Raw genomic sequence first — 72089 nt, forward strand, 5'->3', positions numbered from 1 at the left:
TTTCTGTGACTTGGCCACTTGGATTCAGAATTGGCTTGCCCATAGAAGGAAAAGGGTAGTGGTAGATGGGCATTTCTCAGGCTAGAGGTCTGTGACTAGATCTGTACTGAGACATCTGCTGTTTTTGATATACATAAATGACCTAGATGTAAATGTAGCTGGGAGGTTTAGTAAGTCTGCAGATGACATGAAGATCAGTGGAGTTGTGGATAGTGCAGAAGGTAGTGAAAGCATACAGGAGGATTTGGATCAGTTGCAAATATGGGCAAAGAAATGGCAGATGGAGTTTAATCTGCCTAAGTGTGAGGTGCTGCACTTCAGGAGATCAAATATTAAGGAAGTGTATAAAGTCAATGGCAGGACTACGAACAGCATTGATGCAAAGAGTATCTTGGAGTTCAAGCCCATCACTCCCTGAAAGTGCCCACACAAGTAGATGGGGTGGTAAAAAAGGCATATGGCATGCTTGACATTATCAGTGGGGAAATTAAGTACAAGAGTCATGTTGTTGTGTTACAGCTTTACAAGACTTTGATTAGGCCACACTTGGAGTATTGCATTCAGTTCTGGTCACCACATTACAGCAAGGATGTGGAGGCTTCAGAGAGGATGTAGAAGAGGCTGCCTGAATTGGAGCGTATGAGCTAGAAGGAGAGGCTAGAAAAACTCAGGTTGCTTTCCCTGGGGCAACAGAAACTGAGGGGATACTTGATAGAGAGTATATGGGGACATTAGATAGCTTTGGCCAAGTAGGGTAAAGGAGAGTCCAAAGGTATTCTACAAATACATTAAGGACAAAAGGGTGATCAGGGAGAGAATAGGGGCCCTCAAAGATCAGCAAGGCCACAGCAGAACAGCAGAAGATGGGGGAGATATTAAATGAGTATTTTGCATCAGAGTTTACTATGGAGAAGGGTATGGGAGCTAGAGAACTTGGGGAAATAAATAGCGATACCTTGAAAAGTGTCCATAGTACAGAGGAGGTAGTGCTGGGCATCTTAAAACATCTTAAACCTTTGACAAGGTCCTTCATGCAGACTGATATCAATGAGTATATGAACTAGGAGGTCATGTGCAGCTGTAGAGGACATTGGTTAGGCCGCTATTGAAATACTGCATTCAATTCTGGTCTCCCAGCTAAAAGAAGAATGGTGCGAAACTTGAAAGTGGTCAGAAAAGATTTACAAGCATATTGCCAGGGTTGGCGGGTTTGAGCTAAAAGGAGAGGCCGAATAGGCTGGGAATATTTTCCCTGGAGCATCTGAGGCTGAGGGGTGGCCTTTTAGAAGTTTATACAATCATGAGGGACTTGAATAGGGTGAATAGCCAAGGTCTTTTCCCCAGGGTGGGGGGAGTCCAAAACACGAGGGCCTAGGTTTAAGGTGAGAGGGGAAAGGTTTAAAAGGGGCCTAAGGGACAACTTTTTCACACCGAGGGTTTTATATGTATGGAACAAGGTGGCAGAGGATGTGTGGAGGCAGGTAAGATTACAGCATTTAAAATGCATCTGGATTGGTACATGAATAGGAAGGGTTTAGAGGAACAGGGGCCAAATGTTGGCAAAGTAGACTAGATTAATTTAGGATTAGCAAGAAGTGATGATTCTAGAGTCAGAGATAACATAGTGTGGAGCTGGAGGAACACAGCAGGCCAGGTAACATTAGGGTCCTGAACCGAAACATCAGCTTTCCTGCTCCCCTGCTGCGCTCCTCCAGCTCCACACTATGCTATCTCCAGATTAATTTAGATATCTAGTCAGCATGGATGAGTTGGATTAAAGGATCTGTTTTCATACTGTATATCTTTAAGTCTCTAAGTCTAAAATAATGAGATGCATAGATAGGTGAGAGGAGAAAATTTCAAAGGAGAGGTGAGGTGTACTTTTTTTTTTACACAGAGAGTGTAGGAGTCTGGAACATGCTGCCAGGTGTGGTGGAGGCAGATATGAAAGGAGTGTTTAAGGGACTTTTAGAAAAGGACATGAATATGCAACCAATGGAAGGATATAGACCATCAGCAAACAGAAGGGATTAATTTAATTTGGCATTATGTTCGGCACAACATCATGAGCCACTGGGTGCGTACCTGTGCTGCATCATTCTATGTTAAATAATGCCTTAACATAAAGGGCAGTCACTCTCAATTTCTTTCAAGTTAATTCCTTTGCCCATGTTTGGACAAATATTGTAGTGAGATCAGGAGCGTCAGTGAAGAGCTTTTTATTACCATTTAAGTACCACAACGAATGACAGTTTCCATCATTTTGTTGACGTTCAAGAGTAGACTGATGAGACAGTAATTGTCCATGTTAGATTTGTCCTGCATTTTGTGGACACAATGTACCCAAAAGAGTTTTGACACATTGCCAAGCAGATGTCAGTATTTGAAAGCTTCGCTATAAGAGTAGCTAATTCTGGAACACAAGTATTCAGTATTATTTATAACAACAGGATGTTGGGGACTTGATGCTGAGCTGGTGTGTTTGATTTTAGATGTTTCATCACCCTACATGGTAACATCAAAAGTGCACGTCCGGTGAAGTGTCGGTGTTCTGTCCCATTTGTTATTTGTATGCCTCGGTTTGCTGGGGTGGTTGGCATTACTTCCAGTTCTGTTTTTCAGTGGTTTGTAAACGGGGTCCAGTTCAATGTGTTTGTTGATCGAGTTCTGTTCAGAATGCCAGGAATTCTATTATGGATGTGCTACCCCAGTTGAATTCATGTCCTTCTTTGTCCGTGTGTATTGAGACCCAGCAAACTGACACATACAAATAACAAGTGAGGCGGAACACCAACGCTTCACTGGAGGCGCACTGACAATGTCACCTAACAGGGCGACAAAACGTCTGTAATCAAACACTTGCCAGGCCGGTGTAAGTCTACAATTTCATCCACAACCCGAGCTACATATCTTCTCAAAAACTTTAAACAGAATGTTGTCAGTGCCCCTAGTCCTCTCAGTATTCAGCGCCTTCTGCCATTTTTTAGTGAATCCATTTGGCTAAAGGTTGACATCTGTGCGTGTAGAACTCAGAAGGAGGCAGAGATATATCATCCACTTAACACCTCATGTTGAATATTGCTACAAAACACATCAGGTTTGTGTCATGACTTAAATGGGAAGTGTGCACCAAAATCATGCCCCACTGTTCCACAAGTCATCACAGTACACAGAACGTATAAATGTAATATAAACCCAATGACAAGACTAAAATGACCAATTTCACTGACTGACTGATATTCCAGACAAAAGCTATTCACACAACCGGTTCCTTCAGTAACAGAAAAAAAAAGCTATTTTTGTGACACGCTTAACTTTGACACAAGTATGAAAGAGAGGAATTGTAATTCATGCAGCATAAACTATGTCCCTTCAAATCCCCAACACATGCACATGCAATCATAACCAAGACAGAGAAAAGACAAGTGCTTTAACACACATACCGTAGTTTAATTCAGAGGGTCTAAACAAAATTACTAAGTTTTTGGAGTAGATCTGTAGCTCGGGTTGCAGGTGTTGAAGTTGGTTGTTTCGCCGAGCTGGTTTGTTATTTTGCAGACGTTTCATTACCGTACTTGGTAACACCCTCAGTGCAGCCTCTGATGAAGCGTCGGTGTGTTTTCCCGCCTGGTTTTTAAACTCTGGGGTCCATTGCGATGGATTGCCTCACTTCCAGGTTTCCTCCATTATGGAATGTATATGGGGCCAAGTTCAACGTGTTTATTATAGCGTGATTCATGGAGTGCCATGCTTCCAGGAATTCTCGTGCTTGTCTCTGCCTAGCCTGTCCCAGGGTCTTGGTGTTGTCCCAGTCAATGTGGTGGTTCTCCTTGTCCATGTGGATTGAGGTGAGTGAGTATTGGTTGTGTCTTTTTGTGGCCAGTTGGTGCTCATGTACTCTTGTTGTTAGTTTCCTTCCTGTTTGTCTGATGTAGTGTTTCTTGCAGTCTCTGCAAGATGACATTGGTCCTGTCCATGGCGAGAAGTGGGTCTTTAGTTCAGATGAGCACTTGTTGTAGGGTTGATGTGGGTTTGTGTGCCACTCTGATGCCCAGCAGTCATAGAAGTTTTGTGGTGAGTTCTGACGTGTTCCTGAAGTAGGGTAGTGTGATGAGTGTTTCGGGGCATATAGAATCTTTCTGATGCTGTCCCTGGAGGAACAAAATTCCAATGAATAAAGGTCCATAACCAAGGTGGTAAATAATTCTGCCCTTGGCTTAGGGATTTCTGCAAGTTGATTTGTTTTCTTGTATGAATTCCTTCTTGTAAACTTCCTTGGTTTCTCTGTCTTTCCTCACATGGAATGAGACGGCATAAGAGATTATATCTGCGGGTTTTTCCACAGATATTTCTCCCATTCTGCTGCTCTTGGGTACTTAAAACTTCTAAACTCGTAGCTCAGCCAATCACAGGGCTGTTGACAGGCAATACTCCCTTATCTTGAAAGGCCCTCAGTGTCATTCACTCTCAAATTCTCTCTCGTCCTTCTTCCTAAAAATAACATCATATTCAACAGCTCATCAAAATAAAAAGAACATAGATTTTCAAGTTGCAAAACAGTCCTAACATTCCAGGATTACAGGAATCAATGAACTACCAAATGATAGTCCCAAAAATAAAAAGATGCGATCTTTTACATTGCCTATTGCACTGATGTGCTGAGTTCCTCCATCACTGAGTACAGTAAGATTTGTGGACCCTCCTTCTACTATGTTTTTTAAATTATTTGTCAATGGGATGCAGGCATCATTGGCTACATCCGTATTTATCAGCAGATGGCAATTAAGAATCGACAACATTATTGTGAATTTAGACACACATGTAAGCCAGGGCAGGTAAAGATAGCAGATTTCTGTTCCAAAAGAGCATTCTGAAAAATCCAGTTGGGTTTTCACAACAATCAACAGTAGTTATATGAACACCATTTATTGATTTAAAACGGGACCATCTACCATTGTGATATTCAAACTCATGTCCACAAAACATTAGCCTGCAATTATTCAATGACATTACCACTACACCACCATCTCTTGATAATTGTCCAACTGTCATATTGCAGGAGTGCAGATCATTGATCTGATCATTTGCTTAGCTTGGTATAGAATCCAGCTTTAGCTATATCGTAGTCCTGTGTTGTCGCATTACCAACTTAACACCATCATTTTTTTGCATGACATTGCCTCCCACTCTCTTCACTGAACCAGGATTGATGCTTTGACTTGATGAATAGAACACAAACAATAATAACAAAAGAGGACTTCAGCTGTTCAAGAAGCAACTCCATGCCATCTTTTCCAGGATTATTAGAGATGGGCGATAAATACTCACCCAGCCAGTAACACCTACATCCAGTGAATGAATAGAAACATTCAAGACGGCAGTGGCGGAGTAAGCAGCATCCATGCTCCTGTGCCTGGGCTTGTCCTCTTCATCTGAGTCTTTTCTCTTTTTTTAAGTTCTTAGAAGGTATGGATGAGAGAAGAGAGTTCTTTCAGTAGGAAGGTGGTTAGATGGGGTCCAGAGCAGCAACAGAGTCAGCTGACCTGTGAAGCCAAGACCGGCACTATTGTTTTGCCATAGTGTGGGCTGGCGAAGCCCAGAGCAGGACTCTGGTGGAATGGAGTGGGTGGGGAAAGAAAAGTTGGACTCTCTTTCAGGTATCTTTCTTTGCTGTTTATTTTAAGTTAATGAGAATGGTGCCGATGCTTTGCAATGGTATAATCTTTTCACTGTATTTTGTACTAACTACACATGACAATAAACGGTTCAATCAATCATTACATAGCACTTTTCATTGCCACTTCATGCCCTAAACTGTTTCCCCTTAATAACATCTTTCTGGTACTTTGTCAGGTTATAATGTTGGAAATGTGACAGCCAATTTATGCATAACAAGTTTCCACAAGCAGCAATGTCACAATGACCAGATACTCACTTTATCTGGGATGTTGATTGAAGCATAAATATTGTACACCAGAGATAACTCCCTTGCTGTTCTTCAAAACAGCGTATGAGATCATTTACGTGCACCCAAGCATGAAGATGACATGTTAGTTGAATACTTCATCCAAAAGATGGCCCATCCAACAGTACAACAGTACTTTGAAACATCATTAGCAAGTTACATTCCATTTTTATAGTCAAACCCCGGGGTGGGAACTTTGTGACTTAGAGCAAAGAGTAGTCATTGTTCACATATCTATAAAGAAAACCTTCAATAACTAATAGAAAAACAAAATGCAAAGAGAAAATTCCCTCCCAATTTGTGCCTGAGCATCACTGTCGCAAAATGGGTGTTTAAAAAGTCGTCTCATCTGTAAGAGTTGGCACTTTACTGCCCCTTGTGTCTTCCCCAATGCTGTGATCTAATCCGCACATTTGCCAAAGGCATGCCCAGCAGTTGTTTGGCCTGGTATTCCCCTGGTATTATGAGCCACAGTACTCTAAAACAACCACACAAAATAAAAATTTTATTCTGCTTCCTTTATTCTGTGGACAAGACTTGTTGGCAATGAGTCAGGTATCATTCACTGAAGGCGATCTTCCACCTCTACTCAGTGGGCAAAAATCTTTCCAAACACTTAGTGAGGTCTGCTTCTTGGAGCAATCAAATTCTAAGGCCACTTGACCTCTCTGAACATTCTATGCAAAAACACAAACAAAAACAAAAACAATCTTTGCTTGAAAAATATTAAACCTGAAATTAAATATAAACAAAAAGTTCTGATTATTCTACAAACCCTTGCAGGTTACATGACATCATTCAATTTCTTTTGACATTGTTATGCAGTCCATGAAACTGTGCTTTAATAGTCACAATCACAGCCTCTGCAACCCTCAGAGACGCCAAGATGTTAACTTTTCTAGGTGCCCTACACTGGAGTATTACCAATGTTGCCTCTGTTCTCCTGCTTCATCAAGTGCTTTGAGGTTTTCATCAGTAAAATTATGACACTTCTTCCTCTGTTCTATTGCTTGTGCTGCCGTAACTTTTTTCTGTCATATAGTAATTTTTTTTCCCAAAACCTGCTAATTTTAGTTGCTGTGTCACTTTATAGACTGCCCAATGCACATTCCCACTTTATCAAAGCTTTAAAATTATTTCAAAAGTTTCACTAACTCCCTGATGTCCCTCTTTGAAAGACTGCTTCTGATACCTCAGTTTCTCTCTATTCAACACATTTCCTCATTGTTGCTCCCACAGTGCATGGCAGAGCACATTAAGATAATGCAACACAGCCCGTCCAGACCATACTGCAGAACTCCCCTACAGCAGTCCAGGCAAAAGAGACACATCATAAACAGCTATTTACTCTGCTCCACCGTGGCCCTGGGTGAGGCATAGGCAACATTAAACCCATAAGCTGCAATCAGGGTATTGCACAATGGTGTCATGATCCACAGTTGCAGTAGGTAGCCCTTGTCTCCAGGAACCAGCCTTGTAATGCACCTGGACCCTCAAATGCACAGAGTGTGAGTCCTCCAAGATGTAGCAGTTGTGGCAGCTCCCAAGATCTTGGGCACATGCCTTCAAGAAATGGTAACAGTGATCACAGATCTCCTGACCATTAATCAAATGGAATCCCTTGTTGATGAATTGATGGTTTGATATGGCCCTCTCAGTGCCATGTGGGCGCAAATCAATGGCAATCTGCCCCTGGGGGATGCAAACCATGTTGCCAAATCCTTCTGCCCAATTTCAGTACTTACATTGTCATGGAGAGGTGAAATGAACCAGAAACACAGAAGGCATCACTCACTGTCCTGATAGATTTTGGGTGCACAACTGAGAGATGCCACACTGATCACTTGTTGCTCCCTCAAAAGGAGTCAATAGTAGAGATGCTCAGAGCAGCAGTGTCACTCAAGGCCACTGGGAAGGACAGCCTCATACTCCTGCAGCCGGGTCCCATTCTGAACGAGTTCCATTACAGTGTCCTGAGATACACCGAGCTGCACTGACGCTGTGCCTAGCTCATCGCCAGGAGATGACCAGAAAACTCTGGGCCTCCTGCGCACTCCATGAAGCCTGAAGGACCCAGTGCTTTAACATTTCTCTGAGCTGGGTGTTTTCTTGCTCTGTTTCACCTCGTCCTCCACAGGGCCCTACTGCTCCTCTTGCTTCTCCTCAGCCCTGATCTTCGTTGCCTTGTTAGGCAGACAGCCAGACTAGCAACATTCCACCAGCAGCAGGGTCCCTCATTCTCAGTGGAAAGGACTTCAAATGGGAACACAGGGAGTAAGAGAGTTTCTTCAGAGCTGTCATCGATAGCATAGCCTGCAGATAAGGGCTGAGAGCCTTTCACCAGACAGTGAGTTCAACTTGCAATCACCAATGGCATGTTGCAAATTGCCTAAGACCAGCATCTGAGCCCTGAGCACCTTCAATCTGCATACATAGCAAATGGGAAATGAAACGATTGCAGATTAAAAGTAATAAAATGTGAGGCTGGATGAACACAGCAGGCCAAGCAGCATCTCAGGAGCACAAAAGCTGACATTTCAGGCCTAGACCCTTCATCAGAGAGGGGGATGGGGAGAGGGAACTGGAATAAATAGGGAGAGAGGGGGAGGCGGACCGAAGATGGAGAGTAAAGAAGATAGGTGGAGAGGAGAGTATAGGTGGGGAGGTAGGGAGGGGATAGGTCAGTCCAGGGAAGACGGACAGGTCAAGGAGGTGGGATGAGGTTAGTAGGTAGCTGGGGGTGCGGCTTGGGGTGGGAGGAAGGGATGGCTGAGAGGAAGAACCGGTTAGGGAGGCAGAGACAGGTTGGACTGGTTTTGGGATGCAGTGGGTGGGGGGGGAAGAGCTGGGCTGGTTGTGTGGTGCAGTGGGGGGAGGGGACGAACCTTCAGTTCACCTGGGCCATCTCCAGCACATCCCTCACCTTCCTGGACCTCTCAGTCTCCATCTCAGGCAACCAGCTTGTAACTGATGTCCATTTCAAGCCCACCGACTCCCACAGCTACCTAGAATACACCTCCTCCCACCCACCCTCCTGCAAAAATTCCATCCCCTATTCCCAATTCCTCCGCCTCCGCCGCATCTGCTCCCACGATAAGACATTCCACTCCCGCATATCCCAGATGTCCAAGTTCTTTAAGGACCGCAACTTTCCCCCCACAGTGATCGAGAACGCCCTTGACCACGTCTCCTGCATTTCCCGCAACACATCCCTCACACCCCGCCCCCGCCACAACCGCCCTAAGAGGATCCCCCTCATTCTCACAGACCACCCTACCAACCTCCGGATACAACGCATCATCCTCCGACACTTCCGCCATTTACAATCCGACCCCACCACCCAAGACATTTTTCCATCCCCTCCCCTGTCTGCTTTCCGGAGAGACCACTCTCTCCGTGACTCGCTTGTTCGCTCCACACTGCCCTCCAACCCCACCACACGTGGCACCTTCCCCTGCAACCGCAGGAAATGCTACACTTGCCCCCACACCTCCTCCCTCACCCCTATCCCAAGATGACATTCCACATTAAGCAGAGGTTCACCTGCACATCTGCCAATGTGGTATACTGCATCCACTGTACCCGGTGCGGCTTCCTCTACATTGGGGAAACCAAGCGGAGGCTTGGGGACCGCTTTGCAGAACACCTCCGCTCAGTTCGCAACAAACAACTGCACCTCCCAGTCGCAAACCATTTCCACTCCCCCTCCCATTCTCTAGATGACATGTCCATCATGGGCCTCCTGCACTGCCACAATGATGCCACCCGAAGGTTGCAGGAACAGCAACTCATATTCCGCCTGGGAACCCTGCAGCCATATGGTATCAATGTGGACTTCACCAGTTTCAAAATCTCCCCTTCCCCTACTGCATCCCTAAACCTGCCCAGTTCGTCCCCTCCCCCCACTGCACCACACAACCAGCCCAGCTCTTCCCCCCCACCCACTGCATCCCAAAACCAGTCCAACCTGTCTCTGCCTCCCTAACCGGTTCTTCCTCTCACCCATCCCTTCTTCCCACCCCAAGCCGCACCCCCAGCTACCTACTAACCTCATCCCACCTCCTTGACCTGTCCGTCTTCCCTGGACTGACCTATCCCCTCCCTACCTCCCCACCTATACTCTCTCCACCTATCTTCTTTACTCTCCATCTTCGGTCCGCCTCCCCCTCTCTCCCTATTTATTCCAGTTCCCTCACCCCATCCCCCTCTCTGATGAAGGGTCTAGGCCCGAAACGTCAGCTTTTGTGCTCCTGAGATGCTGCTTGGCCTGCTGTGTTCATCCAGCCTCACATTTTATTATCTTGGAATTCTCCAGCATCTGCAGTTCCCATTATCGCAGATTAAAAGTAGCTGCATTTTACAAACAGCTGCTTCACATATTTGTTGCTATACTGTGATAATGTCCAGTAAGCATGGATCCTGTGCTTTCTCCCATCAAACTGATATTTACTTCTCCCACTCTGGCAGTTGTTCTAGTAGTACTTCACATCTAAAAAATAGTAGGTGATGGCAAGGAACACAGCTTGTGGTGGGCACCATCAACACCAAGCCTTACTTGGTCACCAGGTATGCCCTTCCACCCCCCAAAGCCTCGTTGTCTCCTGTTGCCTGTCATTATTCCAACAACCTATTTCTGTCCATCCTCCCACTGTGGACAGCTACCATATTGAACTCTGCTCACAACTGTCCTCCCTGACCCCTGAATCCTGGTATTACATCTTAATGACACCCACTATGCTCTCAAGTACAAGTCATGGTAGTAGTCACTGCTACTAACCTCGCCTCCTGTTGTCTAACACGCCCTCCTAATCAATTCTCGAGTTTAACTCGTTACCATTTTTATTCCCACCTCTCCCACCTGCTACTGCTTTGTCTCCCAGCCTTTACTCCCACATCGCTCTGGCTGTGATTCCCTAACTGCATCTACAGATGCTCTCTTGAATTCTCCGGAAAGACTGATGGACAGATACCCCATATGGTATTCGCCCCAAGTCACTGATTGACTTCAACAAAAAGCCCCTAAACATGAGTGACTGTGTTCGCAACCTCCTGACGGATGAAAAACAACATGAACTGCTTGTGCTGACTATCACCACTCACTCCCTGGACTGTACTTGGACAGATCTGCTGAATGGAACTGCCTACTGTCTTGGAGACCTTGGCATTGTGCAGACTGTACACTCGACCGATACTTGGACTCACTGACTCACAGCAGCTGCCTTTTGACTGGATTGAGGACGTGAACCAATTCTTAACATGGCCGTTTAGTTGAATCCAGTGTAATTGCCTCTCAGGCTGCTGGAACATGAAGGTTTACATTGACCCATTCGCTCTCTACTCACCAATATGTAACTCTGCATCACCTCACCCCACCCCACCCAGACAGATTCCTGTCTGTGTGTCGGTGCAAAGGAGCACCTGAAAAACAGCAGTACAGAAAGCCCTTGGCTCTGGTGAAGTGCCAAAGCACTAATAGGCATAACATGGCAGGGCAAGACAATGCATGGCATGGATGGTGTGAGCATGAAGTTAGGTGCTAATTATGGAACCACTAAAGGAGCAAGGGAGCCGCCCTACAGTGCAACCTGGTTCAATCCTTGTGCTAGGTGTCTGTTCATGTGCAAAAGGCATCCTGCAAGTCCTTCAATGCTAAATTGCTAGTATGTCTGGCAATGAAAGTCTGTGCTTTGTGAGTGGCCTGCCAGGGTATCAGAGAGGTGGCATGATGGTAGTGATGGGTTGGCAGATGCTCTATGCTAATGTCTGTGGTCAAAGTACACATAGCTGTTGCCTGCGAATCATTCCTTTAGAGGCGGTTTGGTGGTACGTGACATGGAGGTTGTTCACAGCAAGCGGAGAGCTGACTTCCCGAGATGTCCACTCCAGTTTCCATACCAAGTCTCTTCAATGTCTAGCTTGTTGACAAGTTTGATAAAAATAGAAAGCTGAATATTAACAAGTAATCACATCAGGACATTTAACAAGCAATAATCCATCTTAATTAGCAACTCAACCTTGCCTAGTGAGAAATTCACCTCACCTCTTGTGAAAAGCATAAAAGATGAAGCAATTTTTCCCACTGTCAAGATGGGGCTTCTCAAACTTCACATCTGATTCTTCCACAAATTTCAACATAGCTCATATTTTTCAGATTCAGTAAAATTTTGAGAGAAACACTGAACCATTAAGAGTTTAATAATTCCACCAGTGAGATTGACAATTGGTTTATGTTTAAAAAAAACCTCTTTATTCCAAATTGTTTGATTTTTGAGAACTTGTCCACAGATTTACAAACTGTGTTCTCTGACCTCAATATATTATTTAAATCCTTTTCTCCCCATGCCCCTCCTTCCCACATCAGCAACACTGGTTACTGTACTCTGAGTTAGTACATTGGTCCCAGCCTTGTTCCAATGAAGCCCACTGAGCCTATATAAGACTTCTGTTTCTGCACTATTCCAGAAATTTGAAAGCTTTCAATGCATTTGATTTGGATATAAGCCATCCCAGCGATGCTTTGATCCAACCCTTTCCATATCTGCCACTTAATTTCACAACCAGGATTTTTGGTATTTAGTTTCTATAGTACAACTGTAGCTGTTCTAAGACCATCTACAATTCAAAAATCTTTGATCTGCCTGTTTTATATACAGTCTTCCTTTTCCTGACTCCAGTCACCTGCCTGCACCCATCTGCCTTTTGGCATCAGTTACTTTTCCTTACATCTCCCACTATCACTTCACACCTCCCACTGCTGGCCTACACATCATCCACATATTGCTTCCCATCTAATTGTATGCTTCATTCCTCCCACGGTCTCCCTGAGAAACCATCAATTTATTTAATTAAAAATACTTTCAAGGCTATGCTTCTCTTTCCAAACCCACAGTGAAATTAAGGCAGCAATAATCCTCAGCCAATTGGATTAACAACTAGCACATAAAAGCTACATTCTAACTACATGACAAAGAGAGTCCATCTTTTAGCTGATGAGATACAGTAAACCACTCTTGCATGCTCTCACAAACTAATTAGTTGTCTTGTAAAAATTGCTGTTGATTTAATTACTTTCCATTATTGATTGAAGACTAAAGTAAAACTAAAGCTCTATACAAATGATCCTGTCCCGATCACTTTCATCTCTATTCATGTTTGCACTTGCTCCTCACCTGCACCATAAGTATCACGATGACTGTAAGGATGGAGGTCTCAATTATGTCATGGTTTTTGCATAACAAGGCCATAAATAAAAGATGCTTACTAATAAATCCAATAAGGAAAGAAATAGTTTTATTCAGAGTAATTAGAATGTGAAACTTGCTCCTCCAAACAGTGGTTGAGACAAGTAGCTTAGATACAAAGAAGTTAGCAAGCACATGGCAGAAAAGGAAATAGAAAAATATGCTGAAAGTCCATGGTAAGATCCTTGGAATTAGAGGTAACTTGGAGCATCAGCACCTTTGTAGTTCGGTTGAATTTAACATCCTGTTTATGAATGCAATTTTATTTCTACATGACTAAATAAAGCAGACGATCAGTAGGAATTTCAAAGTGTACATGCTCAAAGGCAACTGTAACCCCTCAAGATCAAATCTTGCTGCTAAGATTGTTAGTTGTGGCAGGAAAACATTAAAGTTTTTCACAGATCTGAACATCAGAACTTGTAGCTGTTCTCTTTGCATATATTACTTATATTGTTGAATGGCAAAGTCAGCAACTTTGGTGTTTTCACAGCAATTTGGTTTAGTTTGCTATGATGCACTCCCTGTCATATATGGATTCTAACAAGGCAGCCCTTTTTTGGGAAAAATATGAAGTTCATAAAAGGATATTGATGTGAGAATCACAGTCCTATGTTATCTCATTAGAGCTGATGCTTTCAATCACAGCCAAGGTTCTAAATATTATGCTCAAAATAGGCAGAGCATATACTTCAGGTGTCAGCTTTTAGAAACATATAGATATCTGATTTTTCAGCAAAGTAGTACATTAAACCCCTAGAGCCTATGCCACTACTCAATAAAATCATATGGTTAATCTGATCATGGCATCAATTTACACATTCCACACTACCACTGATGACTTTTCTTCCCTTGTTAATTAAAAGATCTATTTTGCTCTGCCGCAGAAATATTTAATTATACTGACTCCACCATACTTTGGGGAAATGCATTCTAAAGATGCATAACTCATTCGGGGGGCAGGAAAAAAAATTCTCATCTCAGACTTAAATGGGTAATTTATTAGTTTTAAATTCTATTCCCTAGTTCTATCCTACTCCACAAGAGAAACATTCAGACCCTTTCCTGGAGTGTGTTACTGTTAGGGAGAGCAAATCAGTCCCACTTTTTCGCGTCACTACCTAAAATGATTCTACATCCTGATCTCCAGAACGAAAGTCACATCCCTTTGTTGTCATATGGATATGACATCTGAATGTCATCCTTAATTAATAGAGCCACTCCTCTACTTTGTCCTAGTCCTTCCTAAATATTGTATTTCCTTGCATATTCAGGTCCCAGTCTTAGTTGTGTTGTAGCTATATTTTTAAATGGCTATCATATCGTATCAGAGATAACAAGGTGTAGAGCTGAATGAACACCGCAGGCCATGCAGCACCAGAGGAGCAGGAAGGCTGATGTTTCGGGCCTAGACTCTTCTTCAAAGATTTCTGAAGGGTCTGGCCCGAAACATCAGCCTTCCTGCTCCTCTGATGCGGTTTGGCCTGCTGTGTTCATGCAGCTCCACACCTTGTTATCTCAGATTCTCCAGTTCCTACTATCGTATCATACCACATTTTTTTTAACCATTTGTGCTATTAACTAATTAGTTTTGTTGTGAATGCTAGGAGCATTCAGAAAGAGGATCTTCAGTCCTGTTTTATTTTACTAATTTTGTAAATTGTCGCCTTAACTACCGGTGCACTATCAGCTTTAAATATTCTATCCCTTCTACCATATTGCTATCTTGCTCCCTTGCTTTGCCTTCTCAATTTAGTTTATCACTTCTTTCTAAATTAATCCTTCATGCTCACTAACCAGTTTAAAACTCTCTCTACAATCCTAGTTATATGGCCCACCAGTGCACTGATCTCACCACAGTTCAGGTGAACTGTGCCAACAATACAGCCTCCAAATTTCCGAGCACTGGTGCCAATACCACATAAATGAAAACCAGTCTCTCCAAACTAACCTTTAAGCAGCAAATTTACCTCTAATCTTATTGCTGCCACACCAATTTGACCATCACTTACATAATGATCTCAAGATTATTAACCTTTGAGATTCTGCTTTCTAGTTTTATCTTGTAGCTGGTCATGCTTCCTCAGCAGCAGAATCTCATTCCTAGTCCTATCTATGCCATTGATACCTATGTGGACCATGACTCTAGATTGTCCCCCTTTCCTCATCCGGTGAATGAGGAAAGAATAAACAAAAACATGTAAGGCTGAAATTCCTCCACTTCAATATTCTAGATCCCCACATCAGTCTCACTCACATCTATTGACCTATTCAGATGATCTATATTGCCTTCCTAATGTTTGCATCAAGGATATCACTGAATGAAGAAAGGTTTACAGTGGAGTTGCTCAAGGACTGGTGTTAGGACTCCTGCTCTACCAGGCGCATATTAGTTATTTAAGCCCTGATGTGCAAGGCACTATTTCAAAAATTCATGACAACACAAAACTTGGAACTATTGTGAACCATAAAGATTGTGCAGAACTCCAAAGAGACGTGGAAATAATGGAGGAATGTTCAGACGAGCGGCAGATGGAATATAATCCAGTAAATTAAGTCATTTATTTTGGGAGGAAGAACACAGAAAAATCAATATAAAATTTTAAAAAGTTACAATTATAAAGGGGACTTGGGATTGGAGGGATCTGGTTATATATGTATATAAATTACTTTTAGTGGCAGGACAGGTATCGAGAGTGATCAATTAAGCTTTCAGTTTCTTAGGCTTTATCAATAAGGACTTCCAGAATAAAGACAAGGAAGTTAGGTTAAATTTGTATTATACACTGGTTCTGCTTCAGTGGAGTACTGAATCCTATTTTGGACTTGACATATTAGGATCGACATGAAGACATTAAGGTCAGTGCAGAGAAGATCATGAAAATACTTCCAGGATGACAAACTTCATTTATGTAGGAAGGTTGGATATGTCAGGACTGTTTTCTTTGGACAAGAAAAAAATTGAGAGGATATTTGATCAAGGTAATTAAAATTATGAGGGGTCTACACGGAGTAGATAGAGAAATTGTTCCCATTGGTGGAAGGTTCATTGACCAAGAGGGCACAAATAAAAGCAATGGTTAAATGTGGAAAAGCTTTTACACATATTAAGTAATTAGGAACTGAAATGACCTGCTTGAGGGCGGAGGAGACTGGAAGAGTCAATTAAGGTTTCCAAAAGAAAATTGCATCATCACATAAGAAAGAGTTAGAAGAATAGAGTGAGCTGAATCGCCCATCAGATGGCCAGCTCAGACATGAGAGGAAAATTGGCTCCTTTTTGTGCTCTAAGCATTTTAATGATTCTAGTTTATACTCCAGGATGAAGAATCAAATTCTAAATAAGAACATAAGAACTACGAGCAGGAGTAGGCCATCCGGCCCCTAGAGCCTGCCCCACCATTTAATAAGATCATAGCTGATCTTTTTGAGACTCAGCTCCATTTACCCACCCACTCACCATAACCCTTAATTCCTTTACTGTTCAAAAACTTATCTAGCCTTGCCTTAAAAACATTCAGTGAGGTAGCTTCAACCATTTCATTGGGCAGGGAATTCCACAAATTCACAACCCTTTGGGTGACAAAGTTCCTCCCGACCTTAGTCCTACATCTGCGTCCCGTTATTTTGAGGCGATGTCCCCTAGTCCTAGTTTCACATGTTAGCGGAAACAATCTCCCTGCCTCCTCTCTATCTATTCTCTTCATAATTTTATATGTTTCTAAAAGATCTCCCCTCATTCTTCTGGATTCCAATGAGTATAATCCCAGTCTATTCAGTCTCTCCTCATAATCCAACCCTCTCAACTCTAGAATCAACCGAGTGAATCTCCTCTGCACCCACTCCAATGCTAGTATATCTCTTCTCTAGTAAGGAGGCCAAAACTGCACACAGTGGTCCAGGTGTGGTCTCACCAGGACCTATACAGCTACAGCATAGCCTCCCTGTTTTGAGACTCCATCCCTCGAGCAATGGCCGGCAAATTTCCATTTGCCTTCTTAATCACCTGCTGCACCTGCAATCCCACCTTTCGTGATTCATGCACAAGGACACCCAAGTTCCTCTGCACAGCAGTGTGCTGCAATTTTTTTAACCATTTAAAACTGTCTATTTTTTTCTGTTATTCCTAGCAAAATGAATGACCTCACACTTATCAACATTGTACTCCATCTGCCAGACCTTTGCCCACTCAGACTATCTACATCCCTCTGCAGACTTTGTGTCTTCTGCACGCTTTGCTCTACCACTCACCTTAGTGTCATCTGCAAATTTTGACACACCACACTTAGTCCCCAACTCCAAATCATCTATTTAAATTGTAAACAATTGAGGTCCCAACACTGATCCCTAAGGCACACCACTACCCACTGACCGCCAACCAGAAAAACACCCATTTGCTCTTCTGTTTTCTAATGGTCAACCAATCATCCATCATGCCAATACATTACCTGTAATACTGTGCAACTTTATCTTATGTAGCAGCCTTTGGTGTGGCACCTTGTCAAATGCCTTCTAGAAATCCAGATACACCACATCCACAGGTTCCCCATTGTCCACCATGCAAGTAATGTCCTCAAAGAATTCCACCAAACTAGTTAAACATGACCTACCCTTCATGAACCCATGCTGGGTGTTCCCAATGGGACAATTTATATGCAGATGCCTTGCTATTTCTTCCTTCATGATATATTCAAGCATTTTCCCCACAACCGAAGTTAAGCTAACTGGCCTATAGTTACCTGCTTTTTGTCTACTCCATTTTTAAAACAGTGGCATCACGTTGGCTGTTTTCCAATCTGCTGGAGCCACCCAAGTCCAGTGAATTTTGGTAAATAATTACTAGTGCATTTGCTATTTCCCCCGTCACTTCTTAGTACCCTGGGATGCATTTCATCAGGACCAGGAGACTTGTCTACCTTTAGCCCCATTAGCTTGCCCAGCACGGCCTCCTTAGTGATAATGATAGTTTCTAGGTCCTCACCTGCTATAACCTCCTTGCCATTAGTTTTCGGCACGTTATTTGTGCCTTCCACTGAAGGCCAACATGAAATAACTGTTTACTGTCTTGGCTATTTCGTCATTCCCAGTTATTAAATTGGCCTTCTCATCCTCTAAAGGACTAATGTTTACCTTTGCCACTCTTTTACAATTTACATAGTTACAGAAACTTTTGCTGCCTATTTTTGTATTCTGAGCTAGTTTACTGTCATAATCTATCTTACTTTTCTTTTCACTTGTTTTGTGGCTTTTTGTTGGCCTTTAAAGATTTCCCAGTCTACTAGTTTCCCACTACTCTTTGCTTTTGGATTATAAAATGGGATTATAAAACAGTAAAATAGACTGAAAATTTGGTTGAGAGAAGAAATGTTCAAGCTCCATGGAGGATACACTCCACACAAGAGCATAAGTAGTACTGTTATGACACAGAGGTGTACCCCCCTCCCCCACCAGCGATGAGTGAAACAAACAGAGAAGCTTGCCTCACTTCATAATCTGTTAAAGAAAATGTGAAAAGTGGTATGACCTGCCTCTAACCTCCCAATCTGTTATAAAGGAGTACTAACTGAAATGAGATCATTTTACCTACTCTTTAATCAACAAATAACAACTTATCTAACTCTAACATGAACGAATTAACAGAATACTAAATAAAACTAACAATTGCCCCTTAACTACTAACTACTCCCAAACAGAAAAAAAACTAATGGTTTACGTTCCAATAGATACAGATCACATCTATCTAAATAAAATTAATTTTTAAAAAAAAACACTCTCAAAATTACAGCCAGGATACATCTTCCCAAATGTTCTTTGCCTTCTCTGTTGTCCTCCACTCAGGAACACCTTCATTGAATTCTTCTGTCAGGAATATTAGCTAAGAGTACCGTAGTACTTTAACTTAGATGGTGTTTAATCAGAGCTTAGAGATTGGAGCGAGCTAGTGACTTTCCTTAGCAGAAGATAGTTGACTCCTGCACCAATTTTCAAATGCCCTGTTTTTAATACTCTAGATGCCTATTAGTTTCTTACAATAGGATTGGTCCTAGGCTGTTAAAACCATCAGATTTTTAAATTTAATTGGGTTTTGGTATCTAGGGCCTGGTTTAAATTAATTGGCTAAGTTAAAATACCCGTTGCCTCAGTAAAAATGCTGCTTTGTGTGCTGATAGTACAGCCATTTTGAAACAATGTTTCAACTGCAAAAAGTCTCTGTCCATCTTCTACTACCTACAGACACTTATTTAAAAAATCTCCATGCCTTAAAAAGCACAACATCTTGTAAAGGGACCATACACCCTTCACCACTATCCCCAACCCCACCCCACTCATTTTATCCTGCCTTCCAATCCACAAGGAGTATATCCAAGTTTGCAACAGTACAAAGTGGCGGAACATTTAGTATGCTTATGAAACAGCATAATGGGACAAAACATTTAAACCTTGGGGAAAGAACAACTAGTAACTATAAATTGTAAAATAAATTTATTGAAATAATGTTAACTGTTTTTCTCTCCAAAAATACAACCTGACCTGCAAAGTGATTTTGTTCTAGTTTAGTTTCCTGTATTCATAGTATTTGATTTTGCGAGAACATTGGCATTAAATTAATATTCAGACAGAATGCCTGTACAAAGTTTAAAAAAAAAGTACCCATCACAAAGTACAAACTGCTGTGCTCAATATTTCATTCACATTCATTTGCTCATGAAATTTGGGAGCCAATGGCTGGGGAAAACATTACCCAGTCCAATTTGTCCTTGAGAAGGTGATGGAAAGCTGCCTTCTTGAACTGCTCCAGTACCCCAACAATGCTGTCAGAGAGAAGTGCCATGATTTTAACCCAATAATACTGAGGGAACAGCAATAAATTTTCGAGTCAGGATTAACAGTAATTTGAAGGAAAACTAGTTGGGAGTAGTGTTGCCATGAATCCACCACCCATGTACTTCCAGATGGTACTGGCCACAGATTTGGAAGGTATTATCCAAGGAAGCTGGTGAATTTGTGAAACACATCTTTTGGATGGTACACCCTGTTACTGAGTGTCAGGTGATGGAAGTACTGCATGCTTGCAGATATGGTATCAATTAAGCACGGTGTGCTGTCAAACTTCAAGTGTTGTTGGAAATGCACCCATCCAGGTATCACACTTGTCACTGTGCCTTGTAGATGATGGAGACTTTGGAAAGTTAGGTAATGAGTTACTCGCCATGAAAAGCCGAGGAATACCCTGCTCCAAAAAGCACAGCCATCTTCCTTTGTACTAAGCATGACTTCAACCAACAGAGAGCAGTGCCCTACCTCTACCCCAATTCCCACTGACTGTAGTTTTGTTAGGGCTCCTAGGAGATTGAGAATGACCAGGTAAAGTGTCTAAATGTCAGGTTTATTAATCATTTCAATGAATTATTTTACATAAAAACTTTGCCACAAAAATATACCAGACACTAATCAAAAATTACAGTCCAAGCTGCTGACATTAAAACAAATCTGTTCAGGCCCTTTAGTAATAAATTCCCAATTCACAACACAATCCTCACCTTTTCCAAGCTTCCTCTGCATTATCCAGTTCTTCTGTTAGAGCTACTTGAAGCTTCAAAGCCACAATCTGTGAGAAAATAGCAAACCCAGTCCTGCGGCCAACAAATGGGCCTTCATTTCACCCCAAAATCAGGGTCTCAAAGCCCACAAGAAAGTCTTGCTCATTTGGTCAGAGCCTTGCTAAAGCTAACTTTTCATTAGCAGTATCGCTAAAGAACAAAGCCCTGTTCTCACTTGTAGGGATGTTCTGTTGTAGTTGTATCGGGCCTGAGTGAGATTACACCTGAAATATTGTGTGCAGTCATACTTGTAATGCCAGCGAAGATTTACCAGGCTAATTCCAAGAATGGTGGGTCTGATGATGCATGAGGAGAGATTGACTAAGTTGGGATTGTTTTTGCTGGAGTTCAGACAAATTAGGGACGGCACCTCAGAGACTTACAAAATTCTAACAAGACTAGACAGGGTAGATGCACGGAGGATGCTCCTAATGATTGGGGTGTCCAGAACCAGGGGTCACGGTATGAGGATTTGGGGTAGACAATTTAGGACTGAGATGAGGAGACATTTCTTCACCTAAAGAGAGTGATGAGCCGGTGGAATTCATTACCACAGAAAGTAGTTGACGTCAAAACATTGATTGAGTTCATGAGGTGACTAGCTATAACACTTGAGGTGAATGGGGTCAAAGGTTATGGGGAGAAAGCAGGATTAGGCTGTTGACTTAGATGATCAGTCATGAAGGTGAAGAATGGCGGAGCAGGCTTAAAGTGCCAAAAGGCCTCCTCCTGCTCCTTTCTATTATGTTTCTATTTTTTTTAAACCTATGATTGCTGGGGCCACAATAAGCAACTTACCCTATACATTTTAAAAGTAATCTCAAATAATCATCTTACTATAAGTTATTCCTCAAAATCCATAAGAAACAGCAATGACTATGGATTGTTATTGAATTTAGAGATGTTTCTGAGAAATCATACCAAAAGTCTTGGAGCATTTTAAGGTATGGTAGCGCAATGCAAAATTCTTGGTGTCATTGTTTAATTGGAAGTAAAGCAGAGCAAGACTTCTGCTTGATGTGATTATGGCAGTGACATTAAGCCTAACTGCTTGTTTCCAAGCTGCCAACCAACTTATCATCAGCACTGAAACATTTCTGCTTATTCGATCTGTCTGCATTTTGTAACTGGCCTCCAGTATGATACTTTATTGAATGTTATCTTCAGTCACGTACATTTATCATATTCCTTTCACATATCCAATGCATTTTTCTATATTTTGTTCAGAAATATAATTACACATCGCTGGAGCTGGTGGAACCTGAACCCAGGCCTCTTGGCTAAGAGGTAGGGACATTACAACTACACCATAAGATCTCCCCAATGCCTTTCCCTTTTCTGCAAGTTTCCACTTTTCTCTTTCTGCTACTCCAAATACAATGCAGCCAACAGCAGCTCATTACTTAGGAAATTCCTCTCTCCTGTTTTTCACCATCTATAGGAACAAAGCTTTCGCGTTTTGCCATGAAATGCTTAGAGGATATGCACCTTCACCAAGAGCAAATTCTTAGAAATTATCTCCACAGGCCATGCACCTTTGCACTCAAGGTCAACCAAGGACAACATCAAAAATATTCTGGGAGAAAAGCCATGATCTGAGTTTCAAAATGAAAACAATCTTGTTCTGTACAGCCTTTTAAATATATGTTTTGAAGATATCTTTCAAAATTATTAAACCATAATTACAGAACACTCAACTGACATTTTTTATGAATGCACTGTCACAGATGTTTAGATTCTTTTGTAAAGAAAACTAAATCTGTTTAAAATGGACACAACATATCTTACAAATTGACTGAAGTCATATGGCATTATTTCTGGATTCATCTACAGTCAAGCAGACAGATTATGTTAGTTTAACAGAATAATCAAGGCACAATAAGTGCTTCAAAGACTCCTGGACAATCCACTGAAACCTCAAATGATATGAAGATTCAAAACTTTTGTTTTGGTTAACACAGAACAGTGAGCGGCATGGTGGCTCAGTGGTTAGCACTGCAGCCTCACAGCATCAGGGACCCGGGTTCGATTCCAGCCTCGGGTAACTGTCTGTGTGGAGTTTGCACATTCTCCCTGTCTGCGTGGGTTTCCTCCGGGTGCTCTGGTTTCCTCCCACAATCCAAAGATGTGCAGGCTAGATGGATTGGCCATGCGAAATTGCCCGTAGTGTTCAGGGGTGTGTGTGGGTTTTAGGGAGATGGGTCTGGGTGGGATGCTGCAAGGGGCAGTGTGGACTTGTTGGGCCGAAGGGCTTGTTTCCACACTGTAGGAAATCTAATCTAATTTAATCAGTGAGGACATCACAAGGAATCTCAGCACAATTGCTAATGCTTTGTGGAACAATGATTCAAAGTTAGCATTTCCAGTCATTTTCCTTGACTTATAAAAGTTGGCTGATGACAGCCTCGACAGGAATACCATCTGACCCCTCCATGAGAAACAGCTAGAAACAGTAACTGTTCCAACAGCTAGGAGGTAGGAAAGCATCCAAAATAAATCAGTTAAAAGGACTACTGCACTAAACCAGCTACTGTGCGAGGGGTCAAAATATATCACCCTCTTCTGCACCAAAACTCAAGATTTTCTCAAGGGCTATGTTTTGATTCTCAGGTACTAATTTTTGATGTGCTTTTACATTCTCACACCTTTATCATTAGGTGAACTCGTATGATACCATTAGCTTCTGTGTCTGTTTTGTCCTAATGAGGTATTTGGATTCATACAGAAGAAGTGACAACATTCATCAACATTTTCAATACTAAACACATCTCCATTAAACTTAAAGCCACAACATGAAAGGGAAGATTGAATGTCCTAAACACCATTTAAACTGTGACAACTGACAAAGTTAGCATAAGTTTTCTTTTAAATGATGACTGAGACCTCTACGCACAGGAAGCTATCATCCAAAATTCATCTTCCGCAAGTCGAAGTCACAGTTAAATAGTTGCATGTTTGTGTCCAACTGTTACTACACCTCAAACAGTCCAAAACACATTGTACTGTGAACTATGATAATACATAAACACTAATGTTTTTTAAGAATAGATTAGATTCTCTACAATGTGGAAACAGGCCCATCGGCCCAACAAGTCCACACCGCCCCTTGCAGCATCCCACCCAGACCCATCCCCCTATAACCCACACACCCCTGAACACCATGGGCAATTTAGCATGGCCGATCCACCTAGCCTACACATCTTTGGACTGTGGGAGGAAACCAGAGCACTCGGAGGAAACCCATGCAGACACAGGGAGAATGTGCAAACTCCACACAGACAGTTACCGAGGCTGGAATCGAACCTGGGTCCCTGGCGCTGTGAGGCTGCAGTGCTAACCACTGAGGCACCGTGCCGCTGTGTTCATAGGACAGAACTGTTCAGTTTTGAATTATTCAACCGATTGTGTCCATTGCAATGGAATTTAATGCTTCTTCTTCTCCCACAAGTAGTTCCTAAACTTTGGCAGCCTTAAGCTAGAGTCTTCAAATTCAATTATCAGAACCCCATTATCTTAATGTCTTCAAGATGTTCTAGGTTGCAGCCAGAGTATCCCTTTGTTGAAAAGTTTCGTTTTACCACTTGCAAACTGACCTCATTTCTCATAACTTTTATCATTACCTTAAAATTTGCAGATAATTATTAGCTAGTAACTAATTTACAGAAATAACTGAGGAACAGTTGCATAATAAACTAACCTTGAACTTTATTTAAAACAAAACTGAGCTGCTGATTATTTTTAAAGTGAAGCATTCAAAATTTTAAAAAGGGACTGCCTTACATACCTACATATCTATTCTGAGTTCACTGGCCACTGCAGAAAAGCCTGGTACTTAGTTTTGACAATTGATTTATGGTGTAAAATTCCACAGGTGCACATTGCCATGGAGCATCTTACTCAAATGGTCTTTTATCAATGCATGAGCACAGATGGTGAATGTCAACAGGCAGATATCGTGGAAGAGCATCATGTAACAGCCAAGAACTACAAATCAGTTTAAAGATTTGTATAAAAACCAAAACAGGCAAGGTCTATGTTCTGAGACAATCACAGTCATGCTAATTAAGTTGAAGCCGCTATAGGTTTAAACAAAAAGCATTTTACCTGTTAAAGCCAACCAAGATTGGGAATTGCAATACAAAGTAGTGGATAATTATATGTCTCTGGCAAAATTGCTTTGTACTGGTTTACAGATTTCAGAGACAACCCTGAATCAGATGGTAAACTACATCACCAACAAGTTGGAAACAGTCTGCATGAGCTTTGTCATCGATTTCTAAGTTGCTGTTAACATATCAATGGACAAATTGCCTTCTTGTGCACTCTAATTATACATACATCAAATTATCAATTGCAACATTTCGTTAAGTTCACCGGGGCAGAATGAAGTCTTGATCATGAACAGGGTTTATATTTCAGTTCTGTGCAATAAATTTGGCTTCCTGTTTTTGGAATCTGTTCAAAATAGTCGAAGTTTAAAACTTGCAATGAAAACATTCACTGTTCTACAATTACAGCAATTAGTAGTAATAAGTTTTGTAGTACATATTCCTTTTATCAAACATAATACACAAAGTAACAATGAACCTCATGCCTGCACGCGTAAGAATAAAAGCTTTGCTCCTAACTTTATAAAGAATCTAAAAGTGTTAATGCTAGATATTGAACAATAATTTATGGTTAATAGACATGCTGCCTTTATTATTAGTACAGCGGTAATAAAATAAGATAGCCTTAGTACTTCCAAAGGGAATTCTATTGCCCAGTGCAGCAAAGGATTCCACCAAGTTGCTGGTAAAATAACAGCACTACCATGTGTTGAATGACAGATTAACCAATTTATTACAAATGTACTGATTAGGCAAGATGCTTAAACAATAGAAACAAAATAAACAGACAATTTAAAAAAAAACCTAAACTATCTGAAATTTGAAGATTGAAACTGGAATGATTATTTATTTCCATGGGCCAGATAAACACTGTAAAATAATGACAAATTTCCAAATTGTAACTACACTGTAAAGCAAGACATTTAGTTACTCTCTTCACAATGGGATCTCATTTTGACAATGTCTTCATGTACAGCACGAGTTCTAACTCCTCTTTTTCTCCAGTATTTGAACTTCTTTCTCTCAAGAAAAATTTATTGTGGCCCATTGACCAAAAGGAACTGATGGATATAGAATTTTGATTTAAATATTGAATTTTGCTTTTTGGTATTGCACTCAGTTCTTGTTACAGATATAAATATCAGAGTACTGAATATTTCTCTATTTACACTGCTCGCGAAGGAATACTTTCCAGCGATCCCAACAACCCAGCTTACAATAAATGTAAATTGTATGTCTGAACCTGTGGTAATTTCATCAAAATTTTATAATGAAACTGTTTTACAGGATAAAGGAAAAATCATTTGATACATTTTAATCCCTGACAGTGAAACCCATTTTGTTGAAAGCAAAGACAAAACATTCGAATTAGCAATCTGTGCTCATGACACCCTCAATCTGGGTTTCTTACTACAGCATTTAAAGCTGGAATTTAAGAACACAAAATATCTGTCCAATTGTTCCCCAGAAACTTGGAATCAAGAGTTTCAACCACTTTGTTGGCAGGCATCTGGAAAGTTCTTAAACCACTTGAATGATACTTGAGACTTGCATCCGTTTCTTTTCTTGAGTTCAGAACATGGAACCATGTGCCATTCACAAAAACATTTAGAAAACTGAGATAAGGGCAAAAACTCCATATAACAAAGCACAAGGATATGCCACAAGTAACTGCTGTCCCTCCATAGCCAAGGCAGAGATGAAGATCTTAGAAGCTGACAAACTGCACCAGCCAATAATTACAGCAGCAATAATTACACCCAGCATGCCTCTGGTGGAAAAAGAACAATAAGATTAGGTCTTCTTCATGAAATATTTTTAAATAATTGCCTTTCTGGTTTAGGCAACAATTGTCTGAACCACACAAAATCTTTACTGGCATATAATTTACTAATTTTGTCACAATACTATGAACACATATACGGCACATGATTTCCCACTGTACAACTGAACATAAGGAATTCACATCCATTTCAATCAAAAAGGCAGCTAATGTAGTCTTGATCATTCCCAGCAGATGGCAGTGCAAACATGGTCTAGAGACATACAATTTTTCCCTAAATTTCACATAAGTAACTTTACTGAAAGCCTGAACAGTTATGTAAAAACATAGGATTGATAAAATTCCTCCACAGTATTCAGCGTTGAGAAAAATATTCATATTTACTATATTGTTGAATAATGCTTGTAAAATCAATGATGATAGACATTTACCACCTGCCTTGGGCACTTATTGTCGCTGTAATGTAGATACACAATCATATTAACATCTGCAACAAATGATTAGTTAACTAAGACACTAACATGTGAAGTAGCTTCAGAAAGCGATGAGATATTTTAATTAATCATACTTTGCATGTATACAGCTTCCTGGTTTAAACTGTTCAAGACTTATACCACTAACATTTCTACCTGAAGAAATCAAACTCCCTTAAGTAGCAAATTTGTTTTACAACAGGTCTTGTCTGCTGGGCAGTTACGAGGTTTGGATTTTTTTTCAAATTAAACGTTTAATACCTCATCATATTGTGGACTCTAACCCTGGACAGCAGAGCTTTAGCAGCTTACAAAAGAAGCTTTTAGTCTGTCACAGACATTGCCAAAAATATAAATCTGCTTTTCCAAAAGAAAATCATAACACATTCTTTGGTTGTCTCATTTTTATTCAATGACATTAACTGACATTCAAAGACCCAATGTCTGATGGTGGAAGCTTAAATCTAGATAAAACCCCAGGACACATGTAGTCATTAATTACTTAAACCAAGCACATTCGCCAGAACACTGCTCATGACTGACCAAATCAACTTGGATCAAAGATGGCACAGAGAAGCAAATACAGAGGCTAGGATTCTTCTCATTTCTCCAGATAAACCCACAAGTATAACAAAGTGTGGAACTGGATGAACACAGCAGGCCAAGCAGCATCTCAAGAACACAAAAACCCACAAGTATAACCTCACATTGACAAGGTGGTCTTGGTGGCAGAAGCCGCAGGTCTGGTAAGCTTCCACAGATTTAGCTGGTTAAATTCCAACAATACTTCTGCACACCTGATGGTCATGAATTTTGGCTCTGCCAATCCACACATTAGCAATCCGTAGTTAGCTTTCAATGTGCAGGTATCAAGATTAGATTTACATTTAGATTTATTATCATGTGTATGAAAATCTAAGGAAAAAAAGTGTTTTCTTGCATGCAAAAGTGGAAACTGTCGCCATACTCCCAACACCATCTTGAAATACTGAATATAATGCAAGATTTTACTGCATCGTTCCATCTTTTTGTTAACCTCTGCCACTCCTCCGTTCGCTGCTTGACATCAGCCAGGGTCTCAGTTATGGGCCTGAGCTGGAGCATGGGCCTTGCCTCATACAGTTAGATTGTCTCAGTCAGAGAGAATCATTGTCTGGAACTTCTTTGGCATAAATACTACTCATCACTCAGTAGCCCAAGTCTGGATATTGTTCAACTCTTGCTACATAGGGTTAAGGACAACTTTTTTACTTCAGAAATTACCAAGAGTGCTGAACATTGTGCAATAATCAGGGAAAAGCCCACTTCTGGCCTCATGACAGTGGAAGGGTCATGGATGAAGCAGGTGAAGATCACTGGACTAAGACAACATTGTAAGAAACTCTTCCAGTGATGTCCTATGACTGAGATGATTCACCTTAAACAACTACAACCATCTTTTGTGCTAGGTATGACTCCAATGAGAGCTTCCCAAGTTCCCACTGATTCGGTTTTGCTAGGACTCCTTGATGCCATACTTAAATCTAAGGCTGCTTTGTTGTCAAGGGCAATCACACTCAATTCACCTCTGGACTTTAGATCTCTTTCCATTTTTGGACCAAAGCTGAAATGAAGCCAGCAGGTTGGTGGCCCTGGTGGAATTAAAACTGAGTATCAATGAGTAGCTTATTTTGTCTGCAAGTATCGCTTTATAATATTACTAACAGTCCCTCCCATCAGCTGATGATTGAGAGGACACTGATGGCCAATAAGTAGTCAGATTCGATTTCTCCTCTTTTGGGGATAGGACATATCAGAACGGTTTTTCATGTTTTCAGGTAGATATCAGTGTTGCAGCTACACAGGAACAGCGTTCTAGGGGCACAGCTAGTTCCGGACCATATGCATTCATTACTATTGCCAAAGTCTTGTCAGGGCCCACAGCATTTGCAGTATTTTACAGATTAAATCAATTGACATGTTAAGTCTGCACAGTCTTCATATTAGCATGCACTTTAAGACATTGCACGACTGCACAGGTTTTAGTAGCAAGACAACATTGAATCCTAAATATAAGCAAATCTCCATGCCTACTCTATTCTGCAACAGAACTGTGTATATATAAGTTTAACATATATAATCCAATATGTACATAAATATAAAGTAAAGCTCACACAAGAATGCCTCAAAATTAGACAGCTAACATCATACATTTTTATATTTACATGTAAACATTGTCTGAAGGAAGTTACATTAAATAGTTTACATTACTGCTCAGGTAGATACTTACTGCAAAGAGAAAATCACAGCAAAGCTTGAAAGGATAATCATTGGAAGCAGGCAATATCCAAGAACGCTGGCCACACAACCAAAGGACACTCCGGTCATACTCATCAAGTTCAACAAACAGTACATACCAAGGCATCCAATAGCACTGATCCCATACACATAGCCAAACTGGATTTTACCAACCTACAAAGGAATTAAAAAGGCAATGTGTCCTCTCTTATAGAAATACCTGACATAATCACAAGGTAATGCAACCTAGTTTTGATATTATTTTTGGGGCAGTACTAAAACTATCAATTTGTAAGATGAACTATAGCATAACATTGCAATTCTTTTACATGAAAAACAACATGTTCAAAGCAGTATTAGAAGTTCACACTTAACCCTACGCTGCCTTCACTTGTCCGACCCAGTGAATATGATGGGGCAGAAAGTATTGAGAATTAACTCTGACCGGCTTGAAAGGGTATTGGAGAGGGAGGTGGGGGGATCCAGTTGTTGCGGTCCATGTCGAAACAAACAACAGAGGCAAGAGGACCTGTTCTGGGATCATCAGGAGCTGGAACAAAATTAAAGAACAGGTCCTCAGGGTTATAATCTCCAGATTACTGCCCAAGCCACATGCTAATTGACATAGGGACATGAGAATAAGGAAATAAACACATGGCTAAAAGAGTAGTGCAGAAAAGAGGCGTTCCTTTTCATGGGACACTGGCATCAGTATTGGAACAGGAGGGATCGGTACTGATGGGACGGTTTCCACCCGAATCAAGCTGGGACCAATGTTCTCAGGAAAAGGGTAAATAGGCTTGTCAAAAGGACTTTAAATGAGAAAATAAAACAAAGTTGCTGGAAAAGCTCAGCAGATCAGGCAGCATCTGTGAAGGAGAAAACAGAGTTATGTTTCGGTTCCGGTGACACTTCCTCAGAACCAAAGGTCCAGCAACTTTGTTTTAGTTCCTGATTTACAGCATCCGCAGTTCGTTTGATGCTTATTTAAACTAGAATGTGTTGAGGGAAGGAAAGGGTAAACCTCCCCAGTGAGGAGCAAAGATGCAGGTTAACAAGTGTAGGGGTGGATTCAACTGTGGGGAAAAATATGTAAAAATGATGGGAAAGAAGAATTTCAGGAGAGGTTATTAAGAGTCTCCAGCACGGACACAAGTAGGACAGAGATCGGAATCAAAGCTCAAGCATGACAATGAGAAGATGGACGGCTAATTCAGGATTGAAAGCATTATATCTGAATGCACGCAGTATAAGAAATAAGGTAAATGAGCTTGTGGCGCAGATCATAATCGGCAGGTATGACGTGGTATGTATCATGGAGACATGGCTGCAAGGCGATCAGGATTGGGAACTGAATATCCAAGGATATACATCCTATCGAAAAGATAGGCAGACGGGCAAAGGGGGTGGGGTTGCCTTATCAGTAAGAAATGAAATTAAATCATTAGTAAGAAATGAAGTAGGGTCAGACGGTGTAGATCTGGGTACATAAAGCTGACGAACCACAAAAGTAAAAAAATAGTTGGAACTATGCACAGGCCTCCAAACAGTAGTCTGGAGCTGGGGCACAAAATACACCAGGAGATAGAAAAGAAAGGCAAAGTTAGTGATGATGGGGGAATTTCAATATGCAGGTGGACTGGGAAAATCAGGTTGGTAGTGGATTGCAAGAAAGTAATTTGTCAAATGTCTAAAGGATGGGTTTTTTTGGAGCAGCTTGTGTTGGAGCCCACTAGGGAACAGGCAATACTGGATTTAGTGTTGTGCAATCAGATAGACTTGATAAGGGAGCTTAAGGTGAAGGAACCCTTAGAAGGTAGTAATCATAAGATGATTGAGTGTAAACTGCAATTCAAGAGTGAGCAGACAGAATCAGAGGTAATGGTATTACAGCTGAATAAAGGCAAATACGAAGATATGAGGGAGGATCTGAGCAGAATTGACTGGGAGCGGAGCCTAGCAGGAAAGGCAGTGGAATAGCAATGGCAGGAGTTTCTAGAAGTAATTCAGGGGACAGAGTAAAATTTTATCTCCAGGAAAAAGAAAGCTGGTGCAGGGAGGATGAGACAACCATGACTGACTAGGGAAGGCAGGGATAGCAAAAAAGCAAAAGAGAAAGCATACAATGTGGTGAAGGGCAATGGGAAGCCAGAAAATTGGGAAGCTTACAAAGACCAACAGATGGCAACAAAAGAAAAGATATAAGGACGGAGGGGATTAACTATGAGGGTAAGCTAGCCAGTAATATAAAAGGAGGACTGTAAGAGTTTCTTTAGATATCTAAAGGGCAAAAGAGGGGGAAAAATGTATATTGGACCGCTGGGAAATGGCACTGGAGAGACAGTAATGGGGAACAAGGAAATGGCTGAGAAACTGAATTATTACTTTGTGTCAGTTTTCACAGTGAAAGACATGAGAAATATCCCAAAAATCCTAGAAAACTGAGTACGGTGGCCAAAGAAAAAGGTGCTATAAAAACTGATTGGCCTGAAGGTCAATAAATCACGTGGACCAGATGGAGTACACCTCAGAGTTCTTAAGGAGATAGATGAAGAGATAGTGGAGTCATTAGTGGTGATCTTTCAGGAATCACAAGAGTCAGGGACAGTCCCAGAGAAAAATCGCTGTTTAAGAAGGGAGTAAGGCAAAAGACGGAAAATTACAGGCCGATTAGCATAACTTCAGTCACAGCGAATGAAAAAGTATGAATTCAGTCACAGGGAATTACGTATGTCTAAGAACAGCCATACATTTTCCCTCAGCTAATGCTCATTGACATATTCTAATCAAAGGTCACTGGGTAGCAATCAAAATCACAAATCTTGTTTGGCTTCTCTGACCTTATACAGACATGAAATGAACAGTAGTTTTGGGTGTCCAGGCAATTTCAGTCAGGTTGACAACACCTTTTCAAAAAACATCAAGGAAGGTCAAAACAGAATTACTGGTTAAACAGTATATTCACTGAATTTTAAGTCAGATCATTAGTACATTCTGAGATAGCGGGGCAGTTTTTTTAAATATAAAAAAATCTAAATATAGTTTTGTTCAACTCTGGAATTACAATGATTTTCACCTACTGTTAACTATGCAATTCCAAAACAGGTGGTGGAAGTGTGGAAAAACACACAGGATTTCAGATATATAAAATAACAACACAAAATGCCCTGAACACAGCACAACACCCCAAAGCTCTTTTCTGGAATATTACCAAACAAAGTTTAACACAGAAGTGCCCAAGACAAAATGCTAAAATAACTCTTAAGATTAAGGAGCTTCTTAAAGGGGCAGAGTGAGGTAGAGAAGCAGGAGATTTAGGGAGGTAGTTCTAGAGCATAGGGGCTTGGCAGCTGAAGGCATAGCCATCAATGATGGAGCAACAAAGGTCAGGCAGATCGAGGGGCCAGAATTGGAGGGCTACAGGCATTTTAGTTGGTTTTTGAGTTAATAGAGGATCACAGAGATAGGGAGCTGCAAAGCCATGGAGGAAACAAGGTCTAGAATTTTATTATGAAGGCTCTTCCAGCCGGGAGCCAATGAAGATCAATGAGTACAGCAATGATGGGTAAACAGGTTCAGGTTACAATACAGAGTTTTTAAATTAACTTCAATTTATGGAGGATGCAAGCTGGAGGCTTAGTCAGGAGAACATTGGACTAATTGTGTCCAAACATATTAATAGTATGACAAGACTTTCATTAATAGCCAAGCATGGGCAGAGGTGCTGTAAATGAGGCAGGCCACCTCAGTTACAGAATAGATTTGGGATTTAAATTTAGGTTATTATCAAGTACGCCGTTTGGTTCAGCTTCAGATATTGATCAAGGTAAAAGGGATGGAATCAAAATAAAAATTTTGTGGATACTAGAAATTTGAATAAGCAAAAATGTTGGAAACATTCAACAAATGGAGGTAGGATCTACAGAAAGAGAAACAGAGCTAATGTCACAGGACAGTGAGTTCTGACATAAATCCGCTATGTTGGAAGGTTAAATCCATTTCCTCTCGTAAAGAGGCTGCGTGACCAGCTCAATATTTCCAATTTCTATTTCATAAATAGGGTTGGAGTTGGTTTTAAAGGGAACTCTGTCTTCAATCTCTGCTGTAAACTTCAGTGTTCCTAAAATACATGGATAAAGTTTTTGCTTATTCACTACCCATTATCAGACAGGCAAGGTACCATCAGTATTGTGAATCTCAAGCCCAAAGGAAGACAAGGCAAAATACATCATTAGTACCTTAGCAAAGTAACGAAAATTGCATACCAGTAATAATGTGGCTCCAAATGCCAAGCAGAACACCATGGGCCCAGCCAGGTCAGTTTCATTCATAATTGTTCCATCTGCTGCTTTCAGTGGATGGAGGACAGTCAATGTTTTCTGCCAGATGTGGTCAAAATTAATTCCTAATTCTACAAAATTGTAGAAAAACAGAGGCAAATAAGGCATTAAAAACACAAATTAAACCATATATTGGCTAAATGATAAAACTACTGCCAGATCAGATTATAACTTGACTGCTACTTCGGGTGAAAAAAATAGCAAAACACGCAAGATGTTTTAAATAGAAATTAACACTCTAACCCATTATTATCTATGTACATTACAGCCCTAAATGCCCGGCCAGTGTCAAAAACTCAGTTTCAGGTAAAAAAAAACCATACACACATGCACTTCTCCTCTGGAAATTCCTGGACAGGGCCCTCCAGTTATGAAACAATGAAAACGTATCCAGGAATCCCCTTAACCAGTAGAGGAGGATATCGTCAAAACCATGCCCCTTGTGCAAGTACTGTAGGTGAGCTGTATTCTGTGTTTAAACATCCCAAAACAAAGTCAGATACTTTTTCAATAACTGGGCAAGTATAATGGGATTGGGGAGTTGTGCAGCAAAGAGAGACAGAGAGACAGGAATACTGGGTATCAACAGGTGAGGGGTAATCAGACACATAATGGGCAAGTGTTTACAGTTGGTCAGGTCAGGAACAAGTTGATTCAGAATTGGCTCAGATTGGTTTTTCCACATCTAACACTGGGAAAAAGGGGTCAATTCATTTGGGGGGTGAGGGCACATATGTCTGTTTAGTGGTTACCCTGGTATTACAGTGGGCTTTTAATCTTCTCACTTTACCTGGGTAATTTTTCCTTAAGCTTAACTTATTTGCAGACCTCCGAAATCTTTGACTTTTAAGACACTTGTACTAACGTTTCCAGATACAGGCCAAATGACGATCAAAATCTCTCTGGCAATTCCCTTGGAACTAGCAGTACCATGAATTCTGCACAGTCCGAGCCTCCAACTCCAATCTGAGCTACTGCAACCATCCCATCTCGTCAAAATATCTGGGCTGATGCTCATAACGTAACCATTTAACAGAAATTTTATTCTTCTTTAGATTTCATTAAAAAGTTAAGTATGATTTTATCCAGTAATGGGTATTGAGAAGTCGTCAAAACATTTCTAGTACTGGTACCATGAAGTATATCCCTAATCCACGAAAACTGAAGGTCACAAGTTTAATTGCTGATCTGTGCTCCAGCTACTAATTTTATTTGGTGCCAAGTTCAGGTTCTATAGCTGACCTCAGCAAATTGCAGCCCAAAGTATGCAATAAAATAGATATTCAACATCAAGCCTAAACATAACACAGGGTCACAAAGATTAGCAAGTGCTCTCCCTATCCAGTAATTAAACGTTCTTGCTTTGAATTTTGAAGTTTCAAAGTAATCAACTGCTAGTTTGCTAAAGAATATTGGGATTATATATCTGCATCAACAAGAGAGCGGGGGAATAACACAGATGCAAAGTTTTCAAGGGGTGCTTAAATTTTGTTTTATTTGCATAAAAAAAATCTTCAGACAATACTCTGTGCATCTGGGTAAGGCTTTATATGCCTGCTCAAATATCCTATTCCCTACCCCCAGAGTTTTAAAAAGACTAAAATAAATTGTAAACATGGATGGTGAAATTATAAAAGGAACTCAAGCACTCCTTAGTACTAATTTCAGATCACTGCCAAGTGTTAAACAAAGTACATACAACTTCAGAAATGTTTAATGAACATTGCCCCTACTCGTGAAATTGAAGATCCACCCAACTGGAATTTTGATACATACTTTGGATCAGTGGGCATAAAGTTAAAAACAAACAACTCAGAATACACATTTATCAGAATTTATTTTCTGCACTGTTCTTACATAGGACAAGAAAGCTCCATTTTTACCTTCTAATAATGGTGCTTCGTCCTCAAAACTGTTGCCATAAACTGACTGTGGAGAGCTGGGAGTGAAGGTTGGTGTAGGTTGATAGATCTGTCCTGTGTATGGCTGTTGTGACCCTGTTGGATAAAAATATCCAGGCTGCTGAGTCTGACTGTCATACTGCCTGTATGCAAAAAGAAAATTTTAAAAGAACATTAGAAATCCCTGTTGTCAGAGTTCCTGGCCACTGTACTGATGAAGATCTTTGTCAAGTATCTACATGCTGAAATTTTCAAAAGTTCTATTTCTAAAAAGGTGGTCCATACTAGATTGCAGCTTTTAACATAAATGCCCCTCTTGCTAAGAGATCCTCTTTGAAGGTTTCCACTCCTCACTTGAGATTTTAGGTGCAGAACCATTAACCAAACTGTCTTCAATTAGAAAGAAAGAGCAGCAAAAATGGAATTGTTTCTAAACAGCAAAGAACATTAAAAAGTGATTTGACAGGGGAGTTCAAAATAATTGGGTTAATGAGGACACATGGTTTATTATGAGAATTTGTTAGTAACCAAAAGATACAGATGTAAGGAGATTAGCAAAAGACTAGTGATGCTTTGGGACTTTTCCTCCTTTAAGAAGTAGGGCTTCTAACCAAAATGTATTACCTTTGAGTAGGTGGGACAAAAATCAATAACAACATTAAAAAGTAATTTGATAAAGAATTGAAGAAAAACACTGCATGACTATGGGGAAAAATGGAAGAGAAAGATTAAGCCATGGGATCAGGAGGAATTTCTTCCGAGTGTAATGAATCTGTGGAATTCTTTACCTCAGAAAATTGTTAAGATTTGGGTTATTGAGGATATTCAAGGCGGTGAGACAGATTATTCATCAGCAAGAGAATCAAGGGTTATGGAGTAAAGGGAGGAAAGTGAAGTTGAGGATTATCCAATCAGCCATGATCTCACTGAACAGCAGAGAAGACTCAATGTACTAAAATGGCCTACATCTACTTCTTGCTCCTACATTTTGTTCTCAAATGGCTTTCAATACTGCAACATTCTAAGATTCTATTTTCAGCACTATATTTCCCTGGGCTTTACAGCAGCTACTTTCCCTTTCAATTATTTTCAATCTTTAACTTAGAAAAAGAATGACAAAATTCAAAGACAAAATTCATTTTCACAGTCAACATTACGCACCTCATTTTTTGCAATCTTCCATGTCATTCCCTATTTTGTAAAGAATGGCATGGAAGATTGCACTGTCCTGGCACTTTTGAACTCAACATAAGAACCATTCACGATGCACAGCAGACCTGAAAACACTGGTGAGGGGAACTAAAAGTGGAAGAAATCAAAAATTATTTTGCCCAAGGTTCAAAGTACTTTCTGAATTTTGTTTTCATCCTCAGGTGGAAATAATGTAACATGTACTAATACCAATGTTAATGACCTTAAAAAAACTCATCTTTTACTCTTTTTTTTTAAGAAGTTACCAAAGGCCTGGAAGAAGAAAAAATACAATAAGGGATAATTAGCAAGGTATTCAAAACAATAATTTGATGCAAAACCAAAGTAAAACAAAATTAACATCACAAAATTTTCTATAGCCTTTCAAAATCTTACATGTACCTATTCCTTTTAGGTGCAAGACAAATTATCCATTATCTTCACGTAGTTAAATAAATATTTTAATTACATTGATGCACAAGATAAAATAAATTACACACTTTCTTCAACTTATTTCCTGCACACTGCTTCGCTTCCAACTGCCCCGCTTTTTGCTTCACCAAACCTCTCAAACTCAGAGCAGCAGTAAGCAGGGCAGTCAGGAGGGCTGGAGGGTTTGGGCAAGGAAGCAGTAAGTTGTAATTCTTTCAAGTCAACCCTCCCACTCATCGCCTCTTCTAATGTTAGCCATTTCTGTATATCCACATGCCCCTGGTCTATACGTGAGCAGCCACACATCTACAGGGAGAAAAAACAGTCAAACATAGCATTGTGCCTCAAAAATAAGTTTGCAATCACAGAGCTAATGACCCCTCAAAAATCTTACAACAGATCAGACAAATTCCTTAAACAGTGGCTCCTTTGCTTTATCATCTCCCACTTTTGAAGCTCTCTATATCCCTGCGCTCTAAATGGGCAAGCTATCAACCAATCAGCTAACACATGTGGTTCAGTCTCCAACAGAAATTTGGCAATGCATCGTCATGAGCATCAGTTGGTTGAACTGCACAATACTCGCCATAAGTTTAGAAAGTGGCACTAATATTCAAGTGTGGAGCAGTTGATAGATTGGTGTTCATCTGAAACAGTATGCAACTTATAGAGACATAAGCCATGGAAAGAAAAAGGATCAGATGAAGTGATGCAGATATTTCATTTCGTACAATACCAAGGTATAAAACTGAATTTTATGCAGACAAATTATTTTATGTTTAATTTTCATGGCTAAGAACTGAAAGGCGTTATGTTATTATGAAATGCATTAGTCCAATTAAATGACTGACGAATCATAGAACGGGATATGATGAGGTCATTCAGCATACTATACATAGGACAGCATATGAAGGAATTATTTTACAAATTAGAATAATAAAAGCTTTGAGCTATAAAGATAGTACAGACAACATTGTAAACATCCAAATTGTCCCTCTTTAAATGATATAGCCTGCGTCTGCAGCAGATACAGAACCGGCACCAAGTCTAAGTACCAGTTAAGATGAGGACATTCTTCTGCAACCCAGTCAGTGATATTAATTGCACATTTGTACTTACAATACAGGTCAGTATCAGCAGTAAATAGAAAAATACTAAAGCTTCTGGTGAGCGTGTAACAGTTGAAAGGGATTTCAATCACTTACCTGCTTTGATAAGGATCTCCTGCAGCATTATAGTCATAAGATGTTTGCCCTTGATCATCAATACTATAACTTGATTGGAAGAAATCTGCATTCATATTATTGAAGTCAGCCATCGTAAGAATTCCCTGCAAGAAGTTGACATAAGTGTTTTAAAACTCTACATAAAATAATCAGGAATCTTCTTGATACCTATTACACAATGGAACAGAATATTGTTCACAATTCAATACCAGCTAAACATTAAAAGCACAAACATAGAATTGGAGCAAACTGCGTAAAAGACATTCATACAAGTATCTAATTAAATAATAGAGCTGCAGTCTAGTGCATCACCACCGCCCCAATCCCCAATGCATAGAGATTAAGAATGTGATGGAACAAAAAGGCATATTTTAAAAATACTATGCGTGCTAATACATACAAGAAATCCTGCCATGTCTGAGACAATATCAGGATAACAAATTAGGTATTCTAGAAGGAACTTAAAGTTATTGACCCATCTGGTCACATTATAACACATCTTTCTGGTCATGTTATGAAATGGGACTTCAACCTGGAGCTTCTGGCCCAGAGGTAGGGACAGTATGAACATGCCATTGTCCCACACACTACTTTAGTCACACACATTAATGTATGTAATCATCTTACATGCAATATAGGAAAGTGTACTTTGCACGTATGTTTATTTGATAAATATCTATCACCTGTCAGTTCAAAAGTTTCAACTATTTTGTATTCACCAAGGTTTAGAATTGTTGACACAACTGTGCACATCTCTGCTAGTTGGAATCACTATTGTGATCTCAGAGTGACAGCTAAAAAGAATGACTTGCACAAAAATTCCATCTCTATTCTTCATGCAGATCGCAGCTGAATGTTTGTTTACCCTTTATCACAGCACTGCGAAAGGGTGGATGATTGCTCAGAGTTGCTTTCTTCACAGACTTGAAGCAGTTATTCCAGTTGGATAAACTGTCCCTTTCCTCTCAACATAGCGTAGCCAGTAGCTCCATGATGAACTGTAACATTTTCACCCACTTTGCACACCATTTTAATAACTAACCAATATGCTGCAACCAAAATAAAACTGACATATCAAATACACTTCACTTCAATCGACAATCAAAACAAAAAGCAAGGACTAGGTTCTACTAAAATGTGAGAGTTATAAACACAATTTACGAACATCACTACTCAAAATAAAGATTTGTATTCCTTACCTTAGCTGTAACTTACTTAAAGCACAAACGTATAAAAGTAACTGCTAACTAACAACAATGCCCACAGTAACACGGCATTTTCAGTAGTCAGGATTCTGAGAAAGATACTTTGGTCCACAGATAACAGAAAAAAAACAGATCAAAAACTTTATCGGGCATATATTTTCGTTGACAACCCTTAAAGAACATAAACAAACTTCGACGTAGTCAGATTACACGTTACAGAAGGAAAAGGTGGACAGAATAATGGGAGACACTGAGTCGTCCCAGATACAGTGAGATATTGACGTGGACCAAAGCGGCCTGCCTGGGTGCTACAGAAAGGAATAGAGAGAGGAGTAAAGTCAGTGGTGACAGGGTGTCGGTGGTGCAACAGTCATTGACAAGGAGCTAAATGACTGATGAATGAACAAGGCGCTGCTCTTACCTGATCTGTATCCACTCACTTCGATACTTTGTTACAAACTAAGACAAAGCGCCCACAGGAAGCCGCTCGAGCGCTGCCACCGACACCACCACATCACTTCCGCCCACTCACACGCCTGCGCAGGAGCGCCAACCCACGGAGCAGAGGTCAGCAAAACATGAAAGACCAGTGACCACGTTTACAATCCACGGTCGGATACAACGCCTGGCGCCACAGGAACAGACTTAAGGGCCCGCGGAACGACTGAAGGCGATACATTCACGCATGCGCACGAACGGTCCTACAGCGGGTAACAAGCCGTTTGTACGCATGTGTGTGGAGGCGGAAGTGATGTACGGTATTCTGGAGTGAGGAGGTTAGTGTCTCTTCTGAATGTGGACTTTATTACTGTGTGCCTTCCTGATGTTCGACAGAAATACACCAGAGTCTCTTTGAACATTACAACTTTTTTACCTTCTTAAATACATTCTGTTTTCACAACCAAAGAGAATATCTTCATATTTGACTGTACACTCCCATCTCAAGAGTTTTGACAGTACAGAAAGAGGCCCTTTGTCCCAACGCTTTAAAGTTGGTCCATCTGTTCTAATCCCATTTTCTAGAAGTTTGCCCATAGCCTTGTGTGCAATGGTTTTTAAGTGCTCATCTAAACTGTCCTTAATGTCTTGAGGATTCCTATCCCTACCAAACTTTTAAACAGTGAGTTCCAGATGCCCACAAACCTCAGGGTGAAAATTGTTTTCTTAAAATCCCCTCTTGAGCCCTTTATTACTTTTCTTAAAATTGTGCACCTTAGTTATAGATCCCTTGATTAAGGGCAAACCTGCTTCTGTCCCTTAGAACTTTATTCATCAGATCCCCTTCAGCCTGTTCTGCTCTCAGGAGAAAAAAACACCAGCCTATCTCAGAAAATAAAATGTGAGGCTGGATGAACACAGCAGGCCCAGCAGCATCTCAGGAGCACAAAAGCTGATGTTTCGGGCCTAGACCCTTCATCAGAGGCCTATCTCATCTCGCTTCATAGCTAAATTACTCCAGTCCAAGCAACATACAGTACATTTAATTTGTACCCTCTTGAATGCAATTATATCCTTCCTATAGTAGTGCTGACTAAAATTGCACACATGAATTCTAGCTGTGGTCTTACAAAAGTTATACTCAGCTCAGCAATAATCACTTGTATTCAAGGTCTTGACTCATAAAATAAGTACTCCATATGCCTCACCTGTTTGCACTGCGCCCTTCCAGGATCAGTGGACGTGCACAATAAGTTTCCACTGACCGTCTATTTTTCCTAGGATCCTACCATTCAACATGTACTCCCTGGCCATGTCTGTTCTCTGAAAATGCATCACTTCATACTTTTCAAATTAAATTTTGTTTGCTGCTATTTGGTCCATTTGACCAGCCTTCTGTTATTGTCCTGTGGTCTAAGGCTTTCATCCTCACAAATGACCATACCACTAGTTTTCATGTCATCTGCAAATTTACAAATTATACTTCTTACATTCATGTCCAAATCATTAATACAAAGAAAAAAACCAGCAAGGGACCCAGTCCAAACCCTGAGATACAATACTGAACATAAGCTTCCAGTCACAATAATATCCTTTAATTATCACCCTTGCTTCCTACCTCTAAGCCAGTTCTGGATCGGATTAAGCAGGAACCCAGGGAGTCAGGCCTGATGACCAATTTGTGGCATGGTGAACTGTGAAGAAGTTTATCGAAGAGTACAATAGGACCTTGAGATCAATTGGGTCAACAGGCCAAGGACTGGCAGTTGGAGTTTAATTTAAATAAATACGAGGTGTTGAATTTTGTTAAGACAAGCCAGGACAGGACTTACACATGGGGTTCATGCGCACGTTGAAGTGCGACAATTTGGGGTCTGGGTGGTGTGTGTCAGGACCCCACAGGATTTTTGAATGCCTGGGGCATCAGGTCAGGGCGAGTAAGTGGTTTCTTGTGGGTGGTCTAGGTGTGTGTGCGTGTGGTCTGTTTCAGTTCATCAGCTGCTGAAACCATGATCTACGCCTTTGTTACCTTGAGGTTTTGCCATACCAATCCTCTCTTGGTGAGCCTTCCTTCTACCGCTCACCATAAATTTGAGCCCATTCAGAAGCCAGCTACCCATATTCTAACTTCCAGCAAGTACCATTCATCCCATTGTTCTCTGACTTACATTGGCACCTGATCGAGCAACATCTCAGATGTAAAATTCTTAGCTTTACTTTCAAGTCTGTCCTAACAGTGATAAAGAGCAGCAAGATCATTGAGAGATTTGAAATCAAGGATGAAAATGGTACAATTAAGATGTTGATTGCCAGGGAGTCAATGTATGTCCACAAGCACACATGATATATGTGTTAAAAAATAAACAATAAAGGTTTTGGTGACCTCAGCTTTACAGACAACAAAATGTGGAACCCATGTTGTGTTTTTATTTAAGAACTGCTGCGAGGAAAAGCCAGGGAACTATAAACCGGTGAGTTTAAAGTCATTGGTGGGTAAGTTGTTGGAGGGGATTCTGAGATACAGGGTACACATGCATTTGGAGAGGCGAGGACTGATTACGGATAGTCAGTGTGGCTTGGTGCATGGGAAATCGTGTCTCAAATTTGATTGAGATTTTTGAGGATGTACCCAACAGGATAGATGAGCATGGAGTGGTAGATGTTGTCTGTACGAACTTTAGTAAAGCCTTCAACAAGATTCTGCATGGTAGACTGATTAGTAAAGTTAGATCACATGGGATCCAGGGACAGCTAGCCAACTGGATACAAAATTGCTTTGACAGTAGGAAACGCAAGGTGGTACTACAGTGTGTTTTTCAGACTGAAGGCGTGTAACCAGTGGTGTATTGAAGGGATCAGTTCTCAATCCACTTTTGTGTGTCATTTATATAAATGAATTGGATGACAATACAGGAAGCATGGTTTATAGATGACACCAATATCTGTTGTATGTTGGATTGTGAAGAAGTTTATCCAAGAGTACAACAGGATCTTGTTCTGCTGGGCCAATGGGCCGAGGACTGGCAGTTGGAGTTTAATTTAAATAAATACGAGGTGTTGCATTTTATTAAGACAAGCCAGGACAGGACTTACACAGCTAATGGTAAGGCTCTGGGAAATGTTGCCAAACAGAGAGACCTAGGGCTTCAGGTACATAGTTCATTGAAACTGGCGTCACAGGTAGCCAGGATGGTGAAGAAGGTGTTTGGCACATTAACCTACATAAAGGTCCGCTGCTCTCAAATGATTATTTTGCTTCAATTTTAATTCTACTGAGGAGACAGGCAGTTTCCATTGTTGATGAGTATGCTAATACTCTACCACTGAACTGAAAAGAAATAACTCACTGCTTCAAGCTTGCACTGCCATCTGGTGGCAATGGACGTGAGTTGCTCTGTTGAGATAATATAACATGACAAACAAGTTTTTGGCCTGTGAATCTCACCATGTGCCCTTTTTGCTAGATCAACTTTCCTCACATTCATTTCCAGTTGTTTTTATGCTACCAATTTCCAAGAAGCCAATCTGTTTATAGGTCATCTGGGACACTGATAAATTATGGACCTGCAAACTATCTCCTAAATCAATAAACATAGGAGTGGGGTAGGCCATTCAGCCCCTCCAGTATGTTTTTCAATTCTAGACCATAGCTAATAATTTATCACAACACCACATTTTCCAGACAATCCCCACAACACTTGATGTCATTAGTAACTGTATGAAATTTAACCATTCCAAATTATGAGCCACAGAAAATAGAACTAAGATTCATTTGTAAGATTAATTTGGGTCAGATGAGTTACATAAAGCAAAATGAAAAGTCAGAAAGAAAGATTAGGTGAACAGAAAGAAAAATACAAAGAAAAGAACAGTACAAAAATGAATGAAAGTAAATTAATTGCCTAAAGGAATAAGATTCCAATGTTTAGTTTGTTTCCTTCTCTTTCTTGCCCAGGTCTTGCTGTATATGGACATGAACACCTTCAGCATCCGAATAGTTTTAAACGGTGCTCAGTATTGGGTAATCATCAGTGAATAATCCCACTTCTAACCTTATGATGAACGGAAGGCCTTTGATGATATAGTTGAAGATGGTTGGACCTGGAGTACTATCATGAGGAGCTTCTGCAGAGATATCCTTCATTATTGTCCTCCAGCGACTATAATCATCTTACATGCCTCAGTGCTAGACTTAGTCAACTGCTGCGTTGGTGTCAAGTGTGGCCACTATTCATTCTCTTTTTGAGTTCAGATGTTTCTTCCATGTAGGAACCAAGGTTCTAATTAATTCAGGAGTCATAACCCTAGAGAAACCTAAACTTAGCATTCATGAGCTGGCTATTGCTACACGAGTGCTGCTTTATAACACAACTGACTATAGCTACCTTCAGGTTATGTGGGATTTGTTCTGCTTTTTGTGCATGAGGCATACCTGAGCAGGGCAATTTCCTACATTGTCAGAAAGATACCAGTGTTGTTGCAGCTTGGTTATGGGCACAGTGATGTTAACATGGATTATCATTCATTATCACCCCCATTATTATCTCATCTCACCTTATTAAATGTAGGCTCCCATTTTCAGGGGTAGGCATCCAGCTCATGGATTAGACCAGGCTGCATCTGAGGATTGCACACTCGATGCCTTAGCTCTCACTCACTTTGCACCTACCTGGATATTCACAGCATCCCTGCCTTGCTTTGTATAATATTTTTGCAATCTGGTCCCTCAGACAGACGTTAAAGCTCACAGAACTTCTGTGTTGCCTCGATGTTCAGCACAGACAAAACTAGGCATCTTGTCATGCCTGACAGCAGCCATCAATCAACCAAACGGATATGTTGCTGTACAGCAACATGTTGCATCCATATCATGCCTACACAGTGTGCCAGCAGTGTACATGCCAAACACAATGCATGTGCTTCGAGCAAATGGGCATGTCTCAAAGTCTAAGGGAAGAAATCCTCAGCCTATTGATGGGAGACAAGCAATGGTGTGCCGACACAGTAAGTCAAGGGTGGTCTCCAGTATCAGTCCAGCTTGGATACGATCAGTCAACCCTTGAGGTGGTCAGTGTGGAACCACTGCAACTAAGCCAGGAAGACACAGAAACACAGGTGAGGAACTGTACCAATGTTAGTTAGGGGTCTGGTTACTCATAATTCAGCACTGAACAGATATGTCATTTAAGAAGTGGGGCACGGTCAGACCTGGGGTCTGGCATCTAACAGCCAAAGTGCGGAGGGGGTTTCTCATGGGCCCCAAGAGAGAGATTAAGGATCTCCAATGTAGAAATTAGATTCAAAATGACAGGATGCAGCTGGGATTTCAACTGTGAAAGGAGAGCAGCTCAATATATAATTGGGGGAGATGATATAGCTTTGAAAGAAAAGGGGTAGTGCAGGGAACGAGGGCATCTAAAGTCAGCAACACCCTATTTCAATGGGGACAGTGGATTATAAGATCAGGAATGTTCACTCGATGTGCATGGCACTAGGAGGGTAAGGTGGGTCAAAGCTATAGGACTTGTCAGGGAGAATGAGCAAGAAAGGAATGTTTACATTTGGTGGTTGCCCAATTGTAAAACGCTGGGCCGGAAACTGCTTGAGGAATGCCCACTAAAGCCTTGCTTTGGGCTGGAAATAAAATATGCACAATGGAGATGAAAATGGCTACAACCACATCTGGAGTGAGTTGGGTAAGTGAGAGAGGGGACTTCAATTTTGAGTGATGACAGACTCTTCAAAGGAAACAGCATTACACAGATACCCATTGACAAAAGCTGCAACACGCCTATAATTTAATGTGTGTAGTTCCAATTCTTGCTCCATGCACTCGTCACCATATTGTACAACATCAGAAATCTATCCAAATAATGACAGTGACACACTAGAAATATTTTGCTACCTGGAAAGGATGATTCTGTTTGCCAAAGTAGCCAGTACCTGCCATTAGCCTACACATGGTGCAGGAACTTTGGATCATCAAACATCAGAGAGCACGAAGTGTGGTTAGGCCCTGCACCTTTAATATTGGAGTTGGGGTTAGACAGATACTCGCAGACATTGAAAAGTGAACATATATTTACAAATGTGATAACTTATTTACATAGATGTGTCATTAACCCATAAGTTCTCAGAAGGTCTTCTTATTTCTTTTCCTCCTACTACATTTCAATTCAGTCCCAGCTTTTGCAGTTGAGCTGCACGGAGCCTTTCCTGCAGTGTAACTCATTGCCCTGAGAGGTTTGGTTATAGGACTCGGAGTATTTATGTGTAGAGGGCCCAGACAAGTTGAATATATCCTGCCCAGAGGCAGATGCACTCTTCTTGACTTGAACTTTCACAAGGCTAAGGGCAACAAGTATGGTGGAGGTTAAAGACCCAGCCATCTCTGGAGCTTCCTAGAAGGAGACTTCTGTGGGGTGGGGCCTATGTTTGTAGTTTTTCCTCTGGGTGAGTGTCAACTGGCACTACCATGTTTCCTTGTGAGGAAGGGGCTCCTGGGGTGAGCTCAAGGTTACCTTACTTCTAGTGGTATGGCTGCACACGTGCACAGCTACTCCAACATTCTGGGCATGACAATCTGCATGCCAATGCTGATTGAATTCCAGACCTCAGATGTCCACACAGAAGAATAGAAAATTTAAAGGCAATGGCACTCAGGGTCTTTATCTCCAGATTGTCTTATTGTTGATGCAGAGCACCAATGGCTTGAGCAATGGGGTGAAGAGAAGCCAACTGACTTTTTTTTGGCACAGTTGGGCATCTCTCGAGAGCATTTGGGAACATACTGACCTGGCCCTAAGGGTCTGGTGCCTTGGACTCCTGTGGAAAGACAATATCCGTCCCCTGCACCAACAGGGGCCAAGCCCCTGTTGAAAAGTGGTAAGCCTATTTCCCTTGTCTGGCACTTCTGGAGTAAATGTCTCCACTGCGCAGGGCAGCTTTGGACTGCCAGCACTTGAGGAACTGCATAGAGGTCTTTTAAATATGAAAGTTACATCAGGATTTAGGGAATTTGGATATCCTGGCACCAGCGACTAATACCACTGCTAACAATCAATGGAAAAAATCAACCTGCCTCATATGGGAGGCCTGCCATAGGGGCTTGATAATTAATCAGGTGAGTTTGGGACGATAAGATGGGAAATCTCACTAGTCCTCACATAGAGAAATCTTCCATGAAACTCAATGGAAATGTTGCTTAGCTGTTTTCTGGCTAGCCCTGAGTCTCATTGTTAAGGTGATGAGCTATGAGACATGGTCAGAAGTCACACAACACCAGGTTATACTCCAACAGGTTCATTTGAAACCACAAGCTTTCAAAGCACTGCTCCTTCATTAGGTGAAGTGTCTTTGTCCACACCATTTCAACACCAGCACCTCCACATTTTGAGTTGATAAATAAGAGATTTTGATTCTCAAAAATAAATGTTTTTTAAGAGCATATTAAAGATGTGCACATCTTCCATAGCAATGTCCAATTCCTGAATCATTTTATTAGAATTGAATGTCATTGTAGCCAGCCCCTTTCAAATCCAATAAAATTTGACCAACTTATGTAGTGTCTCTCAATCTAGATTGTTTAGAAAAAGTAGAAACCAGGGAGAACAACAATCTCTTTATATAATTCCATATTGCTGCCTCTTCTCTTTCAGCTATATCCACCTCCATTTGTCTCACCTGTAGTTGTCTAGGGGACTTTAAAGTTTGTGTAACAATCTTTCAGGTGTAACTTCATTAAAATCTTTCAATACACCTACAAATACAACATCGTAAAGCCATCCAACTTATATTTGTTGTCACTTGAAAGAATTTGGTCAGGTAGGAACTTCCCACTTCTCTCATTGTGAGAATAATTTGCTAGATTATTTTAATTGCTGTGATTCTTGTTTTTGTTTCCAATCATTGTTTCATCAGTGAAATAAACTATTAGCGCAAGATTGATTACTTGAATGGGATCATTTTCAAATTTCACATCAGGTTGGCTAATTTTTAGTCCACAAGTAATTATTCCCTGTATTCAGTTATATGTCAATAATCCTGTCATCTTAACTGTCAGCACTGTAAGATAGGGTTTATTTTTCAATAATTAGTTTTGAGTTACTTATTCCGACTGAATCCAGCATGTGAAGAATTACATTTGTAGTAAATGAAATACTACTGCCATCGCACCATTTGGCTTTTGTCTATGCAATTTGCATGTCTAGTGGAAAATGTAATTTGCTGTTAAGTCAAAATAAAGAGATCCTGAAAGAGACAATTTTTATGGTTTTATTTGTCACAGAAAAATGTCAGTTCATTTTGTATTGAAAACAACTTTATGTTTCCTGACCCAGCTATATCCAAAATTAGTTTAGTTTTGTTACTGGTCTGTAGTAGGCCTGTAGATTACTTTGGCATTACGTGCTGTAAAAATTTTAGATGGTTTATGTGTTTTGCTAATGTTTGCAATATCATCTTGTAACATTATGTTACACAAACTTCAGGATGGTGATAAGGTATGTTTCTTGTTAATGTCAATCCTATTTCGCTAGAGAACAAAAGAAGGAAGTAGCCTTTTCAATGTGACATTTTTATTAACTTAATAAATAATCCATTTAACAATAGGATGTGATTTAGAATTTGGGGTTTCCCAGAATACATTGATGCATCAATTAGACATTTCAGAGAATATTAATCATAGGAGGCAAGACTACATACTCTTGAAGCAGACACACAAACTACACTGGGAGTGCCTCATTATGCTAGTGGCAATGTGTAAAATTAAAACGCTAAGAGGAACAAACAGTAATGAAAATCAATAACTAATTGACATTTCATGGTAGTAGTCAGGAAACGTAGGAAATGTTAAATCAGCAGTGTGACCACCACCCTTAAAGCGACCAGTCTTAAATTGGGCATAAAATATCAGGCCAATCAGGCATTGACCGTGTGATGAAATTGCATGAGTGAGCCAACTGGAGTTCAGACATACCATTGATAAAGTAGAAGGGTAAGTGGCAAGGGTTAACAAGTCATAACTCTTAGCTATCCATTGTGCAGTAAGAAGACCAAAGGAGAACTTCAGTCAACAGAACAAGACCACAGATATTAATCTCAATGCTGAAATTATACTAAAATTAGTATTTCTGTTATAGTCTTTTGTGAGAAATTTGTTCATGGGAATTTTTGGTCATATGCAGTCTCATTTTCTTATTCAATGGAAAACTAGACCCTTGAAAAACTGAAGATCTCGTCTCTGCAATATATTTGCAGGCATATCTACACCAAACTTAAACCAGATCATTAGAATGAAGCAACAGTGTTTCAGTTTTAGCATTTAAAATGATAGTGCATTCTAAACAAATAAAAATTCCATGACCAAATAGAAAATTACGAACAATGCACAAATTGACATGCAAAGCTCGACATTGGTATTAATTTATTCTAAACATTTTGTCACAATAACTTCATTGTTGTTGAATAAAGTTTTGGATCAAAAAAATGAACAAATGACAATATGTAAAACCTTGCCACCATTTTCTCCAATTCAACTCTCATAAATGTTGCATTCATATAGGGAACACAACATTTTGCTTTATTGATGTATGACAGAATATCCACTTCATATATGGTTTGTTCACTTTAATATTTAAATGTTTCTTTTAATTTATACACTTTTTCTAATGTGTTAGATATTGGTTTAAGAAATTTTTCATTTATGATTGACATTTAGTTAAAACACAAGATTTATAGCCTATAGGAAAAATGTCATCTCATTTATAATTTGTAATTGAATAGTATATTCTTAATTTCTAATTTACTGACTTTGATGTACTAAGGAACTAAATTAGTTAAATATTTCTGAATGGGGCAAGTGATAATTTAGTAATAATATCACTAGACTAGCAATTCAGAGACCCAAGCTAATGCTCTGGAGACATGAGTCGAAATTCCATGATGGTAGACTGTTGTATAAATCCACCTGTTAGGACAGGTGTACCAATATCAGTTTCCTTGAAGCAGCCAATAGCAACAGTATGTAGGTCATCATCATCTGAAACCAACTCTGTCGGATTGGGTATATGCTTAGAATGCCTGAGCTCTTAAGTGTCAAAGCAAATCTTCTCCGGCTCAGGGAAGGCACTTGAATGAGGGGAGGATAATGGAAGCATTTCAAAGACACTTTGAAAACTTTGCTCAAGAAATGCAGCATAGATGTCAGTGCACGAGAAAACCTTGATCAGAAGAAACTGACTTTGTGGAAACTGCTGTATGAAGAGATAAAATTCTTTGAGAACCTGTCTGTAAATGGAATTATAGAAAAGGATCTGGAGAAAGGAATGCTAGTGATCTCAAGGCCAAGGGCTAATTCCACTTCCTAGAAACACCTGCCAAGGGTGTGGTCAGAGATGTGACTGTGGATTGGGATTGGTCTTATCATCCCCACTGTTTTACTAATGTCTGTTCGGGAAAGAAATCTATCATCCTCATGTGGTCCAGCCGACATTTGACTTCAGACCCACAGCAATGTGGTTGGCTGTTAGCTGCCCTCTGAAATGGTCAAAGTAAGCCACTTAGTTCAAGGCGCAATTAGGGATGGGCTATATGTGCCTTGTAAACTAGTAATGTCTAAATCTCATGAATGAGAAAGAACTATTTAAAATAGCAGATAAAATCAATCATTAAGATACAAAACATACAATTAGCAGCAACTTTAGTTTTGCCACAGTGTGATAATACCATGGAGAAACATTTTATGACAAAAATTTAACTTTTTTAAACTAAAGAGGTGAGAGGAAAGTTGGCCCTGAAATTCACTTGTTGTCAAGACTTTGGAAGTCCAACCTTATGACCAGACCCTGGACAATGCTCCTGAATTTATTATGGTTCCAGACAGGACACTTCAAATTGTCAAATTCCCAGGTAAGGGAGAATGATCTTTATTCACCTGCTCCATCATTTGGTCACAGCAAGGTTAATTTTAAAAGGATCCCCTCCTTTTGAATACCTTACTTCCAGAATACATTGTATAATGTTTCAAAAGGAGCCAATTTAACCAGACTTTCTTGATTTAACAACAGAATGAGATTATTAGTTCCTAAATATAAAAATAAATAATAATGTAACACACATGTAGACACAGATTAGAAATGACAAGTGAGTCCAAGACAGATACAAGTTAAAAGGTGTATGATTTAGTTTCTGCATTGTTTGTAAAAGTAGATAGTAGAACATTGATAGTTGAGCAGTTGATTTTGCTTAGATAGGAAACTGCTGACAGCCAAGCAAGGTTTTTAGCTTTGTTGCTTACTTGAAATACTTCTGTCCAGTTTATGTTTGATTGGTTTGTTGGCGAGGTAGCTTCGAGCATGCAAACTGCAAGTATGCTTTGTCAGCAACACAGAGGTGACTCGTGGGTGGATTTTAGCTGTTACCTTCATACCACACTGGCATTCAAGCCCAGGCTAGTGAACAAGAGTATCTCATCTCACTAGCATGCACAGACCAAGGTTGAAGTAGCTTTAAACAGTCTTCTTCTGTATTCCTGCAGGGAAAACCTCAAGCATATCTCTCTTTTGCTGTAATTGATGGATCATGCTTGCAATCTGAGATATTTCCCACGAGATTACAGATCAGTTTATAATGCTTTTTCTCTCTTTTAAGCTCACTCCTTTGAACCTTCATTGACATCTCATCAGGTGAAATATTCCAGTATCTTTCTGTCGCTCTCTCTCTCTCTCACTCCCTCTCTCCCTCTCTCTCTCTCTCTCCAGTCAGCCACTGAATCTTTGGCTGTATCAATCAACTTTTAAACACACATGTTGGAATTAAAGTTTGATATGGCCATAGTTGATGTGGGGTTTTAATGCATGGTCATGACATTTCTTCTGCATGATAAATTGATTTTTGATAAATCGATAAGTTGATAGATGATTCTCATAGAGAATAGGCCATAGCCTTCAGATTTATACCATTTTAAGTGTTTATCCATGTACTTTTTAAAGGTTGTACAGTCACCCTCTACTATCTTCCAGTGACTTCCAGATTCCCACCACCCTCTGGGCAAAATAATTGTTTCATTAAATCCCATCTAAACCTACTGCCCTCCATCTTAAAATTATGCCTAGCCATTATTGACTCTCCAACCAAGGGAACTGCTTCCCATCTATCCTTTTCCTAATTGTGTACACTTCAATCAGCCTTCTCCGCTCTAAGGAAAGCAACTGCAGCTTATCCAGCCAATCTTCAGAGGTAAAGTGCTCCAACCCAGGCAATATCCTGGTGAATCTGTATTCTCCAGTGCAATTGCATCCTTCTTACAGTGAGAAGTAATGTAGATGAGTTTAAATCTCTGTGATAATTAAACAGAAATCCAAGCCCCCAATTTGTGAGTAGAGATTTCCTTCTAATAATTAAATACTTAGAGAAGCTTACCTTACCCTTATAATCTGTTAAAAAGAGTGGTTAAATGAAAGAAAACCCCTGATGCTTACCTTATAAGTAACTGGTAACAATCTGTTTATTTAACTCTAACAGTGAACAAATTAACAGAATTACTAACAAACCAAACAATTCCCCCTAACTACTAACTATTCCCTAACTGATCTAAATATTACTGGTATACTATTCCAAAAAACACACAAGTCCCACTTATATAAACCCAAGTAATAAGAAAGTAAATGAAAAGTTAGTCTCTCAAACTCTATATGCTTTTCCTCTGCTGTCCTCACATTAGAAACACCTTTCTTCCACTGATCCGGTTGTCAGAGTTATGTTCTCCTTGAAGTCTTAGAATGTTTAGCTAGAAGCGCTGTGGTACTTTTTATGGATAGATGGTGCTTTCTTAACTTAATGATTTCTTATGAGAGCTAGATGCTTATTTTTCAGATGGCAGTTTGCTCTCACATCAATTTTCAAAAACCCTTGCCCTATATACCTTGGATGACATATCAATTTTCTTCCAATAGCATTGGTCTGAGCTTGTCAAAATCACATATTTGAATTCAATTGGCTTTCATCGCTAAGTGCTTGGCTCAAATTAATTGGCTAATTCAAGCTAGTTGCCAAAATATCAAAATTTGCCTAAGGTTTCCAATCACAATTGATATGTTTCCAATTTTTTGTGTAAATGTCTAAGCTTAGAAAAACACTTTACCTTTTAAAGGAAGAACTCACTGTTCTCCCTTATCATTTTTCCTACAAAACAGATTCTAGCTTCCTGCCTTCCGATTACTGTACACAACAGAGGCAACCAGGATTGTACACAGCATCCCAGCTGTGGCCCAACAAAAGTTTTGTACGGCCCCAACAAAACCTCCCTGCTCTTATAAACTATGCTATGTTGATAAAAATAAGTGCCATGTGTGCCTTCTTAACCACATTATGAACCTGTCCTTCCACCTTCAGGGATCTGAAGGTGAGCATCCAAGATTCCTCTGTTCCTGTGAGCTTCCTAGTGCTGTGCCATTCATTGAGTACACCCTCACCTCATTACTTATTACAAAGTGCATTGCGTCACACTTTTCAGGGTTAAATTCTATCTGCCATTGATGTGCCTATCTGACCCATCTACATCTTCCTATAGTCTAAGGCCCTCTTCCTCACTATTAGCCACCAGGCCAATCTTCATGCCCCCATAAACTTATTTATCATAACCCCTACATTCTCGTGTATATTGTATGTCACAAACAATAAGACACCCAGCACTGATCCCTGTTGTATGCCATTGGCCACCAGCCTCCAGTCTCACAAACAGCCCTTACCACCATACACTGTCTCCTATCACTAAGCTGAATCCATCTTGCCAAGTTACCCTGGATCCATGTGTTTTTGCCTCCTTGATCAGTCTCAATGTGAGACCTTGTCAAAGGTTTTGCTGAAATGCATATAAACTACGTGAATCGCATTCTCTTCAACCACACATGATCATGTCCTCAAAAAAACTCTGTCAAATATTTTCAGCGTGACTTCCCTTTGACAAAACTGTGCTGATTGTCTCTAGCCAACCTTTGTCTCTCCAAGTGGAGATTAATTCTATCAGAATTTTCTCCAACAGTTTCCCAACCCCTTTTGAAATAAGAGCCAACAATCTACTAGTCTTCCTGATTACCTGCTTCACCCATATACAAGTATCCCCAAGTCCCTTTATTTTGCAGTTTTCTGCAGTTTTTCTCCATTAAATAATACTTTTTTTCTTTTGTTCTCCCTTCCAAAATAAACAATGTCAAATTTTCCCACATTGTACTCTATTTGCCAATGTTTGCCCACTTCCTTAACCTATCAATATCTCTCTATAAATTGTTTGTAGCCCTCTCGCATCCCGCTTTCCACTTATTTTTGTGTTGTCTGTAAATTTGGCTACAATACGATCACTTTCTTCCTCTGATCATTTATGCATATTATTTACTGATCCCTGTGGAACCTCACTGTTTACACAACAACCACTTTAAAAAGAAAACCACTCTCTGTTCCCTGAACAACAGGCAGTTGTCTATGTACAACCTCCAATACCATGGGCTTTTATCTTTTGACTTAATATTTTGTGAGCCACCTTGTCAAATGCTTTCTGGAAGTCTAAATCAACACATCTACTGGTTTGCATACTTTGGGTGAGACATCCTTGAAAAGTTCTAATAAATTAGCCAGGCATGATTTCCCTGTCATCGGGCGATGTTGACTGAATGGAACATAATATCCTTTATTGCTTTGTTAGATTATGATTTTCTAAATGTGCTGCTATTATTCCTTGTGATTCCTAATTGATTCCATCATTTATCCAACAATAGATGTCAGGTTAGATGGCCTCTAGTTACCTACATTTTGCCGTCTTTCTTTTGAATAGAAATTTCACCCTGGTAGCTTCCCAATCATCCAGTACTTCTCCAGACTCCAATGATTTTTGGAAAATTACAACCAATGTATCCACTATCTCTGAACCCACTTCTTTTAGGATCCTAGGATGCAACGCGTCGGAGCCAGGGGACTTATCTGCTTTTAGCCCCATTAGTTTGCCAAATACTATTTCTCTAGTGATGGTGATGGTTCTTAATTCCTCCGACATATTCATCAGTGTTAATGGGGTGTTCGAAATATTTTCCACTGTAATGACTGATGCAAAATGCCTCCAATAGGCCCTCTGATTTGCTCCCCTTCCATCTGCTAAAACATCTCCTTTCCTTCTGATCTAGTCCTAGAAATGCCTTGATATCCAGAGCTCTTTGGAATTGTTACTCCTGCATTTTGCTCTGAAGGGAACACATTGGGCCTGTAATTCCTTTTTGAATGTCCTCACTGTTCTGGTACAGATTTTTCCTCAGGTACCTACTTCCTTTCTATTTTGGGCTTATTTTAATAAAACTTGTCTTTCATCACTCTAAAACCTTTTTTTGCAGACCATCTTTTTCTTTTTACATTACAGACTTCCTCTAGCCTCTGTCATTTATATATCTTAACTTGATAGAAGTGTACAAAATGATCAGTGGTATAGATAGAGTAGACAGCCAGAGACATTTTCCTAGGGTGGAGGTAGCTTTAACAAGGGGACATAGTTTTAAAGTGAAAGGAGGTAGATATCAGGGAGACGTCAGAAGTAGGTTCTTTACTCAGAAAGTGGTAGGGGCGTGGAATGCATTGCCAGAGAGGGTAGTGGAGTCGGCCTCATTAGGGGCATTTAAGCGGTTATTAGATAGGCGAATGGATGATAGTATAAGGTAGCGGTGGAGGCTAGATAGACCTTAGGTTTCGGGTAAAAGTTCGGCACGACATCATGGGCCGAAGGGCCTGTACTGCGCTGTACTGTTCTATGTTCTATGTTCTATGTTCTTCAGTTCTAACTGGGTTTCTCTAGGTTCTGGATAAGGCATCTACAATCAATCTTGATTCCCCAGTAATTTCAATGATTTTTAAGTAGTATGATTAAAGGAATAAACTTCAATGGAATAACCAGACATTTGTACTCTTACTTCTCCCCACTAAACAGGTTGATGTCAACAAGGACTGCAGTCTCAATGTGCCCTTTTCAGTCATTTATTTCAAAGTGTTTGAGGGCTAGTTATAGATTGAGGTTTAATTTAAAATTAAACAAATCACTACAGATGCTTGAGATCTGAAACAAACAAGACAGAAATTGCAGGAGAAACTCAACAGTTCTGTCAGCCTCAGTGAAGAGAAAACAGAGTTAACATTTCAAGTCCTGTGACCACTCTTTAGAACTGAAGGGTTTCCTTCTGCTCTGTGGAGTATAATCTCTGATACTTGTTTAGTTATTAAAGGAGTACCCACTGGCCTCTCTATTCCAGATTCATCTTCCTGAAGGAGGAAAACTTCTTTGCATCAATGCCTACTTTAAATGCTTGCTTCAAATTTGGAGCTGCAAGCACAGGCTAGTTTATTAAAATGGCTTCAACTTTTCAAAAGTTCTCTGATATTTCTCAGTCCATATAACTTTTTTTTTGTCTGTGGTGAGCCTACCAGCGGCATGGTGAGTATGCTGAAATTTAGGATAAACTTTTAAACCCACACAGCTCCAAGGATCTTATGTTTTATCCTTTGTTGTGGGAGCAGAGAATAATGCCAAAGCTTGCACTTCTGCAGCCCAAAGCTGCACTTATCCTTGAAACATTACATGCCCTAGATATGTAACTTGAGCCTTAGTAAACTAAATCTTTGCGAGACTGAACAGTAGCTCAATTGACTGCATTTTTTTGGAAAAAAATGTGCTCTAAGTGTATTTCCCAGGTGTGGCTGTAAATCAGGAGGTCATCCAAATACATTACACAATTAGGTAAACCTGCTACTATCTGGTTCATCAGGCTTTGAATGGTGGCTGCATTTCAGAGTCTGAATGGTATGATTCAACAGTCATATAACCCATATTGAGCCATAAAAGCAAAGATTTCCTTTGCCTGGGCAGTCAAGGGAACTTACCAATACCCCAGGATTAAACAGGTCGTAAAGTTGAGGGCTGTTTTATCTACTATGCAATCTCCCAGGCAAAGTATTGGCTAGAAATTGCCTCTCGTCAATGTGTTAATTTTTCAGGCATCAGTGTAGAGTCTTGTGAAGTCATCTGACTTGGTTACAAGTACAGTTGTGGAGCTCCAGCTACTGAAGCTGGGCTTTATTAATTGGTGCTGCAACGTGTAACTGATCTCCGCCTGAACTCGGGCCAGCTTTTGTGGGCCTAGCCAACAGGGGGCAGAGGCCTCTGCCACATTCAAATTGTGTAGAGCAAGAGTGGTGCATCCTGGCTTATCTATGCATAAACACTTAAATCAAGCCTTGTTAAGTGTGCTCACTTTTCTACTCCAAAATGGGCAAATAAAGGGACAAAGCTTGCTAGTATTTCTGCACTTAATTTCTATTCCCCTATAGCTCTTGTCATCCACATTGGTGACAATGGATAGAACTTTATGTGCTGCCCCCATCTCAGTGGTAATATTGCTTTATTATCTTGGCATGAGAATCTTCCATGTTTTCCCCTGAAGTCCCAATCAGTTAATTCACTTCCCAAGTTTCTTCCATACAGGTCACTGAACAAGGCTTTTAATGGTTGACCTGATATTGACAAGAGCTGCAACATAAGGGACAGAATTATCCCAGCCACTGAACGACATGAGCAATGGTGAGAAGTTTGGGACAGTTCAGTCACAACGAGGAAATAAGATTCTTTCTGTCAAGAAAAATGTCTGATTTTCCACTTAGCGTGTTAATGAGAATCTTTTAGAGAGTTGGAAGAGTCTATCTGCAGAAATTCACATCTCATCATAAATGACTATAACCTCATTTATATTGTTCTTCTCTCAGATACCAGTGAGAAACTAGACAGTGCCATTTCTTGGACTGAAAGTCAGAGCAGTAACCTAACAGCTGTAGCTCTCCTCTAGGCCTCCATCTTGGCCAACAGTCCCCCCAAGTCTCAGGGCTCGTGGGCAGTGAATGCCTAACACTCTGTCCATAAAGGTTGGCATCATTAAAGCACATCTATACCAATAACACATATGTCAGCAGCTTAGGTTGCAAACACACTACATAGGCTTTAACCAAACGGCCAAGAGTCTGAGTGGAGCAATCGTTTGTCCAGCCAATTTGAACTATAAATCAATCCATCAGGAATTGTCCTGAATGAATGAGCAAGAATCATAGAGTTTAGTAGATTGGGGAAATGAGGTGTGTGGAAACCATTGAGAGAAGTTGCTGCATGCTATCTACAACTGGCACAATGTCACACAACAGCCTTGTAAGGAAAGCTGTAGGCCACGCATAAAAGTGACAGCAGCAATATGGGTATAAACCAGCTGAGTAATAGGAAATGGAGAGTAATAATCAATGGATATTTCTAGGCTGAAGGGAGATTTGTAGTGGAATTACCCCGCCAAGGGTTGATATTGGCTCCCTTCCTTCTCCTCATTCATAATAATGATCTGGATCGTGGTGTGCAGGGAATGATTTCAAAGTTTGCAACAAAAACAAAGTTGCTGGAAAAGATCATCAGGCCTGGCAGCATCTGTGAAGGAGAAAACAGAGTTAACATTTCAGGTCCGGTGACCCTTCCTCAGAACTGATGGTGGCTGCGAAAACATCAGTTTATATGCAGAAAACATGGTGGTGGTTGCGGGGGGTGGGGGGGGGGGGGTAGGGAGTAAACGATAGGATAGAGCCCAACGAGAGAGAAAGACAGTTGGACAGACAAAGGAGTTGCAAAAGATCAGGCTGGAAGGGTGAATAGTTGTTAATGGGAACTGTCAGTGACTAACAACAGGGGGTGTGTAGTGGTAGGCCATGTGGTAACAAGGCCTGGTGTGTGGGGTTGGGGGCTGGGACATGGGAGAGTTTAGGCCCTAAAATTATTGAACTCGATATGGAGTCCGGAGGGCTGTAGGGTCCCCAAGCGGAAAATGAGGTGTTGTCCCTTCAGTTTACGTTGGGCTTCAGTGGAACACCGTAGCAAGCCAGAGACAGAGATGTTGGCCAGGGAGCAAGGTGATGCATCGAAGTGGCAGGAAACAGGTAGTTCAGGGTCTTTTTTACGTGCAAAACGTAGATCTACTGTGAAGCGGCCACCAAGTCTATGCTTAATTTCCCCAATGTATAGGAGACCACATTGTGAGCAGCAACTGCAGTAACGCCAACTCTCAGATACCTCCTCCTACTTTCCCCTAGACCAGGACCCCACCATGGCACATCAGGCCATTGTATCCACTATGGTTATGGATCTCATTTCATTCGGTGATCTCCCCCCATCCACTTCCAAGCTAATAGTCGCCCAACCCCGCACAGCTTGTTCTACCTCCTGCCAAAAATCCACCAACAGGTCTGTCCAGGTAGACCCGTTGTTTCAGCCTGCTCATGCCTCACAGAACTCATCTCTTCCTAACTTGACTCAATCTTCTCCCCCCCCCCGGTCCAATCCCAACCCACAAGCATCCATGTTTCATCTGATGCCTTACGACAGTTTCAAAGCTTCCAGTTTACCGGCTCCAGCCACCTCCTTTTTACCATGGATGTCCTATCCCTTTACACATCCATTCCCCACCAGGAGGGTCTTAGGGCTCTATGCTTCTTCCTGCAGCAAAGAACTGAACCATCCCCATCCACCACCACCCTCCTCCACTTGGCCGAGCTTGTCCTCACCCTAAACAACTTTATTTTCAACTCCTCTCATTTTCTTCAGGTAAGAGGGGTTGCCATGGGTACACGCATAGGCCCTTGTTATGCCTGTCTCTTCATGAAGTACGTGGAACATTCCTTATTCCAGTCCTATTCCAGTGCCCACCCACAACTCTTTCTCTGATACATCAATGATACCATCAGTGCTGCTTCCCTCTCTCATCTGGAATTGGAAAACTTCATCAATTTTGCCTCCAATTTCCACCCTGCCCTCACTTTCACCTGGTCTATCTCTGACACCTCCCTTCCCTTCCTCGACATTTCTGTTTCCATTTCTGGGGATAAACTGGCCTCTAATATCCATTACAAGCCCACCGACTCCCACAGCTTCCTGGACAATACATCTTCACAACCCACTTCCTGTAGTGGATCCATCCCATTCTCTCAGTTCCTCCATCTCGTCGCATATGTTCAAATGAGGCCAACTTCAACAAGGGAGCCTCCAAAAGTCCACCTTCTTCTTCAACTGAGGATTTCCCGGCTCCATTATCAACAGGGCCCTCAACCAGGTCTGACTCATCTCCTGCATTTCTGCCCTCACCCCTTCTCTTACCTCCCATAACAGCGATAGAGTTCCCCTTATCCTCACCTACCATCCCTCCAGCACCCACATCCAGAAGATCATCAGACGCCATTTATGCCACCTCCACTGAGATGCCACCACCGGACACATATTCCCCTCCCCTTCCTTGTCCATCTTCCGCAGGGCCCGCTCCCGCTGGGACACCTTGGTCCACACTTCCTTCACCCCCAACATGTCCCCACAGCCCTACGGCACCTTCCCCTGTAATCAGCGAGGGTGCAACACCTGCGCATTTACCTCCTCCCTCCCCAGTATCCAAGGGCCCAAACATACCTTCCAGGCAAAGCAACACTTCACCTGCACTTCCCACAATCTAGTCTACTGCATTCGCTGATCACAACGTGGTCTCGTCTACATTGGGGAAATGAAGCATAAACTTGGCGACCTCTTCGCAGAACATCTACATCCTGCTCACAAAAAAGACCCTGAACTACCTGTTGTCAGCCATTTCAATGCACCACCTTGCTCCCTGGCCAATATCTCTGTCTCCGGCTTGCAGTGTTCCAGTGAAGCCCATCGCAAGCAGGAGGAACAGCACCTCATTTTCCACTTGGGGCCCCTACAGCTCTCTGGACTCAATATTGAGTTCAATAATTTTAGGGCCTAAACTCCCCCATGTCTCAGACCCCATCCCACACACCAGGCCTTGTTACCACATGGCCTGCCATTACAGACCACCTGTTGTTAGTCACTGACAGTTCCCATTAACAAGTACTCACCCTCCCAACCTGATCGCTAGCAACTCGTTTGTCTGCCCAACTATCTCTCTCTCTCTTTGGGCTCTATCCTATCGTTTACTCGGCCCCACCCCAACCCACCTCCCTATTTTCTGCATATAAACTGATGCTTTCCCAGACACATCAGTTCTGAGGAAGGGTCACCGAACCCGAAGTGTCAACCCTGTTTTCTCCTTCACAGATGCTGCTAGACTTGATGAGCTTTTCCAGCAACTTTGCTTTTGTTCTTGATTTACAGCATCCGCAGTTCTTTTGGTTTTCAGAAGTTTGCAAATGACACTGAAATTTGAAGAATTGTAAACTGTGAGGATGCCGACAAGTTGGCTGAGTGGATAGATGAATGGCAAATGAGGTTCAAGGCAGAGAAGTGATACACTTTGGTCGAAAAACATTAACAGACAACATAAAAAGGAGGATACAATTCTAAAGGGAGTGCAGGTGCAGAGGAACCTGAGTATATGTGTGCATAGGTAATTGATATTGGCATTGCAGGTGGAGAGAGCAGTTAATAAAACATACAGTGTTCCTGGCTTTTTTAATAGATGCAGAGAGTACATGAGCAAAGAGGTGAGGTTGAACTTATACAACACACTTGTTTGACATAAGCTGGAGTATAGTGTACAATTGTGGTGTCATGAGCAGGCTGGATAGTGCAGGAATAGAGAAACCGTTCCTGCTGTAAAAATGAAAAGAATGAGATGGCACAGATTCAAAGTGATGTGCAAAAAAGCTTTCTCACACGGCAAGTTGTTAGGCTGTGGAGTGCATTGCCAGAAAATGTGGTGGAGGCAGGGTCAACTGAGGAATTTGAGAAGGCACTTGCTGACAGAAATGGGATGCAAGGTAGGAGATTGGCAACGGGTAATAGAACTGATGCAGGTACAATGGGACGAAAGGCATCCTTCTGCACGATAACAATTCTGCCATTCTGTGGCCTTGAGAGTGGTAGACTATGAACGTTGGTGGGAGATGTGTGCATTGGCAGAGTATGATGTGACAGTGAAAATATGGCGTAACTTACCTACGTGGAGTGCAGAATGCCAATAAACGTAGAGTGGCATTGCTGTGTTTCTCTGGACCATGGACACTGCACTGACTTGGGTGGCTACTTCTCATGAGGTTGGCAGCATTTGAAATGAACAGCAGCTAGGGGTTAAATATAGAGCTTGCATCATGAATACAATGAAGTCCTGGCACCAATGAAAACTTCAGCTGCTGTTGAGCATCAGGTTGAATGAAAGTGATGCTAGAGAGGTGAGGTGCATACTTCATGAGGCATAAACTTGTACGAGGAAAGTCACTAGGGCGTATGGAAGAAAACTCTCCATGAAACTCCCAAAATTGATACAGCCAATAGGTCAAAACTGTCACAGGCAAGGGGGAGTTGACTCCCACAGTCACAGATCCCAATCCAAGGTCGCATTGCAGATGCATCTGATCCAGTGGATTGGGCACATACCTTACTTCAACCACTTTTACCAGCACTGACTGTACTCCCTAGTGAAAAGGCCATACCCTTTCCCAGCAGTAGAGTTTGGCTGTCCTAGTATCCTTTAGTATCGCTACAGGCTTGCTTACCACATCCAGAGGAAATGTAGCCTCTGTGCTCTTGGATACAAAACACCAGCAACTCTCAGGAATTCATTTAACATTCCCAGAAATGCCTTTACAGTGATTCATAGCAATGCTCAGAACCATAACCTGCTCTGCTTTCCTTCTTTTACATGAACTTTATGTGTTCCAATAAATTCCCCTGGTTATTCCAGTAACTTCCAACAGTTGGCTGGGATGTGTCCTACTCTTCACCAGTTATAATACACAAGTTCTTGGCTTGAATAAATTCAAGAAAGCGATAATATATTTTTAGATTTTAAATGAAGCAAGGGGTATGGGGAGAAAATGAGAACATGGCATAGATAAAAGATCAGCCATGAACATGCTGGATGGAGAAACAGGCACAAATGGCCAAACAGCCTGTGCTTTTTGCTAGTTTCTACAAGTCAAAAAGGATTTATTGCACAACAAGAGCTTATTTGGGAACCCGCCATGTGCCAGACACTCTCCATATTCATTTTTATTGAGAAGGGTATGAATGTATTATAGAGTTTTTGATGGTATGTCTCTGGTCTGACTCACACTTACAGTAGTCTTTTCTTGCCTTGTAACTCCTCAAAGTTAGCTGCTAAATGTAGCAGCCGAGTTTCTTCTAACCTTAAGTTTGAGCCATGATGTCTTCATAGGATGCAATAAGCTTCCTGCTTCTTGCGTTTCGCTGTTCAAACACTCTATCATGCAATCTTTTACTAAAAGTCACCCTCCTCTCTTTGTGCTTTACCCTTTCCCACCCTCCTTCTTTTGAGTGACGTGAGATTTGGTGAGATATTTGGCAAAATCATGTCCAAAGTCTGACAAGACCAATCTTGATGTCAAGAGTAACTCTTTGTATCTGTTCTGCATTTGTTGAGCGGTGAAGCAATATTTTCCCTTTACAGGGCAGGTTGCCAGTGAAGGAGGATTATTGTTTGTTAAAAGCCTCTTAAAGCCACATCCTTCCTCATAAATATTCATCTTCCTACCTTACCAAACACACTGACAAGCTAGATATCAAGAATTCTCAACATGAGAGTCAGAGCGGGGACCTGGCCACTTCAGCTCACTGGTTGTGTCAAAGGACCTCCATCTTGGATGCTGGGCACATGCATCTCAAGCAACGTGCACTCCTCCTCCTCGGACATTGGTATCCAATATGTGTCAGCTTCAAGGACCCTCATGGCACATCTCGGATTCACTTGGAATACGTTTCTGCACGTCAGCGCTGCATCACAGGCTGCAGCCAGCAATTATCATTCACATGCTGCAGCAAGGAAACTTTGCATTAAGAGACATGTATCCAACTCACAGACTGGACCAGATTGCTCTGCTTCAAGGCCCTACTTTGTTACAACCAAACCCCAACATTTTCCCTCATTTATAACAGTTGCCAAGAGGGAATCCTCAAATTCTCAAGCTCCTGGATAAGGAGGAATGAAATGATTCTCCTTCTTTATTCACTTGTTTTCTCATTTGGTCACAACTTGGATGATTTACAAAGGACTCCTCTCTTCTGGGTTGCTGACCAATTCAACCAGCATTTCTTGAGTTAGCAAGAGACTGAATCTGTCAGATATTAAATGTCATTGGAACATGCATTCACTAACTTTGACCCCTCCTGTGTAGTCATTGAACTTTTTGCGACACTGCAGCCAGGTTCTCCGGACCAAATTCTAGGGATTCACCCCCTTGACCACTTTCCCCATTCCCTTCACAGATATACCTTGAAGACCTCCTGCCTGTCCTGTAGATATATGACCGCTCCTCTCTTTTTTTCCCACTTCCTGTTGTGCCACATCAGAGAAACTGTGACGACACCTCTTACTCCGTTGGCAGTTTACTTTCTCCCCTCAAAGAATTTAGTTCTAACAGCTGCTTTAGACTGCGTACGCCTCCCTTTTATGAGGGATTGGCTGCCTTTAAGAAGATTTGGCTAATAGTAAATTGGCTGTTTTGATATGGACTTAAGTGTCCTATGGCAGAGGTATCTATTCAGCAGCACAAGTACAGCTGGTCTGCACCTAACATTGTTGAGATGGACAAGCCCAAGAAAGTTTGTGGACAGTCTGTATTACCTCAAGTGAATATGGGGTAATCACGCATGTCAAAACCATGTCAGCTGTTAGGCCTCATTGAATTCTAGTCTTGTAGTTGTTACAGCTTTTCAATAAGAGCAAACAACAATATTATTTCATTGGGAATAACAGCAAGTTCAGTACTCACAGCAAAAACACAGGTTTCAATTTATCATGACCTAGTAATGTGTGTATTTAATTTGTCATATTTGTACTAACTATTGCCCCACTGATTTTTTACTGGGTTGAATCTGCCTGGATTTTATGAACCAGCTGACTTAGATATCTGACTGATGAATCGAAAATGCACATCCTGTGTAAAAGGGGAACAATGTGCTGTGCTGCTTAAAAGTAGATTGCAGCATTTCAAAAGCCATTTCCAAAGAGTATAGCAGAGATAGCAAGATAAAGCTAAGGTCCCTGTCAGGTCGTTGAACTCGGTGATCTCGCGTGCAGTTATGTCCGTGTCTCAAAAACAATTGGAATGACAGCCAAAGCAGGGACAAAGACAACGCAAGAGTGAATTGAAAGGTCAAATTTTCAATTAAACTTACATCCAACTCTTCATTTTGGTGATTGACTAGAGGTGAAATAGAGAAAGAAAGGCTAAATGTCAAATTTCAACAGAACAAACCGCACAAAAATATATTTTGAGCTATGTGATCAAAGATGACACTGAATTACAGTTCTGTCACCTCCTGTGCCTTTTGGTGACACATTTGCTCAAGTGCTACCCTGATGTCAGAACCAATTACTGTCACTTCTGTTCTGGAAATATGCTGTCTTGTCGATAGCTGAACCAAGGATCTCAGGATGTTTGGATACAGATACTCTTGGAAGAATCTCTACTGAGCAACAATGTAATGATAAAGGTCATCAGTGAGCGTCACTTACGAACCATATTGAAAACTCATTCCATCGCTTAACTGAATGATTAAGAGCAGGCTGGTAAGTTAATGTTTAAAATTTTTTCATAAATTTTAATCAGTCTCAGAAACAGATTTTGAGAAAGGATCTTGAAGTCATGGAGGTGATAGTGTTAACACGTAAATCGGAGCATTCACTATAGACTCCACTAGGTGGTAGACTTGGCAAGGTTTTGTTTTGTGATTTTCTTCACTAAAGGACATTATATATGTTGAAATCTTATCTAACTGCTGCAAGTGAAATTATGAAGGTCATTTTTCTTCTTTTGCTTCATTATCCTATTGATCATATGCATTTTCAAAATAGCATCTACTTATTTGACTGTTTTAGTCAATAATGAATCATTCTTGCAGGAATTCCTTCCACCAAATCAAGTATAATTTTACGCTAATTGATAAACAAAAGTATATATTCAAATGCTTTCTTTGTCCAAATTACTAGGCTGGCATTCTACATTTCTTATAATGTTTTTGACAATGACACAGTTCCCATTATGGCTTGTAATTCACTGTAAAGTACAGAAAGTTTGGTTTAAAAGTTCTGTCCTGTGCATTAAGGCATGTAAATATTAACGTGGTTGTATTACATGAGCAGAAGTTAAGATGGAATCCCCATCAAATCATAAGCAAAATTTGCTTCCACTGCACTTACAGCAGGGTTATCTCAAGTATTAATCAATGTTTTCATGAAGTTCTTGCTTACGTCTGTACTAAAGATCTCTCTCAGCAATAATGAACTATGCCACCTTTTGTAGCAGACAGTATGTCTTAAGTAAATGTTCTGCCATTAACTTATCTTAGTCAATGCTTTGCATACAGTCCTCCACCAGCTTTACTTTCTCCAGTCTTTGACAGTATGAATCAGGCACTTGGATATTAAGGTCTCACTTACTCTTGAAGACTAAACCTAAACAGAATTCCCATGAATAGGACGACGCTTCAGATTTACCATGATTTCTTTCAAAATGACCCTGCAATATGATAAAATGTTTTATAGTTTTATTGCTGCCCCATAGCAGTATGACATGTTTAAGATTAATAGTACTCAGCTCATTTTCATATTTAATTTTTAGATATTCCTACATTAGCTATGGGTGTTTCTATTTTATCAATTTTACCTTCTACTGGACTATTTTGCACTTGCCTGTATTGAATTATATCTGACAATTACTCCCCAATTACAGATCTTATCCAATTTGTTTTGTTCATTAATGGGTACTTCATTTGTCTTTGACTATCTGCTTCTCAGTTTAATATTGTCCAAAAACGTGATAAGTCTACATTAAGAATAGTAGATACCCAACAATGAAGCCTGCTATACTCCATCCAGTACGACCTCTCTGTCCTCCCATAAAAATGTAGCAACACAATAAGTAGGAACAGAAGTTGATGACATGGCCCCTTGAGACTGTCCTGACCATACAATAAAATCCTGGCTGATCTTCTGCCTCAACTCTCCATTCCCTCTGATCTCCATTTGCCAAGCACCAAAAATCTCTTTGTCTGAATCTCAAATAAATCAAATGTTAAACCATTACAACCCTCTGAAATAGAGAACTTCAATGATGCGTAACATTAAATGTGAAGAAGTATGGCCTAATTTCGATTCAAAGTGACCAATCCTTCATTCCGAGGATACTCTGGATTCCCCAACTGAAGTACCAACATTTCAGCATTCAGCCTGTGAGACCTCCTAAGAAACTTGTACGAAACTGGATTTTTTTGGAAAAGCTCAGCACATTTGGCAGAACTATCAGTTCTGAGAAAGGATCACTTGACCTGAAACGTTAACTCTGATTTCTCTCCACAGATACCGTCAGACCGGCTGCCCTTTTCCAACAATTTCTGTTTTTCTTTCTGTTTTAGAGCATCTGCATTTCTTTTGTTTTTTTATTAAGAATCTTGTACATTTCATTCTTAAATGTTACAAATTATTGACACCGCGTCAGTGCTGGAGCATGGAAATACTGCCAATAATGAATGGGGTGCCGATAAAGCAGCCAATGGAGCTGTAGTCAATAAGCAGGAGCCTGACTTACGTATCCTTGTTAATCAAATGTCCCAGAGATGCTTGTAGGGCCAGGGAGATGATGTCTGCCAAGGAGCTGCTGTGTCAGTAGGCGAATTGCAAAGGATCAAGGCAATCTGGGAGGCTGGAGTTGAGATGACCCATGACTAACCTGCCAAAGCATTCCATAATTAAGGAGGTTAGAACCACCAGACTGTAGTCATTGAGGCATCCTGCATGATTTTTCTTTAACACTGGAATGGTCTTCCTGAAGCAGGTAGAGACTTCAGTTCGTATTACAGAGAGGTTAAAGATGCATGCGAATACTCCCAAGCAGGGACACCATCTGGACCTGTCGCTTTTCATGAGTTCACTCTCAAGAAGGCTGATCTCACACCTGTAATGGTGACCATGGATACAGTGCATCTGGGGCTGTTGGCACAAGTAATATAGTTTCACTAACCTTCTGTTCAAAACAAGCTTAAACTGCATTGAGCTCATCAGGTAGGGATGTCTTGTTGCCCATAATTCTGTTAAACTACACTTTGTAGCCCATTATGTCATGTAAGCTTTGCCACAAACAATGGGTGCCCATGTGATTAGTCTGGGTCTCAAACTTAGTTTGATATTGCTTCTTGGCATCCCTGATGGCCTTTCGAAGGTATACCTGGATTTCCTGTAAAGGTCATGGTTGTTTGACTTGAACACCTCAGACCTGGACTTCAGTAGAGAGTGGATCTCCTGCTTTATCCTTGATTTCCGGTTGGAGAACATTTGGATTAACGTCTTTGGCATGCGGTCATCTACACACATACTAATGAAGTCTACAATGGTAGTGGAATACTCATTCGGGGGGCTGCTGACTTCTTGAATATGGACCAATCCACTGGCTCTAAGCAGACCTGTAGAAGCCCTTCTGTTGCCTCAAAGGCTACGTTACTTTCGGTACGGGGTCCTCACACTTCAATTTCTGCTTGTAAACCGGGAGGAGGAGCACAGCTTTGTGATCTGATTTTCCAAAATGCGGATGGCGGATGGAGTGATTTGCATCTTTTATGGTTGTGTAGCAACGGTCAAGGATGTTCGGACCTCTGGTGCAACAGCAGACATATTGATGGTATTTTGGTAGCAATCTTGAGGTTGGCCTGGTTGAAGTCACCAGCTACGTTGAACAAGGCTTTGGGGTAGTCAGTCTCAAGACTGTTTGTGACATTCTATACGACATGAAGTGCACTCTTGACTTCTGGGTGGGGTGGAACGTGGACCATCGCCGGGATAGCGAAGGCAAACTCGTACTTCAAGTAGTAGTGATGACAGCTCACTGTAAAATATTCTCGATCCAGGGAGCAGTAGCTCACCAGGGTCACATGCCTGAGAACTAGGAAGTGTTGACCAGGAAGATGGTGATCTTCCTTATAATAAAAGAACAGCTATTAATGAAGCAGTTGAAGGTGTAGATCCCTAACCTGAGGAAATCCCACAATGATGGCATGGAACCAAGATGTTCTACCTTTCCCAAGCACAGCCATTTTCCTCTGTGTTATGTCTGACTCCAAACAGCATTGATTTCCAATGACTCAAGTTTGGTCATGGATTCTTAAAGTCATACTCAGACAAATGCAGCCTGATACGTACAGCTTTTTTGCTGTTAATCTATCTCATATCTGTGCCTAGGATTTACCAATAATTTCAGCTGCACTAACAGCTGAATGAAAGGTTGTCATGAGAAGATTTTTGGACATTTCACTTATCATATCACTTGATTTTACATAGAACATAGAACAGGACAGCACAGCACAGGCCCTTTAGCCCACGATGTTGTGCTGACCTATTATCCTACTCTAAGATCAAACTACCCTGTATACTCTACATTTTACTATCATCCATGTGCCTATTCAAGAGTCGCTTTAATGTCCCTATCTGATTCTATGACCACCGCCAGTAGCGCATTCCATGCACCCAACACTCTCTGTGTAAAGAACCTACCTCTGACTTCTCCCCTATATTTCCTTCATTATCTTAAAATTATGCCCCCTCATATTAGCCATTTATACACTGAGAAAACGTCTCTGACTATCCACTCTATCTATGCCTCTCATCATCTTGTACACTTCTATCAGGTCACCTCTCATCCTTCTTCATTCCAATGATGACGTTTCCTCATAAGACCTGCCCTCTAGTCCAGGAAGGATCCTGGTAAATCTCCTCTGCACCTTCTCTAAAACTTCCACATCTTTCCTACAATGAGGTAACCAGAACTGAACACAATATTGTAAGTGTGAAAGTTTTTCATGACAACCTTTTAAACCAACATCAGCATGTTAGTCAGCCATTATCTTTCCCTTTGAAAGCTAGGTTAGTTTTCATTTGCTAGATAACTATTGTACATGTATTCCTCAACTTTTCTTCTGATGCTTCCTTCCAGATTTTACGAAGTATTAATTTTAAAGTTTGGTGAATGCAGGTTTCTGGGTTAGAATAATTTCCTTTGATGAATACAAGTACCACATTCATTTCCAATCTAATGGGGTTTCTGCAAATATCATTGACTTGCTCATTTTTGTCAGTATTTTTGATTTATATTCTACCTTCATACCCTGGGATTGATGCAACATTCATATATAAGAATGATTTGTTTATTTTGAACAGTTTAAACTGCTGTATAACCTCCTACATAATGTCAGGCCTCCAGAAATACATTCATTGCTTTCGTCATTGAGTTGCACATTGCAATAATATTCTCTAGTCATACTTTAAGAAGTACTCATTTAAAACACTTACTATTCCTTCCTGTTCTCAGTTTCATCTTAATTACTATCTTATTTTTCTCATCTGTTCCCCAATTGCCCTCTTGTGTAACAGCTCAGAGAGACATTCTTCCTGTCACAATTAGGATATTCATTTCTGGCTCCTCTCTGCTCCTTTTATCTCTTTTGACATGCTTATGAAGGTTATGAAAGTATATCCCCTTGGACGCCATCAGAGGTCACTTTACAGCAAACGTCATCGGATAACAATTAATAATAAGATTCCGTTCCTCTGCATCAACAGGGAATCACATTTAAGATTTCTACTTCTTGTAGCTAGTAGCACACAAAATACTAATTTTAAAGCTGCTGTGGATCAAAATCATGTGTTCAGGTATTCATCCAATGCAAGCAGCCGCAAACCATTCTTCCTCCTGCTGCCATACAAACCATCCCGCTTCCCTGCCCATTCTCCAGCATTCCCAATTGTTGCAACCAGGCCACATCAAGAACAGAATTCTGATCAAACAGCAGGGCATCACTTTCAGTTCCAGTCAGTATGACACACACTCAGTGTACCCTGTGCTGGAGAGTTGTGAAATCTTAGGAAATCATAATTAAGCCATCTCTTCTGGATTCAAATAGTCTGTCTATTGATGATTGACAATGTAAATAGTTTTAAAACACCAGTCCTAATTTATAAATCATAACAGAGTGTTTCTTTTTATTAAAGATGCAACTGTATTTATTGCCATGCCAAAAATCTTCTTTTATTTATTGCACTAACGTTAGCAGATCCCATAGAGGAAAGTGCAAACCAGTCATACGTAGAAAAGGTAGGACAGTTTGAAAAGAATTTTCTTGCTAATGAAGCATTTAGAACTGGAGTTTAAAAATAAAATGGACAGCGCTTACCATCAAATCAAATGGGATTGGGCCATCCAACTCAACTGCATTGTGCCTGGTGCCAAGATATGCAGCAAAGGGAATTTGTTTTTTGGCCAAACTGACCATTGTATATCATTTTACCACTTCCCTACAAGCCCTCAAGTTGCAAATATGTTTTTAAACTGTTACTAAACTGTTTGGCAGAAGAAAAGTTAACATCAAGACAAGCATGCCACAAAGAGCTGGATGTTATGGATGGGATAGATTAACTGTCCTCTAATTGAAAAGCCTGCTGGCATCTCACCTACCAGATATCTGGCTGTATCCAGTGATACAACACTGGCGACAAACTTACTTGGGCCAGTCTGGCATTTCTGCTCTCATCAGGGAGGCCATTCTGATTATGAAGTTGCCCATTAATATGATTGGCTGACAGATCTATTGTGTCACAGCATCAGGATTGAGCAGAGGCTGTTAATAGGACTAGACATCCAAGAAAAGCAAGATGACGGATCTGGGACATTAGGCAAGTTAGGAATGTTGGTCAGGTTTGCCTACCAGACCCCAGCAAGGGGTGGGAGAGGAGGAGTTTGCGTTTTAGAAAAATTTAGAATCCATACAGTGTGGAAACAGGCCATTCTGCCCAATATGTCCACACAACGCTCCAGAGCATCCCACCCAGACCCTCCCCCAAACTAGC

The 72089-nt window shown here is 40.8% G+C and overlaps 1 protein-coding gene across 2 annotated transcripts; it reads right to left on the bottom strand.

Annotated features, from left to right (window-relative positions):
* Nucleotides 1-24158: 24158 nt before the first annotated feature.
* Nucleotides 24159-40445, bottom strand: yipf5 (Yip1 domain family, member 5). 2 transcript variants are annotated; one of them, XM_048543276.2, is made up of 6 exons: nt 40166-40445; nt 38519-38643; nt 35673-35833; nt 33715-33860; nt 29442-29623; nt 24159-26687 (listed from the first exon to the last, which is right to left on the bottom strand). In XM_048543276.2, exons 2-6 carry the CDS (start codon nt 38629-38631, stop codon nt 26525-26527), a joined length of 765 nt encoding a protein of 254 aa, XP_048399233.1. In that variant the 5' UTR covers nt 38632-38643; nt 40166-40445; the 3' UTR covers nt 24159-26524. The 2 variants fall into 2 exon arrangements, with proteins under 2 accessions (XP_048399233.1, XP_048399234.1); XM_048543277.2 differs by lacking the exon at nt 40166-40445 and having other exon boundaries at nt 35673-35786; nt 38519-38624.
* Nucleotides 40446-72089: the final 31644 nt, after the last annotated feature.

Source organism: Stegostoma tigrinum, chromosome 13 (genome assembly GCF_030684315.1).
Source record: "Stegostoma tigrinum isolate sSteTig4 chromosome 13, sSteTig4.hap1, whole genome shotgun sequence".
NCBI classification, from domain to species: Eukaryota; Metazoa; Chordata; class Chondrichthyes; order Orectolobiformes; family Stegostomatidae; genus Stegostoma; species Stegostoma tigrinum.

What these genes read in the sequence shown, in the direction of transcription:
- yipf5 (XM_048543276.2), bottom strand. Translation starts at nt 38,631, where the DNA reads ATGGCTGACTTCAATAATATGAATGCAGATTTCTTCCAATCAAGTTAT. An exon ending in GGAGATCCTTATCAAAGCAG is followed by an intron (nt 35,834 to 38,518) that starts GTAAGTGATTGA and finishes TTTTGCATACAG; the next exon opens with GCAGTATGACAGTCAGACTC. An exon ending in CGAAGCACCATTATTAGAAG is followed by an intron (nt 33,861 to 35,672) that starts GTAAAAATGGAG and finishes ACAATTTTGTAG; the next exon opens with AATTAGGAATTAATTTTGAC.